The 72,089-nt window shown below is 50.5% G+C and overlaps 1 pseudogene; it reads right to left on the bottom strand.

The window, feature by feature from the left end:
• Positions 1 to 25,811: 25,811 nt before the first annotated feature.
• On the bottom strand, positions 25,812 to 69,695 carry LOC123443652 (annotated as a pseudogene).
• Between the last annotated feature and the right edge of the window lie 2,394 nt (positions 69,696 to 72,089).

The following is a 72,089-nucleotide window of genomic DNA, read 5'->3' as shown; positions in this document are numbered from 1 at the left end:
AGCAAGGGGAGGCCAGCATGGGACTACAAGGACCCGGCGGACATCATGAGGCTGCGCCCCGGGCTGAACGGCAACCTGACATTCCTGCAGCACGCAGGCGTCTACCAGAAGATGTTCAAGTTCGACGGGAAGTTCAAGCTGGCGGCGGGGATAGTCCCTTTGTGCAACAACTCTGCCATGAGCTCGATCATCGCCATGATACCAGTGTGCAACTCCCACGGCCTCGACCCAACTTGGGATGAACCGGATACGAAGCCGATGCGGCATTTCTTCGACAACCTGACGGAGGTCGCCATCCGGGAAGAGGCGCACGTCTACCGCCCCACCCTTCACGAAGAAGTGGCATATATCGCCAGTAGGGTCGAAGAGGCGGCTCTTGTTGCGGCAGCCGACAGCGTTCGCTTCGTGGGCCAGTCTAGTGAAGACGGGATGGTGCTGGAGGAAATGCTTGCCGGGCCGGAGGAGGTTGTCAGGGAGCGCAGTGGCCCGGCTGCCGGGGGCCCTTCCGCCGAAGGTACAGCTGACGAGGAGCCGCACGAGGAGCCCCCAGCTACGAGAAAGAAGTGGGTTCTCCGCAAAACAACCTCTGACGCCCCAGCCCGATAGCCTTCCGCTCATGCCGCAGCCAAGTGCCGCAGGGCTACCCCTCCACCTCCTCTCGTGAGCACTGTGGCGGAGGTCGAGTTCAACCTCTCTACCTTCAGTTCATAAGAAAAAGAAGAAGAGTGAGGGCCCTGTCTCATCCTTTAATTTATGCCTCGTTGATCTTTTTTGATTTGCTGATCTTGCTCCGGTTTGTCTTTGCAGGGATCCGAAGCCATCGGTGTGGAAGTCTTCGAAGAAGGCAAAGATCTGAACGGGCGAGGGGCCCCCGGCAAGCGCCTCAAGTGCGTCGGAAGCTACCCCCCCCCCCCCCGCCAGCCCGAAGATCAGTCCACGATGAAGCCCTCGACGTAGCCCCCAGCACACCCCCAGGGTGGGTCCACTACTCACTTACCTCTGGCGGGTGCTGGGGCAGTTATCTTCGCCACTGGCATCACCGGGCTTGCACGAGAGGATCGGCGGCAAGAAGGGCCATCAGAGGTTGATCCTGATGCATCACCTCCATTGACCACGCCGCCTAGGGATGGATGCCCGGCAAGTGTTACTGTCGATGAGACCATCTTTGCCGAGGATGATCCGGCAGGCGTAGGGCCCGGCAGCCCTACACCGGAAAGCAACATTGCGTGGGAAGAAGCAACCAGCTCCCGGCAACCTGGCATAGGCAAGCCGCTTGCCCAAGAATGCTTTTTATTTTATCTCCATCTTTTTGTCTTATTGAAATTCTATCTTTTTATTATCTTGTTCTCCTTCTTCTGGCTTCCAGATCCACCTCTGATGGAGGACATGGACGTCGACTTCGTCATCGAGGAGATCGTCAAGGGTGTTGCCGTCGAGGCCGACAAGGCTCCCAGGAGGAGGCCGCCAAGGCTGCACAGGAAGAGGCTCCCAAGGAATCCGGAGAGAGGACCGGCGAGGAGCCCAGTGGCCGTATTGAAGGCAACCCTGCCGCAGTAGCGCCAGGCGCTACGCCAACCACTAGGCCCTCAGTTGTCGGGGGAGCTGATGTGGAGGATCAACCGCCAACACCAAGCTTCCCTCTCCACCTAGGTACCTCAAAGTTGGCCAGGACCAATTCGTCAGCATGCCGGGGGCAATCAGCACCAGGGAGCCCGTCGAAGGAGAAACCTTTGATGGCGAGATCACCACTACCGCCGGGCTCAAGGTCGCTCACGACTCGGGAGCCGACAGCCGCATGTCCAAGGAAGAGCAGCTCCTCCAGGTCGTGGACGACAATTTTCGCCAACTCCAGGCGCTCCACCTGGCCCGAAAGGAGAAGCTAGACTCCCGGCAAGCGATCGTCGATGCAGCGGAGGCCAGCTTCCAAAGCGCTTCGAGGAGACCCAGGCTTGGTTCTCCGAAGCCCATCAAGAGTTGCAACTTAGCTGGGTGCAGCTGAACGAGGAGCGGGACGAGCTCCTCCTGAAGCGATCTGACGTGGAGCAGGCGCAGGAGGAGGCCTCGAAGCAGGCTTCTACAAAGGAGGCTCGCCTGATGCAGCTCCGCGTCGCGCTGGATGCCCAGGAAGAGAATCGTCGGCACCTCATCCATCCAGCATCTTCCGCACTTGCGCAGCTTGACGAAATTTCTTGTCCTGAGGCCTCGCAACACTTCAGCGTTTGTCCTTTCCGCTTGGCCATTGCTCCTTGGATGGGCAACATAAGCAAAACAGATCTTGCTGCAGAGGTCTTGGACGTATTGCATGAAGCTGCGGCTTGTGAACTATGTGTCATTGCCCGTGACGATCCTGTTTGGAACACTAAAGCAGCAAACTAGTCCTTTGAAGAACTTGACATCTGACTCTGCTGTCACCTTCCTCACTGGTTCCACCTCAGGCTACTTTGTGAACTTGTCGACTGCAACGTACAAGTACTCAAACCCCCTGCAACGCGGGGAAAGGGGCCAAGAATATCGAACCCCCTGACCAAAAATGGCCAGGTGAAAGGGGTCGTTTGGAGAGCTTGGGCTGGTTGATGTGCTTTCTTTGAATGAAACTGGCACGCTTCACACTTGGTTACTAGTGTCGTTGCATCCTGGAGGGCTGTGGGCCAGAAGAAACCTTGCCGGAAAGCCTTCCCGACAAGAGCTCTTGACCCTATGTGGGAGCCACATATGCCTCCATGTATCTCTGCCAACAGCTCCAGTCCTTCTTCCCGAGGAATGCACTTCAATTTCACGTCGTTGGGTCTCCTTTTGCACAGGATGTTATCCACACACTGGTACATGTTGGATTGACGAGCTACTTTTTCTGCTTGTTCCTGCTCTTCGGGGAGTTCCCCTGTTTGGAGGAACCGGACGATGTGCTATGCCCATGCCGGAGCCTGAGGCTCAACGGCAAGGACTAAAGGCATGTCCTCTGTTGTGGGAGCGTTTGTCTCAATGGAAACTTCCTTGTCGGTAGGACTCTTGTCGGCAGCTTCTCGCAGCTCTACGGGAAAGTACTTGTCAGAGTTCAGCATCCTTCTCGTGTCTAGCCTTGCTGATGGTGCTACGGTTGGTTGAGTCAGACGGAGCACAAAAGTACCTAGTTCCACAGGTAACTTGAGGGCAGCACGCTTCGATAGGTCGTCGACAATGGTATTCTCAGCGCGTGGGACGTGCTCTGTTTGCAGACCATCAAAGCGTTCCTCCATCTTCCTCACTTCATCTACGTAGGCTTCCATCAACGGGCTCTAGTATTCTTCGTTAACTTGCCGGACAACAAGCTGCGAATCGCCCCTCACAATGAGCTTCTTAATTCCGAGGTCTGCCGCAATATTGAGACCGACAAGCAGACCTTCATACTCGGGAGTGTTGTTTGTTGACTTCTCCCAGGGAAAGTGCATCTGTATTACGTACTTGAGGTACTCTTCGGTGGGTGTGACAAGCAGTACGCCGGCACCAGCACCTTGCAGTGAGAAAGCTCCATCAAAGTACATGATCCAGTCCTGATTCGTTTCCTGGCCGGGGAGAGTCATTTCTTGAATTTCTTCGTCTGGCGTCGGGGTCCATTCTACAATGAACTCCGCCAAGGTTCTGCTCTGGATGGTAGCGGTGCTTTCAAACCTCACATCAAAGATTGATAGCTCCATGACCCACTCCACAATTCTGTCGGTTGCTTCTGTGTTCCGCAGAATCCATTGCAGCGGAAAGTGGGTGACAACGGTGATCTCATGTTCTTGGAAGTAATGGAGCAGCTTCATCGAGGCAATGAGGAGGTCGAAGAGCAACTTCTGCATGCCAGAATACCTTGATATAGCCCCCTGCAGAAGGGAGCTGACAAAATAAACTGGGCGCTGAACCATCTTCTTCTTCTGCATTGCTTCAGTTGGCGGAGCAGACATAGCCTTGCTGGCCTCAGACTCTCTCGGGCCTGGCTTGCCGCTTGGTTGTCCTGTGCTTGGTTGTGCTACCCCTGCCGCTTCCTCTTCGATGTCTTATCTTTGTGCCACTAGCGCAACATTAACCACTTGATTGGTTGCCGCCAAGTATAGCAGCAACGGCTCTCGCGGCTTAGGTGCGACAAGTGTTGGCGCAGAGGAGAGGTACCTCTTCAAGTCTTGCAGCGTTGCCTCCACTTCCGGGGTCCACTTCATGGGACTGCCTTCTTCAAGATTCTGAAAAAGGGCAGGGCAGGCTCAGCAGACTTGGAGATGAAACTTCCCAGAGCAGCAACGCAACTGGCAAGGCGACGCATATCCTTGACGCGCTTGGGTCCCTCTATCTACTCGATGGACTTGATCCTGTCGGGGTTTGCCTCAATCCCACGCTGAGACACAAAGAACCCGAGAAGCTTGTCAGATGGGACGCCCAACACGCACTTCTCGGGATTGAGCTTCAAGTTGATCTTGCGCGGGATTGCTCTGGCAATTGTTGAACCAACATTCTTCAACCCAAAGGACATACGTACAAAGCAGTACCTGCCACAAGGGGTGATAAACGGAGTCTATTCTTCGTCTTCTTTGGCCATGAAGATCTGATGATATCATGAATAGGCATCAAGGAACAATAGCAGATCACAGCCGGTAGTGGAGTCTACAATCTGGTCGATGCGCAGCAAGGGAAAAGGGTCTTTAGGACAGGCTTTATTGACATGTGTAAAGTCGATACATAGCCTCCACTTCCCATTCGCCTTGCGCACTACAACTGGATTGGCCAAGCGTGCCGCCTCTAACTTCTTGATCTCCTCGGTAACGAACTCTCGCCGCTCCACAGCTTGCTTCTTGACCTTCTGCTTGACGGGTCGTGCATGAGGGCAAACTGAAAGGTGGTGCTCAATTACCTTCCTCGGAACTCCAGGGATATCATATGGTTGCCATGCAAACACATCGATATTCGCCCCACAGGAAGGCAATGAGCGCGCTTTCCTATTTGCTGTCGAGGGTGGAACTTATGGTGAAAGTTCCCCCCGTGCCATCCTCCTTGGCACGCACCTTCTACGTCTCTAGCGAAGCAGCCTTGGACTTCTTGCTCCTCGCGTTGGAGCTCTCTGGCACATCGTCAACGGCTACGCAGCACTCCAAGGAGGTGCATTTGTTGGAGGGTGTGCCGGAGGCCTTCTTGTCGGTCTTCTTCCCCCCAGCTCCGGTGGCAGGAGATGATGCTTTGGTGGCACACGCTGTAACCACTTGTTGATAGAGCTGGTTGGTGTAGATGAGAGCGTTCTTCTTGTCGGAGTTGATGACGATGACGCTCATTGGCTCGGGCATCTTCAACGTGTTGTAGGCATAGTGTGATGCCATCATAAACTTGTCCAGCATTGGGCGGCCAAGGATCCCATTGCATCCCAATGGAATCTCGGCAACATCGAAGACGGCCTTCTTTGTCATGTATTTCATGTCGCAGCCAAATGTTACCGGCAGCGTAACCTTCCCTTTCGGCTGGATCTTCCCGAGATCGATCCCTTGACATGTGCCCGTTTCTTCGAGATCTTCATTAGGAATCTGTAGCCTCTTGATCACTTCAGCGAGATCATGTTCATGTCGGCCCCACCATCAACCAACATATTCATCACCTTGAGGTTGCAGATTGTTGGCGAAACCAACAACGGCAAGCACCCGACGGCACTTGTGCGATCAGCGCGATCCTCAGCGTCAGAGATGATGGGCGTGTGGGACCACTTCAGCGGCTAGCGGGCATCGATAGACGGCTCTGCCGCATTCGCTTCACGCGACCACCTTCTAAGGCGGTTGTGGGAAGAATGCAGCGAGGCGCTGAAAGTGCATGCTATGCCCCTAATCGTCTTTTGGTGTTAATGACAACACATACATAGGAAACTAATCCTATTTGTTGAGTGTATCTCAGGATGGCAAGTACTTTAGTAGATTGAGAATTATGTGCCAAAGGTTGTCTGAAAAGATTGGGGATTTATATTTCGAGAAGGCTCGGGATTAAGAAGAGATGATGTAGATTAGTCTTTTGAGTTTACTCATATTGAGTATAGGGATCCCGCACTATTAAGAGGGGATCACAGGTTTTGCGATGAACTTGCTCATACCACATCTTTACTATCATACCAAACACCACACAATCTCCACTCTGTTCTCAATTCAAAACAGGTCTATTGCCTCGGACATCCGGCTCCCTCCGAACGTCCGAGGGCCGGACAACCGGCAGGCTTCGGAAATCCGCAGCCCGTCACCAGAAGTTTGTGAGGCATATAACTCGGAAATCTGGCTCCCTCCGGACATCCGAGGGTCGGACGTCCGGCCAAGCCCCGGAAATCCGGAAGCCTGCACCAGTAGAATTTGTGTTCTATAACTCGGAAATCCGGCTCCCTCCGGACGTCCGAGCGCCGGACGTCCGACCACCGTCGGAAATCCGGAAACTACCACCAGTAGAAGTTGAGCTGTATAACTCGGATTTCCGGTCCACTCCGGACGTCCGATCGCTGATAAATTCAACATAGGTTCAGTCATATCTAAAGGCCTCGGACGACCGACCCCTGTCGGACGTCCGATCGCTGACATATTCAAAATAGGTTTAGTCGTATCTACAGGCCTCGGACGACCGACCCCTGTCGGACGTCCGACCCCTCGCGGACGCCCGGACTTCTGGCAACTGTCGGACGTCCGGACCCTGTGTGACTTAAAGCACCTCCAACGGCTGGATTTCACTCTCCACTATATATACTCTTCTCCCACCTCGTGAAAGGTTGTTCAACACAGCTAGAATACACCCAAGAACACCTTTCCTCTCACTCACTCTTGTCTACACCAAATCCTAGATCCCAAGAGCATTTGTGAGTCCTTTTGAGTGTTGTTCCAATCAAAAGATAGATCGTCTCCCTCTCCTCCTTCCCACCAAAGTGATTTGTGATTTGAGCAAGTTTTCAGCAATCCCCGTGATCTTGTTACTCTTGGAGGTAGGAGACTCCTAGGCGGTAGGAGTCTTCGGAGAGGAATCAAACCATTGTGATATCCCCCGGAAAGTTTGTGAAGGTTTGGAAGCCACCTCAAGGCTTACCACTAGTGGTTGAGAAACGCCTTCGTGGAGTTATCTCAAAGGGAGAATAGGGTGAGCCTTCGTGGCGTTGGTGTGCCTTCGTGGTAACATCCGCCCCTCTAACGGTGACGTAGCTTCCCTCCAAGGAAGTGAACATCGGGATACATCCTTGTCTCTCTCAGAGTTTCAGTTATTCCTAACCCTAACTCTCTACTTGTGTTAATCCTTATTACATACTTGTATTTGATTATCGTTTACCGCTTGTCTTACTTCACTCCAAATAGCTTACTCTTTGTCATAGCAATTATTAGGCTTACACTCATATTCCGCACTTTAGCCTAAAATTGCTAAGTACTTATTAAAATTTGGATTTGTACCTATTCACCCCCCCCCCTCTAGGTCCATCTCGATCCTTTTCAATTGGTATCAGAGCCTCGTGCTCTATTCGTGTGGCTTAACCACCCTAGAGCGAGATGGACGTGGATCCAGCTATGGTAGCTCCGGTGCAGAGGGATGGGACTTCCTCGGAAGTCAAGTCTTTCACCTCTGAGGACCTGGAACGGGCCCTTGCCAAGCAAAAAGAGGAGCATGATGCTTCTCTTGAGGCCATGATTCAAATGAGACTAGCATCACTAACCAAGGGGACAACCACGTCCCAGAGGGCCTCAGGGCCCCACGTGCACGGTACTTCATTTGGCCAACCACCTCCGGAGAGGAACCAAACCAGTGTTCCATGGCTTTATGCTAGATCTCAAATTGAGAAACCTAAGTACAATCCTGGAGGAAAACCTCCCTTGCTTGATGACAATTCCGATTTTGCTTTGTGGAGAGTTGGTATGCAGGATCATCTTAGGTACGCCAATGATGAGATGCTGGACATCCTCGAGCATGGGTACAATCCTGTAGATCCAAGATGCCTCACGCCCAGAGAAACTTATGACAAGCATCTCAATGACACTGCGATCATGTGCATAAGAAAAGGAATGAATGACAAGCAACGAAGACCATACGTTCACATCACAAGTGTCAAGGAATTGTGGGACAGCATCATAAGGACCAAGACCGGTACCTCCACTCTTTGGCTTGCTCAATATGAAATTGCCAAGGGGAAATTACAGAATTTCTGTATGGAAAAGGGTGAATCTCCCAAGCAACGACTAGAACGGCTCATGACTCTCGCCGCAGACAGTGAGTCATGTGACTGTGACAAAACGCAAGATGGCTTCAATCTGACCAAGAGATTTCTTGTGGACAAGTTACTTCACGCTCTTGCTCCGTATCACCATCAAATGGTATGGGACATGAGGCAGCATCATGGGTTCAAAGAAATGACTCCGGATGACATCATATCCACCTTCCAATTATTTGAAGAGTCAAAGGCAAATGCAGCAAAGCACCTAGCCATGCATGGCACTTCAACATAAAAGATCAATCTTGCTTTGAAAGCCAAGCATGAGTGTGACGAAGAAGAAAGTGAAGAAGAAGAGGGTGATGATGACTGCGAAGATGGTGATGATGTTGACTCTGATGAAAGCCCATCTTATGAGGACATTGCTCTCTTTGTAAAGAAGTTCAGTGCAGGAAAGTTCAAGGGAAGATTCCCAAAGAAGAAGGTAAGGAAATGCTATAACTGTGAGGAAACCAACCACTTCTCCAATGACTGCCCTTATGAGAAGAGAGAAGACAAACCAAGGTTTCCAAAGACCTTTGTAAAGAAGAAGTTGCCAAACCCTATGAACTCCAAGTTCAAGAGGACAGATGGAAGAGCAATGGTTGCACAAGAAGAACCAGATCCAGAAGATGTTGGTGGAGTTGCCGGAGTAGCTCAAGATACACAAAGCACCTTGAGGCTAGTCAACAGAAGTGGTGATGTTGTTCACTACAACTATATGAAGGACTACAAGGGCAACGCTCACAAGTGTTTGATGGCAAAGACTGTCATGGGAGATGAGGAAGACCAAAGCTCCCATGATAAGGTTAAGGTAACTCCACGGTTAAACTCCTTCAGTCTAGTTTCTACTCCTTCTGATGAGTATCTTGATGCGGAAGACCACTATGAGGATAATGACTTAGATCATCCCATGTTTGCTAAAATAAACAAATTTATGTGCTCTCTTAAAGGAAAGAAGATCGCTATGTTTCGCATACTTATGGAAATGGTGAGTAAGCACACCAATACCATCAAGGAACTCGAAACCCTCGTCACTGAGGAGAAGGAGAGAAATGAACTCCTTGAGCAGAAAGTCCTGTATGAGGAAGCACAAAATGATGCACTATGTTCAAAAGTAGGTGAAAACCTTGATAAACATGCTAACGATCTTGCCTCCTTGAAAAAGGCTGAATATGTGTGCAAAGAATTACTAAATGATAAAGACCGACTTGTGAACTCTCATGCTTCCCTTTCTAAGGACTGTGAGCGTCTATCCTTGTCTCTCAAAGACAAGGAAGAGAAACTCACTGTTCTTACAAAGAGATTTGAGGCACTTAAGGTCACTTATCTTGACACTCTAGCTAAGGCCTACTCCTCACCTATTATCAATGTTGATACCTACACTACTAACTCTAGTAGTGAACTGACATCTATCCTTGAGGAAAACTGTTCGTTAAAGGCACAGCTAGACAGAGGTCTCATGACATGTGCACAAGGACAAAAGACTCTCAATGAGATCTTAAGTCGACACAATGGAGGTTTCACCAAGGAAGGGCTTGGGTTCAACGCAAGCACTGCAAAGAACAGTGCATCTCCTCTCAATTGTACCACTCCGCTTAAAGAAATATTTGTACGAGAGGGACACACGGAGAAAGGTAAGGTTGTGAGTGGATCGGCCACTAGGGGTTCGTCTACTCACAACAAGACAACCGAATTCATGCCTCCATCCTATGTACTCCGCAAATCAAAGGAAGGAGAGGTCTATGCTAAATTCGTTGGTCCCCGTAATGCATTTCGATTCTATGCTATTTGGGTCCCTAAGACTCTTGTAACTAATGTGAAAGGCCCCATGACAAAATGGGTACCTCAAACCAAGTCTTAATTCGTTACAGGCTGTTTTCTCCGGAGGAGCCAAATGGGTGATCGACAGTGGATGCACCAATCATATGACCGGAGATAGTAACTTGATCTATGACTTCATGCAAGACATTCGACCATACATGAGCATTGTATTTGGTGGAGGGTCGAAAGGGCAGGTAATTGGGCTGGGCAAGGTGGCAATCACTAATGACATGTCTATTGCAAATGTCATGCTTGTCCAATCTCTTCAATATCATTTACTTTCAGTTCGCCAATTGGCTTCCGTCGGTTATGACACATTATTTGGACTAACGGATGTGAAAGTCTTTAAGAGAGACACTCTTGAAGTGGCCTTTGTTGGAGAGTTGGATGGCAACCTTTACATGGTTGATTTCTCGAAAGAGAGCACTTTCCATACAACTTGTCTAATGGCCAAGGCCGACATGGGATGGCTGTGGCATCGCCGGCTCGCCCATGTTGGCATGAAAAATCTTCAAAATCTCTTAAACGGCAATCACATCCTTGGACTAACAAATGTATCTTTTAAGAAAGATCGTGTGTGTAGTGCATGCATAGCTGGGAAACAACATCAATCAAGACATCCACCCAAGAACATTGTATCCACTTCGAGGCCGTTAGAACTCCTTCATGTGGATCTGTTTGGGCTTCCTTCATGGGCAAGTCTTGGAGGGAAAAAGTATGGCCTGGTCATTGTTGATGATTACTCAAGATATACATGGGTGTTCTTTCTCAAGTCCAAGGACGAGAAGAAGATCACTTTCATTGACTTTGCCAAACAAGCCCAGTGGAAGTTTGACAAGGACATCAAGGCAGTAAGAAGTGATAATGACTCTGAGTTCAAGAACTACACCCTAGAAGAATTTCTTAGTGATGAGGGGATTGAACATCAGTACTCCGCACCTTACACCCCTCAACAAAATGGTGTGGCAGAGAGGAAGAACCGGACACTTGTGGAAATGGCAAGGTCCATGTTAGATGAATACAAGTCACCACATAGTTTTTGGGCTGAGGCCGTCAACAAAGCATGTCATGCATCAAACCGGCTCTTCCACCGATCAATATTGGAGAAGACTCCATATGAGCTCCTAACTGGGAACAAGCCCAATGTTAAGTACTTTCGTGTGTTTGGATGCAAATGCTTCATCCTCAAAAAACGGGAACGGTTAGGAAAATTTCAATCCAAAACAACTGAAGGGATTTTTGTTGGCTATGGGTCAAACTCTCACGCCTATAGAGTCTACAACAAATCCACTGGATGTGTTATAGAAACATGTGACGTGATGTTTGATGAATTTAACCGCTCCCATGGGGAGCAAGTTGATCTAGATGATGCAGGTGAAGAAGACTCCCTACAAGATATCTTAAACATGGGTGTAGGTGCACTTCTTCCCATGGAACAAAGACCCCATGATGATGATGAATATGATGAGAGTATCTCTCATCCTCAAGACAGTTCACTGCCCGTACCTCCACAAGATATTAGCACACACATCATGCCAGTTGTTGAGGATCAAGTGGGAGAACATGTCTCTCACCCTGATGACACTGAAGAACAAGTTGATCTTCAAGAGGTAGACCAAAGTATGGGTATGCTTGATGATGAACCTCAACAGGTGCAACGCGAAGAGGAATATCTTCCTCCGCACATAAATGATCCATATGTTCAGGACGTTGATGATGGAAACGAAGTCGAACCTCGTGAAACCTTGACCTACATCATGCCACGTGTGGCCGGTCGTGTTGATATTGATCAAATCCTCACAGGCGTGTCGGAAGGTAGAGTGACTCGTAAACAATTAACAAACTTTTGTGCTCACTTTTCGTTTGTCTCTAGTACCATGCCACACAGGTTTCAGGATGCATTGTGTGACAATGACTGGCTACTTGCTATGCAAGAGGAGCTAAACAGTTTTACACGCAACGAAGTATGGTCATTGGTAGAATGACTAACTGAGGAACATAATGTCATTGGAACTAAATGGATTTTCAAGAACAAGGAAGATGAGAACGGGACTGTCCTATGCAACAAGGCAAGGTTAGTAGCACAGGGGTACTCCCAAGTTGAAGGTTTGGTCTTTGGTGAAACTATCGCCCCTGTTGCTCGTCTTGAGACCATTCGCATTTTATTGGCCTATGCTGCTTTCAATGGTTTTACTTTGCATCAAATGGATGTGAAAAGTGCTTTTCTTAACGGTCCTCTACAAGAAGAGGTATATGTATCACAACCACCTGGGTTTTTTGACCCTCATCACAAAGACCATGTATATAAACTTCACAAGGCTCTGTATGGTCTTAAACAAGCACCTCGTGCTTGGTACGATCATCTTAAGAAGTTCCTACGCGATGATGGCTTTGTGGTGGGGGTGATCGATCCCACTCTTTTTACTAAGAGGGAAAATGGTGATTTGATCTTATGCCAAATCTATGTAGATGACATCATTTTTGGTTCTCCTAACATCCATTTGTGCAAGAAGTTTGCGGCCTCCATGACCAAGACCTTTGAGATGTCACTCAACACGGACTTGAAGTTCTTTCTTGGTTTTCAAATACAACAATTTCAAGAAGGGGTTTTCTTGTCTCAAACTAAGTACCTCAAGGACATTCTTGAGAAATTTGATATGACAAATGCTAAACCAATGAAGACACCTATGGCTACTGATGTAGTTCTAAATGAAGACTCAAACGGTATTCCTTTTGACACGTCTACTTACCGCTCCATGATTGGTTCGCTGCTTTGTCTTTGCGCATCTAGACCGGACATCATGTTAAGTGTAGGAATATGTGCTAGATTTCAAGCTTCCCCTATGGAAAGCCATCACACGGCGGTTAAGCATATTCTTAGATACCTTGTTCACACCCCAAAGTTAGGCTTATGGTACCCTAAGGATGCAAAGTTTGATCTTATTGGGTATTCCGATGCGGATTGGGCCGGTGATAAAGTGGGACGGAAATCCACTTCCGGTGCATGTCAGTTTCTTGGACGCTCCTTGGTAAGTTGGTCCTCGAAGAAGCAGAACTGTGTTTCTCTCTCCACGGCCGAGGCCGAATATATTGCAGCCGCAAGCTGTGCAACCCAACTGCTATGGATGAGGCAAACACTAAAGGATTATGGTATCACGTATCGACACGTTCCTCTTCTCTGTGATAATGAAAGTGCCATAAAGATCTCCGAGAACCCCATTGATCACCCTCGCACGAAACATATTGATATTAGGTATCCTTTCTTGAGAGACCATGTGCAAAAGGGTGACATTGATATTACCCATGTGGGTACCGACATGCAGTTAGCCGACATTTTCACCAAGCCACTTAGCGTAGCTAGGTTCTGTCAACTTAGGCGTGAACTTGGTATCTTGGAGCTTGACAACATATCTTGAAATCTTGCACACATACACACACTCACATTATGTTTGTGTCTTGATGTGGGCATGTATTTAGGGGGAGTCAGTCTTAATTCTATGTTTTTAAGCTTACAAAGTACGCATAGATCAATTCATGCATGTAATGCTTGTAGGAAAACCATGTTCGTATTTTTTTGTGTGCGAAACCATGCAAGTCATCATCTCATCATCAAAACAAAAAAAACAGAATCAGTCTCTGCCTCCTCCTTCTCGGACGTCCGACTGACCTCGGACGTCCGGCAGCAAAATCCCCTCCGGTCGTCCGACCAGTGTCGGTCGTCCGACGCCAAAATAACCTCCGGACGTCCGACGCCTGTCGGACGTCCGACGCCTCGGGGCCTATATATATAGCTGGGCGCGGGGCTAGGCTCTTTCCCTAACCCTCAGCGCCCCCTTTTCCCACAGCCGCCGCCGCCAGCTCGAGGAGCTCCTGCCCTGCGCCGCCAACCTCGAGATCGGGCCGATCTCCTCCGCGGATCCCCCACTCCTTCCTCCGTATTCTTCGCGGGATCCATCCTTAGGTCGCTCCTCCGTCTCCTTTCCCGTTGGATTTGATTTTTTTCTCTCTCTCTCTCTTGCATGTATCTCCATGTTCGTTCCTCATTTGGGGATTTTTCATCCGCGTAGGTGTTTGAGCTCCATGGGCAAGACCAAGCACACCGCTCGGAAGACCGTGGCCGGCTCACCCTCTCGCGCCCCTATGAACACGGGGTCGGACTCGGATGAGCCACTTTGTCCCTTCAAACGGACTGCCCGGCGTTCTCCGTCTCCCTCGTCGTCTGATGGTGCTGACCCCGACTTCGAGGAGGAGCTTGCCGCCGAGGACCTTCTTGTCGAGCACGTCGCTCGAAGGTCCAAGCCAAAGCCCGAGACTCGCAGGGCGTCCTACATGCCACAACCTCCTCCTTCCCAGCCCGCAGGTGAAGCTCGCCGCATCTCACTAGAACCTCCTGCCACGTTAGGTCGTGCTATCACAAATTTCACCACACTTGGCGCAGCTTCATATCTCACTTTCCACTGCGACATTGATCAATACGAGGTCGCACGTGACTCTACGGACTCACGTTTCCGCACCAACGTCCAGGCGGACATCTTTGCCACAGTCATAGTTCCTAAGGGGTTATCTATCCATCACTCTATTGATGTTGATCATATTTGCATGCACCTGGCGAAATACCCGGGTGCCATTGAGCTTACTGAGGCATCGGGGCTTGCCGCCCCGTTTGCCTTTCATTACGACTTTAATGATGCTGCCATTCACCAGTTCTATGCCACATACCATTTTGGCTCAGGCAACACTATCAGCTGGATCACCTCTGGCGTTCGCTTCAAAGCTTCTTATGCTACATTTGTTGCCGCACTGGGTTTCCCCAATTCCGGTTTCAAAATACATAGGGATGATCCTAACCATGCGCCTAAGTCTATTGACGTCTGTGGGCATCTTCTCAAGCCACTACGTGAGCTTGATGCGGATGAGCGCATGAAGGACCTTAACCAGGTATCCATCTGGCGCTCACCTTACTTCATTATTTTTCAGTGTCTCATCCGCACCATCTATCCCAAGATGGGTGATAAGGGTTCTTGCAGTGGCTATTGTATCGACATCATGTATCACTTGTTCGAGCACCCCAAGGGAAAAATCAATGTGCCCCATTTTCTATGGCATGAGATTCGGCTTGCTAGCTTTCAGTACAAGCGAGCCTTTCCTCACGCTCCTTTCATCCAGGATCTTATTAACCATGTTGCTGATTTCTCTGTGGCTGTCACTCACATACATCGCACGTGGGTCATTCCCGCTCACATGGCGGATGACCATGCTCCCAAGAAAGCCCCTTCTTCCTCCACATCCACTCGCCGCACTGCTGCACGGGCCGCCACCCCCTCATCTAGCTCCGCTCCTCTCGGTCGCATTGCCAAATTCCTTGGCAAGGCACATTCTGCTTTGATGAAGGCCGTCTCCTTCCAGTGTGGTCAAACCCATGATGTGGTTTCCCGCTTAGTCTCCTCCAAGAATGCTCTCAAGGCTCGTCTGAGAGCCTCGGGCGCTCTTGATGTGAGTGATGATGAGGCCCCTCCTGCTGCTCCTCCTACTGATTTTGGCTTCCCTTCTGGTCCTGAGTGGTCTGATTTCCTTGACGAGGCTAGTGGCAGTGGTTTGGCTGATGATGCTGATGATGATGGTGATGAGCTCTGAGCGTGATTGGTACTGTTGGTGGCTCCCTTTTTGGTACTTGGTGCCAAAGGGGGGTAATGTATCGTAGTTTTTAGTCTTTGGAGATTTAATGTAATGGATAAACTCATGTATGGCTACTTATGAATGGTTGTGACTTGCTATGGATTGCTATGATATCATCATAGACTATTATGTCTTGATTCACTATTCCTATGATGATCTATTATCTTTACATGTTGATCCATTGGAGCTTCGTTTTTTTTTATCATGCATATCTTAAGGGGGAGCTCCGTACTAAATATCTCCTAGACTATAATGTATGTTAAATCTTTTTGAGACCTATGTATATGTTGATATCAACTACCAAAAAGGGGGAGATTGAAAGTGCATGCTATGCCCCTAATCGTCTTTTGGTGTTAATGACAACACATACATAGGAAATAATCCTATTTGTTGAGTGTATCTCAGGATGGCAAGTACTTTAGTAGATTGAGAATTATGTGCCAAAGGTTGTCTGAAAAGATTGGGGATTTGTATTTCGAGAAGGCTCGGGATTAATAAGAGATGATGTAGATTAGTCTTTTGAGTTTACTGATATTGAGTATAGGGATCCCGCACTATTAAGAGGGGATCACAGGTTTTGCGATGAACTTGCTCATACCACATCTTTACTATCATACCAAACACCACACAATCTCCACTCTGTTCTCAATTCAAAATAGGTCTATTGCCTCGGACATCCGGCTCCCTCCGAATGTCCGAGGGCCGGACGATCGGTAGGCTTCGGAAATCCGCAGCCCGTCACCAGAAGTTTGTGAGGCATATAACTCGGAAATCTGGCTCCCTCCGGACATCCGAGGGCCGGACGTCCGGGCAAGCCCCGGAAATCCGGAAGCCTGCACCAGTAGAATTTGTGTTCTATAACTCGGAAATCCGGCTCCCTCCGGACGTCCGAGCGCCGGACGTCCGACCACCGTCGGAAATCCGGAAACTACCACCAGTAGAAGTTGAGTTGTATAACTCGGATTTCCGGTCCTCTCCGGACGCCCGGTCGCTGATAAATTCAACATAGGTTCAGTCATATCTACAGGCCTCGGACGACCGACCCCTGTCGGACGTCCGATCACTGACATATTCAAAATAGGTTCAGTCGTATCTACAGGCCTCGGACGACCGACCCCTGTCGGACGTCCGACCCCTCGCGGACGCCCGGACTTCCGGCAACTGTCGGACGTCCGGACCCTGTGTGACTTAAAGCACCTCCAACGGCTGGATTTCACTCTCCACTATATATACTCTTCTCCCACCTCGTGAAAGGTTGTTCAACACAGCTAGAATACACCCAAGAACACCTTTCCTCTCACTCACTCTTGTCTACACCAAATCCTAGATCCCAAGAGCATTTGTGAGTCCTTTTGAGTGTTGTTCCAATCAAAAGATAGATCGTATCCCTCTCCTCCTTCCCACCAAAGTGATTTGTGATTTGAGCAAGTTTTGAGCAATCCCCGTGATCTTGTTACTCTTGGAGGTTGGAGACTCCTAGGCGGTAGGAGTCTTCGGAGAGGAATCAAACCATTGTGATATCCCCCGGAAAGTTTGTGAAGGTTTGGAAGCCACCTCAAGGCTTACCACTAGTGGTTGAGAAACGCCTTCGTGGAGTTATCTCAAAGGGAGAATGGGGTGAGCCTTCGTGGCGTTGGTGTGCCTTCGTGGTAACATCCGCCCCTCTAACGGTGACGTAGCTTCCCTCCAAGGAAGTGAACATCGGGATACATCCTTGTCTCTCTCGGAGTTTCGGTTATTCCTAACCCTAACTCTCTACTTGTGTTAATCCTTATTACATACTTGTATTTGATTATTGTTTACCGCTTGTCTTACTTCACTCCAAATAGCTTACTCTTTGTCATAGCAATTATTAGGCTTACACTCATATTCCGCACTTTAGCCTAAAATTGCTAAGTAATTATTAAAATTTGGATTTGTACCTATTCACCCCCCCCCCTCTAGGTCCATCTCGATCCTTTTCAGGCGCCCGTGTCAATGAACATCATGTCCGTAGCCTTCTGGAACTCCTGGTAGCTAGACCCGTCGTCCTCTTGTCTACCATCATCGTCCTCCTACTCTTCCTTGTCGTGGCCCCAGGAAGGTTTCTCCTTCTTCTGCTTGGCCATGCAACGGCGGCTGTCGCGCTTCTTGCCGGACCCCTCGGCACCTTCCTCGGCTTTCTCATTGTCCCGCCGCTCGTATTCAGCTTTCTGTTTCTCGGCCAGCTGCTCAACTTGCTGGCAGTTCTGAAGGTCGTGGCCCTTGGTGCGATGGATCTTGCAGTATTGTTTGTCGGACCCCTCTGGCTTGTCGGCAGCCACCAAGGCCTGGCAGGTAGCGCATCCGGCAATGTCTTTGCCGGGGGCGTCAGCCTTGGCCTTCTTGGCGGTGTTGGTGTTGACGGATCCCTCGAGAGCAAACACGGCCTTGCTCTTGCGCTTCTTGTGTCGACTTTTCTTTTTCGGGGTAGCGGTGCCCTCTTCTTCGGAGTTGGTCTTTGCGCCAGCCTCCTCGCCAGAAAACCTTCGCCCTTCTTCAGCCCACACACACTTGTCGGCTAGAGCATAGAGCTCGGCGACATCCCTGATCTTTTTCATCGCCAGCTCTTTGCGCATCTTTCGGTTCCGCATGTTCTGATGGAACGTGCTGATGGCAGCGGCAGGATGAACATCTGGGATGTTGTGTTGTATGCTGCTGATTCGAGGATATCCAATTGTTGTTATTTGGCTTTCTATTTTTATATGGTCAATTGGATATATAAGAATGCCTAAGTACCCCTCTCTAGATATCTATGCTTTCTCGTCTCAAATTATTTTCATGCTACATCACAAAATTTGAGCAAGCACTTTAGGGACACTCTGTGTGAGGAGCACTCAGAGATCCTCTTGACAAGGGGTGACTTCTAAAACCTCCCAAGTTCATTTTGGTGTGACCAACTCCAAAACCTCGGTCCCACCAGTGCCTAGGGTTGATCTGGTTTTTCCATCTCGGTACCACTCATAGAATATTTTCGGCCTCACCAAGTTTCACTGTCACCAGACAGTTATGGAACTCAGTGGCACCGAAAATTTCATCTCGGTGTCACCGACAGACGGGGGGTATATATATTATGCGGACCCGACGTTTGACATACTTCCACAAATTGTACCTTCCGTACCTCCTTGCTGCCAAGCCCTCGTCCCTAGGACATCGCCTTCATCTCATGTGCGCCCTCGTCGCAAGAGTCCTCGCTGCTGACCAGAATCTCAACCGCTCTCATCATCGTTACTATACCTTCACAAAGTTAGGGTAAGGTTTCGGCCCTCTTTGTGCTCCTCAATCCAAATCTTGCGCAAATAGGTTTACTCCATCTTTGGTCCATGATTGCAATGTTCCTATCGAGAAGAACATTCCATTAGATTAGAGAACGAAGAAATTTTAGGGTTAACAGTACGCAAAACAGAATCTCGGTGTCATCGAGTGAGAAAAATCGATCTGACCGATTTTAGTTTTGGGCTGCTCAGAACAATCTCGGTGAAACCGAGTTACTATTTTCGATGAAACCAAGAAGTGTTCCAAAATTCTGTTAAGGAGGTTGTCTGTCTCGGTGGTTCCGAAATATTTGACTCGGCGGAACTGAAGTCCATTTTTGCAGAAAGTTAAACTTAAGATTGTTTAGTTCAATTTTTTGAAAACTTCTGCTTTTGTGATGCTCATCCACTCCTGTTCTTCTACTTATATTCACGGGGTAAGCTTTTTGCTTGGTTGCTTGTTAGCATGTCAGGTTCATAGGATAGCCAGAATGTTTTGAGAGAGCCCAGTGTGGAAATGGACTCAGGCACTAGCCCTGAGAGGACAACTTCTGACCCACGTACTCCAAGCTCCTATGATATGGCCAAGGCAGCTACCAGGTCGAGGAGGAAACTTAATTCTGATGAGGATTTATTCCAGAAGAAAGCATTCGCCAAAAGCAAAAGGAGAGAGTCACAATCAAGAAAATTGCGAGAAAGGAGTATGCCAAGATTGATTCTATGAGAGCTCTAGGGACAGCTCAACAAGGGATGAAACTCACCCTTGAGAACCCCTCTTCCAAGTAGGCTAACAAGCCAGGGAACAAGAGAGTTGTGCATGTTGTTGGAAGGCCAACTTCCATGTATGAAGATCCAGCAGGAGCTGCCGAGGAAGAAGAGGAAGAGGAAACTGCAAATCCACGTCCTTCCAAGCAGAAGAAGATTATGGCAAATGCTATGCCAAGCAGGTTTGCATCCAAGACAAAACCTTCTGGTCCTAAGTCTAAGAAGCCAGTAGCTCCCAATAAGACTACTAGGGATATACCTGCAGCAAAGAAGAACAAGGGCTCTGCATCCAAAGGTGTTGCTGCAAAGGAGGAAGAAAATATCTTTATGATGAAGAAGTTGAGAGCTCATTTGTCATTGCACAATGATGCTCATCCAGTCGCTGAGGATATGAAGAAGAAAGGGATCATGGTCTGAGATGGTGGAGAACTGCAGATCCCAATGATGTTAGTGGAGAACACTTGTTGATCCTCGTTTTCACACTAAGGAGCAACAAGATTTCTATGAGACAGTGTTATTGGACAAGAGTCTTGCAGTTAGTGACATGAGGTATGTAGACTTGGAATACATCAAGGAACATGAGGATTTCTTCCCTCATGTGAGAGAGAACTTCACGGCAATTGACATTGAAGATTTTCTTGGCAAAAAGATGATTGTCTGGATAGATGGGATGATCATGCAATTCTACTCCACTCCACAATTTTATCCACATGGTAGGATTGTATGGGTGACTAAAGGTCACGGGTATGAATCAACAGTGGGGGAGTGGGCTACGATCATTCGTGCTCCTAAATCCCAAGAGGGTGACTTGGATGTGTACTCTGAGCCAAAAATGAATCACAACACTATGGCTAACATGTAAAATCCAGTGCCCCACCAGTACTTGAGGACTCACAAGTTTGGCTCCGTCTACTTTCTACAAGCACGGATACCCACTACCAACACCATTATGAGGTACACCGTGATTCCCAAGTCAAGAGATGAGAACATGATCAGAGGGTATTCCATCAATATGTTGCACCACGTTGATTCTCACACAAGGATTAGAATGGTGGATCTGATAGTAGAGACACTCATGAGGACAGCTGTTGATCAGAAGAGATCATGTGGATATGCTCCGTACATTCAGATGCTCATGAATGCCACGATTGGAAATCATGCATAACAACTTGATCATCAATGCCTGCCACGTCATCCATAGTTCGAAGAAACGAGGTAGTGATGGACCCCATTCATCCCAGCTCAACTACACCTCGTGAGCAAGCAGAGGCGGTAGCAGAGGCAGAGGCAACCAAAGCAGCTCCGGCACCACAGCTGAGATCCACAGAGGAGCATATGTCATTTCTTGTCAACACCATCCAAGTGATGGAGAAGAAAATTTCTGAGATTTTACTGAACCAGAAGAGCCTTGCGAGGATCATGGAGACTAAATTCCATGACCTGGATTCAAAGTACCGGACTTGGCTACCACAGTTGAGCAGCTCAAGCATGAAGTTGATGCAGTCCACACACCTCGTTCCAGCAATGATGATGATGATACGTCTCTTCCTACAACTACTCAGTTCAGGACTCGGACTAGGATCGCAGCTATGTCAGTTCCGGAAGCTAGACCAACTTCATCAGCTCAAGCATCAGCGCCTTTAGATCCTTCAGCTCCACCAGCTCCTGCACCTCCACTATCAGCACCTCCACCTCAGAGGACATCCGCTGAAGCCTTCACCGACACTCTCCTGTCGACTCCATCAACTGCTATTGGAGGAGATCGAGCATAGAGTGACGCTTAGCTCTAGACCTTTGAACCTTTTGGTAACTTGTTGCCGAAGGGGGAGAAGTGTATAGATCATTAGGGCTTCTCAAGAGAGTCTTGCTTTTAGTGCTCTCTTTTGGTTTTTCAAAAACATTTAGTCTTTTGGATGTCTTAAACCACATTCTTCGTTGTGTTTGATCATACGCTTTGATTGTTGATGCTACTACGTTATATCCATGCGATATCTATATGATGATCATTCACTTATTTGTTTGGTGCTATGTGCATTACTATTCATTCATATCATTTATGCGCACCACCAAGATGTATGTGACAGGGAAGAGTGACTCACGACCCTAATTGATTGTACATTTGCATTCAAACGCAAATTCAAAATAATGCACAAATTTAGGGGGAGCTCTTGCTTTTCACATACTTCTCAAAGCGACAATGCTAATCATTGATTATATCTTTTGCCAAAGCTTTGATCTATATGTTGTCATCAATTACCGTGCTCCCTAAGGTGGTTTTGCTAATTAATTACAACATATGTGTCATTGAACTAATGATTCTATCCAAGTATATTTCAGAAACGTTCAAAGATGCATTGGCTAAAGGACTGTGAGAAGAAGCCCCTTGACGCAAGGAAAGGAATAGAATTGGCCAAGCTTCAAGCAAGAAGACTCTATATTTTATATTTGTGAGAAATCACTTTTGAATCCATAGGAAAGCCAATACTATTAAAAGGGGATGAGTTATCTATGATGAATTTGTTGCTCAAGTTCTTAGAGATAGCCACCAAAAATATTCAGTCATTCTTCCAAAAAATTCTCTCTCCAAAGCCTAAACATTAAAAACGGTGCCACCAACAATTTCCACTCGGCCCTACCGATTTTTCCAAAGACACATCCTATGCCAAACCCTAGAATCTCGGTGGCACCGAAGTACCACCAACTATCACTTCGGTGCCACCGAAAATCACTAACCAGCTTTCTGGTCTCTCGATTTCAAGAATCGAAATTTTCGAGTTTTGAAATCAATCTCATCGAGATTTGGAAAATGTCCTAGGTCACCATATCAGTACCACAGAGATTCCTATATTGGTCTCACCGAGAATTCAAAAGTTGCCACACTTAGTGCAACTCGGTACAACCGAGATTCATGTCGTTGTCTCCGAGTTCTGGAGATGTCTATGTATACCCCTCCACCACCTCTCATTCACATAGGAAGCACTAAGAACACACGCACACACACATTTGCCATATACATTTTTCTAAGAGAGAGCCACCTACTCATGTGTTGAGATCAAGATATTCCAATCCATCCAGTAGAAACTTGATCTCTAGCCTCCCCAAGTTGCTTTCCACCCAATCAATCTCTTCTACCTATGCCAAATCTGTAAGAGAGTGATTGAGTGTTGTGGAGACTATCTTTTGAAGCACAAGAGCAAGGAGTTCATCGTTCTACTGCATCTATAACCTTTTGGAGGGTGGTGCCTCCTAGATTGGTTAGGTGTTGCTTGGGAGCCTCCTACTTCGTGTTGTGGAGTCGAACTAAGAAGTTTATAAGGGAGAGGAGATCGCCTACTTCATGAAGATCTACCCCGAGTGAGGCTAGTCCTTCATGGACGTAAGCCATGGTGGAATAGACAAGGCCGCTTCTTCGTGGACCCCTTGTGGGTGGAGCCCTCCGTGGACTCTCGCACTCGTTACCCTCCGTGGGTTGAAGTCTCCACTAAAGTGGACGTACGATAGCACCACCTATCGAAACCACACCAAAAATCACCGTGTCAACCTTTGTGTTTGATCTTCCTATCCCTTCCCACTACTTACATTTGCATGTCTTTACTTTCCGTTGTAATACTCTTAGATATGCATGTGTAGGATGTGCTTGACTTATTACAACTGCTAAATCTGGCCCACAACTAAAACTGGGAAAAGGCTAAGTTTTATTTGGCCATGTAGTCAAATCACCCCCCCCCTCTAGACATACTTTGGATCCTACATATACCACCCCCCCCAACCGCGGCTTCGACTTCACAGCAACACACAGTCGAGGCACACCCAGGACACGTCGGAGAAGAAGAGCCCGCTACCAGAACCAAGGCCACGCCTCCGATATTGCTCAACGCTGTCATCGTTGCCACAGCAACCACCGTGCACGTCCAGTCGTAGGAAGCACCAAAGGGATCAAAGTCTTCAAGACGGTGCCCTAAAGAGGGGAACGACGTTCAAGAGGATGCCACCGCCAGACCCTACAACATGATCTGGGCCTTCACCCGAAGGACTTGATCCGGAAGAACTGGTTGTGAGATTCCCAATGACACCTCTACCGAGGATAGTGACGCGAGCAGGCCCGTCTCCATAGGTGGGTCAGCACCGGCCAGGCTTTCACTCGAGCATCCACTCCCGCGCAGCAGGCCGAGGACGACCCGTACCTCCATTGGTCCATGCACTCCCCACACAGCGAGCATGCCACCGTTGTGCAGGGCCACCATCAAGCCTTCCGACGACGGGGCTGCAGTGACCAGATCGGGTCGTGCACCATGCATCCAGCCACGGCCGGAGCCTCCCCGACAAACTCAATGTGCTTCCAAACCTTGCATCCGCTTCCCCCGCTCGACGGAGGATGCAACCTCCGCGCAGCGCCATTCTCTCCCCATCAGAAGGATGCAACCAAGCACGACGCCATTCGTCTCCTCGAGGATGCAACGCCTACGGGCCATTCATCTCCTGGCGAAGGATGCAACAGCAGCACCGACGCCATTCGTCTCCCTCCAGCCACCACCATCTCGACCTCACACTCGCAGCAACGTCAAGCCTCCCGAATCACCACCAGACCGGGTCCTGCCACCTACAGATCTCATGCCTCCGACTGTCCTGGAGCAACCGCGGGCACCTCCTCGTGTAGAGCAACTCAAAACACACACTAGATGCAGCACAAGACCGACCACCCACCCGAAGGGCTCCCGATCCAAGCCACCGGCCAGTCCACCGGAGCCATCATGCCGCCACCCAACAGATTCGCACTGGGGGTGACGTTCGCGCGCCTCCTGCCACCGACAGGCCGTCGATCCACGAGGGAGCGACGCCTGAGCACCATGCACATGCGCCTTTCCGGATGTGGCAGCCGCCCTTGCCCCGCATGAACTAATAGAATTGCGTCGGGACGCCTCCTGCGCCATGTGAACCACCTCGCTTGCCTCTGTTCACGCGCCTCACCTCACTTGCCTCTGTTCACCGCTCTAGCCACGCAGACCGTCCGCCCTAGATGTGGTGCAGTAGCGACTCCCGGACCCGGCCGATCCACCGCCCATCTCGCACCCGAGGCGCACACACACGTCACTTCGCCTGATTGGCGCGGCGGCTGGCGCGAGCCAGCTCCCCACCACCCGTCGCGACTACCCAAATCACCGCATGGCAAGATTGTCCCCACGCAGCAAACAAAACGAGTGGGAAAGGGAAGGCATGCCGCCGCCAACCCCAAGCGGGCTTTGCCCGATGGAGCTTGCCGACGACGGCAAGGGAGGAGGGGCGAAGAAGGATGGTTGGCCAACAATGGCTAGGGTGTGCGTCCGAGTCGCCTTCGGGTGGGGGGAGGGGGTCGGATCAAAGATGGGCATGGTTAATGTGTAGCCAACATACCGTATGATGTTGACACGTCATCTAGTACTCCCTCCGTTCAAAATTACTTGTCACACAAATATATAAATATGAATGTATGTACAATTAAAATACATCTAGATACATCCATTCCTATGACAAGGGCTTTGACTTGGTCATTATGCTCATTTGTTGGAGCCTTTCGAAGCATCGCAACAAATTAGTGTTCGGTCCAACGAGGGTTATCTTGATAGTCATCAAATTCACTAATCGGATCTTTGACAAACTACGTGCTTGGGTTAGGGCCAATAAAGTTTTAGGAATGGAGTTACAAGGTGACAACGAGTGTGGTACCAGGTCCTGGTTGTAATCATCAACTTCTTGCACATATGCTATAAGACCTACATTCCTCTCTCGCAACATGTCTAGAAGCACATGCCATAGCTAACTACTAGTTTACAACCGGCTTCTTCTCTCTTCCAACTTAATATAAATATATTATTTTAAATCTTACCGCTCACCTACCTCATCCTATTGTACTAGCTTTAAAAAGACCTTATTCCAAGGCATCATGACCGTTACCAGGGACCGCGACCCTACTAGACCTATGAAAAACAGTTTCGCAGATACTTGTACTCCCTCCGATACATATTAATTGTCACTGCAATACCAAACCGAACATGGTGAATGGCGTTTCAGAAAAACATCAGCACAGACAAGCCAACACCAATCAATTCAACAATAAAATTTATCTTTCAGTATTTTCTGTCATCATTCTTTTTATTCATTAATCATTTAACTACAAGCCAACAGTTCATGTGCTGCCTCCAGTGCATCTCGCAATTTCAGCTAGAGTAAATTATGCACGCAAAACATGCCAGTGAATTTGTGTGAAATAGTTCTGTTAGTTCCATGGAATACAGAAACTGAAGTAGATAGTCAGCTTTTTAGAACATTGCTCGACCCAAAATTACAACATAAACTGCCAAACTCACTGGACAGATAGAGATATAAGAATCCAAACTGAAGATGGTTATAAGAAAAGCTTATTGGGCAGGAGTAGGACTGGGGGGGGGGCAGCTCTGGAGGAACCTCTTGAGTGACACTAAGCAAGACCTGGTGAGCAAATTTCTTGCGCAAAACTTTCTCAAAATCAATCTTTTCCATGGGCTTAGCACTCTCAACAGCATGTGCCCTGGCTAAGTTGGAATAGTTGGCAGACGATTCCCCAATAAAACCGATCTCTTCATCTGTGAGCTTCCTCAGAAATTTTGCTGGGTTTCCACCCCATACCTAAATTGAACAAAGATAGTCAACAAGAGAGCACTTACTGAGATAAGATTATCAAAAGAGTTATGCAGCATTTTTTTTTTGTTTCATCCATGCATAAATGCATGACATCAAGTCACTGTGAAATGCAATTACCCCCCAAAAAAGCATCATGAAGCATGTAACAATATCTAGTAGCGTCAAATAGGGTTTGTGTCTAAGATAATGGGGTCTTCTCTTGACGCATGCCAATCCAGATTCAGACATACCTTATTGTAAAGAACCATTAGTTAATTAAAACCAGAAAAGCAAAAGTGTCTGAGATGACCTAAATAAGAATCCAAACAATAGTGGTGAAGTAAAGCACAACCTCTCCACAAGGGATCCTTGTGTTCTGTCTTACAAGGGCTCCAGCAGCAACCATCCCATGCTTTTCCACAACAACACCATCTAACAGGGTTGCTCCCATACCAACAAAAGCTTCATCCTCAACAGTGCATCCTTGTAATACAGCACTGTGTCCTGCGAAACAAAGTTTGGAATATATGTTATCCGAATATCAGTGAACTTTTTACATGAGAATGAGGTCCTAGATAGCAGATAACAGGTTCATGTCAGATTGGTTTTGGCATTACCAATATCAGAGTGTAAATTTCAAATAGAAATGTTTATTTGCAGTGCATATCCTCTGATAAATTTATGCCATGCTAACTCTACCAAGGTTTTGCACAAAAGCTCAATTGCTCAAACCTGTTTTCAAAATTATTGATACTAGTGTTGGAATAAAAACAAGGTAGCAGAGTGATACCTGTTATGTTTGTTTCCAGTTTACTTTAACCATAGAAGTAGGGCTCCAATAATGAAATATTTGTGGATACCGATGAAAAGTAGTACCCCAATAAAGAACTAGACTTTACTTTAAGCAGTAATGAACAATTGAACATCGCAATGCTGTGGAATAAATGAAAGGTTAAAACAAGAACCAGAAGGTATATCTATATTTACCTACTGTAACATTGTCTCCAATGATGGTTGGAAAGACTTTCCCACTTAAATTAGATTTTGCCACATGCACAACGGAATTATCCTGTATATTGGTCCCAGATCCAACTTGAACGTTATTTGCATCACCTGAAACCAAGTATGTTAAGGAACTTGTAGGAAGCATAACTAAAAACTGAAGTCACAAACTCACAGTACAGTCTAGTTCTTTATTAGGGTACTAGCCAACGCAACCAAAAGTCACAGTACAGTACGTTCAAATAGAAACATAAGGATATAAATAAATTTGGGAACTGTTAAGCTTCATGCACTAGCCAACGCAACCAAAAGTCTGAATTGATGGAAAGGGTTAGGCAATCCACATACATTTCAACAGGAACTATTATAAACATTTTCTTCGCGAGAACAAAATTCCATGAAAACTCCACCTATGTTGTCTCAACATAGCCGGTCCCAAGCCCGGGTAAAGGAGGAGGGTTGTGATAGGCTTGGCGAGCCAAAAATAAAACTCAGCCACTATTAGGCTTTGTTTGGTAGAAGTGGATTGGGAAGGTTTGGGGAGGAGGGGATTTGAGGGGATTTGGTGAATCCCTTCCTTCCACCCAATCCTCTCAAATCCTCGGGGCTTTGCTTCCACCAGTGCCTCGAGGAGGATCCTGAAACACATGGATAGGAAGGGATTGAAGGGGAACGGAGGAGATTCAGCTAAGCAAACCCCTCTTACCAAATGAGCGCCCGAGGTTCTGTGGGGTTTCTAACCCTTTCAGGGATTTTCCTCTCGAAACCTCCTAAATCCCCCGATGCCAAACGAGGCCTTAAGGAGATGAAACCCAAAAGATTTTCGTCGGGGCGTAACCCTCCCAGCGACGCGCCACATCGGAACCCGGGTGTGGTGTCAAATGGGCAAGGGCCGGGTCGTCACCCCCTTGGTGGCGTGCCGTATCATGATCTGGATACGGTGGCAAGTGAGCAAGGATCGGGTCATCGCATCCTTAGTGGTGCGCTACATCGGCACACGGGTGTAGTGGAAAATGAGCAAGGGTATTTGCACTTGACTTGACGAGTGCGAAGGGTAAGGAAGCTAGCCGCCTAGGAGGATCCGCTTAGGTAGCTGGAACGTAGGGTCTCTGGCAGGTAAGCTTCGGGAGGTAGTTGATACAGCGGTGAGGAGAGGTGCTGATATCCTTTGTGGCCAAGAGACCAAATGAAGGGGACAGAAAGGCGAAGGAGGTGGAGGGTACCAGCTTCAAGCTGTGGTACACTGGGACAGCTGCAAGCAGAAATGGACTAGGCATCTTGATCAACAAGAGCCTCAAGTGTGGAGTGGTAGACGTTGGGGACCGGATTATTCTGGTCAAGCTGGTAGTTGGGGACCTAGTTCTCAACGTTATCAGCGCGTATGCCCCACAAGTAGGCCACAATGAGAACTCCAAGAGGGGGTTCTAGGAAGGCATGAAGGACATGGTAAGGAGTGTACCGACTGACGAGAGGCTCTTCATAGAAGGAGATCTCAATGGCCACGTGGGCACATCTAACACAGGTTTCGAAGGGGTGCATGAGGGCTTTGGCTATGGCATCAGGAATCAAGAAGGAGAAGATGTCTTAAGCTTTGCGCTAGTCTACGACATGATCGTAGCTAACACCCTCTTTAAGAAGAGAGAATCACACCTAGTGACTTCTACTAGTGATCAGCACTCTAGTCAGATTGATCTCATACTCTCAAGAAGAGAAGAGAGACGTGTGTGCCTAGATTGTAAGGTGATACCTGGAAAGAGTGTTGTCCCTCGGCATAAACTTGTGGTTGCTGACTTCCGCTTTCAGATTCGGGTCTAGCGTGACAAAGTCGCTAGAACGAAGTGATGGAAGCTCAAGGGAGAGGTAGCTCGGGCGTTCAAGGAGAGGGTCATTAAGGAGGGCCCTTGGGAGGAAGGAGGTGATGCAGGCAATATGTGGATGAAGATGGTGACTTGCATTCATAGGGTGGCCTCAGAGGAGCTTGGAGTATCGAGGGGAAGTAGAGGCGAAGCTAAAGATACCTGGTGGTGGAACGATGATGTCCAGAAGGCAATTAAGGAGAAGAAAGATTGTTTCAAACGCCTATACCTAGATAGGAGTGCGGACAACATAGCAAAGTACAAGATGGCAAAGAAGGTTGCTAAGCGAGCTGCGAGTGAAGCAAGGGGTCGAGCGTGTGAGGACCTCTGCCACCGGTTAGACAGGAGGGGAGGAGAAAGGGGCATCTAAAAGATGACCAAGATCCGAGAGAGGAAGACGAGGGATGTTGACCAAATCAAATGCATCAAGGGTGGAGCAGATCAGCTCCTGTGAAGAACGAGGAGATTAAGCATAAATGACGGGAGTACTTTGACAAGTTGTTCCATGGGGAGAGTAAGAGCTCTACCACTGAACTGGCCGACTCCTTCAATGATACGAGCAGGTGTTATGTGTGGTGAATCCAGGAGTCGGGGGTCAAAGAGGATTTAAAAAGGATGAAAGGAGGCAGGCGATGAGCCCCGATTGTATCCCCATTGAGGTATGGAGAGGCCTCGGAGACATAATGACGGTATGGCTAACCAAGCTTTTCAACCTCATATTTCGGGCAAATAAGATGCCAGAAGAATGGAGGTGGAGTATATTAGTACCAATCTTCAAGAACAAGGGGGGTGTTCAGATTTGTAATAATTATTGTGGAATTAAGCTGATGAGCCATACAATGAAGCTATGGGAGAGAGTCATTGAGCACTGCTTAAGAAGAATGACAAGCATGACTAAAAATGAGTTTGATTTCATGCCTGGGAGGTCGACCATGGAAGCCAATTTCTTGGTACGACAACTTATGGAGAGATACCAAAAGAAGGACCTGCATATGGTGTTCATTAACTTGGAGAAGGACTATGATAAGATACCGCGGAATGTCATGTGGTGGGCCTTGGAGAAACACAAAGTCCCAAAAGTGCATTACCTTCATCAAGGACATGTACGATAATGTTGTGACAAATGTTCGAACAAGTGATGGCGACACTGATGACTTCCCGATTAAAATAGGACTGCACCAGGGGTCGGCTTTGAGCCCTTATGTTTTTGCCTTGATCATGGATGAGGTCACAAGGGATATATAAGGAGATATTCCATGGTGTATGCTCTTTGCGGATGATGTGGTGCAAGTTGATGATAGTCGGACGGGGGTCAACGGGAAGTTAGAGCTATGGAGACAAACCTTGGAAGGTTTTAGACTTAGTAGAACTAAAACCGAGTACATGAAGTGTGGTTTCAGTGAGGGATAAGTCTCTGTACTAGGGTATTTGTGGGGCTGCAGCACATGGTCCTTGTGGCTGTTAGCATAGAATCCTTGACCACCAAGGACTGGCAGTTAGGATAGCATCTTAGACTAGCATCTTAGGAGCATCTTAGACTAGCATATTAGCATATGCTTGGCTGGCTAGCAGCCTATAAATATGTATCCCCAACCCCTCAGGTTGGCATGGGATTGTGTGAGAAATAAACCAACGAAAATTGTCCCAACTCTCCTAGTGTCATCCGCAACTATCAATGCTCAGGCTGAAAGGTCTAACAAGTGGTATCAGAGCCTCGTTATCCTCGTTATCTTGTACCCTGAGCATTTCCTGCTCACCTCTCACCGGGAGCTGAGCAGCCTAAGCCGGTAGCAACAGCTGCTCCGACTGCCCCTGGTTACCTCCCTCCCTCTGGACTGTCGAGCAGCAGCTCGTCAGAAACAGCCTCCTCTTCACGCAACAGCTCCCCTGCAGCGAGCCATGTCTGCAGGTCGCTCTCAGCACACGGCTACCTCGAGCATACGGCGCCGGCAGGAGGCCGAGCGCGCCGTGGCAGAGGAGCGTGAGCGAGCAGCTGCAGCAGCCGCTGCTGCAGCAGCAAGGGTGTCGAGGCTGACTGCAGCGGAGCTGGCAGCAGCCAGAGCGGAGGTAGAAGCAGCCAGGGTGGAGGTAGAAGCAGCAGCAGCAACGGAGGCAACTCGTGAGGCTACGACGGATGCCAAGGCACTCCGCGGTGGCTCCGGCAGCTCCAACGGCTCCGCGCCTGCGGACGACGGCGCCGACGCAGACCGCGCCAAAGTGGCGCAAGAGCGGACGGCGCAGTGGGCAGCCGAGCACGCCCGCGCTCCAGGTGGAGGTGCGCACGACGACAGCGGCTGCAACGACCAGGACCGCGGCCTCTACGAGGTCCGGACTGTGGTCAGGAATGTTGGTCCCAGTGTTGGGTGGCCTACCCTCACTAAAACCAACTACGTCGAGTGGGCCGCGATCATGAAGATCAGGCTCCAGGTGCGGCGCCTGTGAGAGGCAGTCCAGGACAGCAACGTCGACCACCAAGAGGATCGACGGGCGCTGGACGCCCTCATCACCGCAGTCCCGCCCGAGATGCAGTTCTCGCTTTCCAACAAGCGGACTGCCAAGGAGGCTTGGGACGCCATCGCCGCGGCACGCATCGGCAGCGACCGTGCTCGCAAGTCCACACTACAGGCACTTCGTAAGGAGTGGAAGAGCATGGCCTTCAAGCCAGGTGAGGACGTTGATGACTTTGCTCTCCTCTCAACATTCTGCTGCAGAAGATGGTGAAGTTCGGCGATGCCACCTACACCGAGAGAGTTGTCGAGAAGCTTTTCTGGTGCATTCCCGAGAAGCACAAGCAGATGGCTCGCTCGATCGAGTCTTTGCTGGACCTCTCCACGATGATGATCGAGGAGGCGATAGGTCGCCTCAAGGTCGTCGACACCGATGAGCCACAGCCTCCCTCGGGGCCCATCACCACCGGCGGGAAGCTGCTCCTAACTCGGGAGCAGTGGGATACCAGCCTTGGTGACAGGAAGAAGGGGGAGCCTTCTTCCACGACGGGCGAACGCAAGCACGACAAGCAGCGCAAGGCGCCGCTAGCAAGGCACAAGGACGTGCCGAAGGTGACGCCCGCGGAGGCGCCAAGGACGGCGCCGCTGGCAAGCCCAAGCCGGCACAGGACAACAGTTGCCACAACTGTGGTCGGCTTGGCCATTGGGCCAATGAGTGTCGACAGCCACAACAAGACCAAGCTCACGTTGCACAGGCGTAGGAGGAGGAGACGGCTATGTTCATGGCGCATGCAAGCATCGAGCTACCTTCAGCGACACCAGTCGCAAAGGCTCTCCTCCACCTCGACGAGCCCAAAGCGCACGCTCTTCTCGGTGATGGCTCCGGGAAGGACAAGACTTCAGGGTGGTGCCTCGATACCGGCGCCACCCACCATATGACCGGTCGAAGGGAGTTCTTCGCCGAGCTCGACTCCGACACGTGAGGCTCCGTCAAGTTTGGGGATGCCTCTGCCGTGGAAATTAAGGGCATCGGCTCCTTCATCTTCACCACCAAGGCGGGAGAGCACTGGCTGCTCACTGGTGTCTACTACATCCCCGCGATAAGGAACTCCATCATCAGCTTGGGGCAGCTGGATGAGAACGGCTTGCGCATACTGATCGAGCATGGGGTCCTACGCATCTGGGATCGCCAGCGTCGCCTTCTCGCCAAGGTACCCAGAGGTGAAAATCGACTCTACGTCCTTGACATGCAGGTGGCACAACTTGTCTGCCTCGCTGCTCGTCGGGACGACGAGGCGTGGCAATGGCATGAGCGCTTTGGGCATCTTCATTTCGAGGCCCTGAAGCGTCTGAGTGCCAAGGAGATGGTGCGAGGCCTACTGTGCCTTGACCATGTGGAGCAATTCTGCGACATCTACGTGCTGACGAAGCAGAGGCGACTCCCCTTTCCCAGCAGGCGGTTTTCCGGGCCAAGGAGAAGCTGGAGCTCGTGCACGGGGACCTATGCGGCCCGATGACGCCAACCACACCAGGAGGTCGACGCTACTTCCTGTTGCTCGTCAACGACCTCTCTCGCTACATGTGGGCGATAGTCCTCAGCAGCAAGGGAGAGGCGATGGACGCCATCATGCGCGCGCAGGTTGCTGCGGAGGCGGAGAGCGGCCGCAAACTGCGCGTGTTGCGCACCGACAACGGCGGCGAATTCACAGCGGCTGAATTCGCGTTGTACTGCGCTGATGAGGGTATCCAGCGCCACTACTCCGCGCCGTACAGCCCACAGCAGAACGGCGTCGTCGAGCGACGCAACCAGACGGTTGTGGGGATGGCTCGGCTCTCCTCAAGCAGAGAGGGACGCCGGCTATTTTCTGGGGAGAGGCGGTGCTGACGGCCATCTACCTCCTCAACCGCTCGCCTACTAAGGCACTCGACGGCAGGACGCCGTACGAGGCCTGGCATGGGCGGAAGCCGACGGTCTCCCACTTGCGGGTCTTTGGCTGCCTTGCCTTCGCCAAGGAGCTCGGCCACATCGGCAAGCTCGACGACAGGAGCACTCCGGGAGTTTTCATCGGCTACGCGGAGGGCTCGAAGGCCTACCGCATCCTCGACCCAAAGACACAGCGCGTGCGCACGGCGCGAGACGTCGTGTTCAACGAAGGGCGAGGGTGGGCATGGGACAAGGCGGTGGACGATGGCTCGACGCCTAAGTATGACGACTTCATTGTCGAGTACGTCCACTTCAAGGAAGCGGGGGGAGCAAGCAGCTCCTCCTCGCCGAGCATGTCTACCTCAGTTCCCAAAACTCCATCGACCCCAGTGCGTGCTACGCCGAGGGCATCACAGCCGGCGACGCCGCATACTCCAGCATCGACAGTCACCCCTCCGAGCTCGTCTTCATCAGCACCAGCTCACGTCGAGCACAGCCCGGTGGAGTTCGCCTCCCCGCTCCCTCACGACGAGGAGCGCATCGACGCATATCACGGCGGCGAACCGCTGCGGCATCGTACGATGGAAAACCTACTCGGCGACCAGCAGGTGCCGGGACTGGTGCCACGCGACCTGGAGGCGCAGCTACAACTCGCGTGTGAGGACGGAGAACCTCGGTCCTTTGCAGAGGCCGAGAGAGACGCGGCATGGCGCGCCGCGATGCAGTTGGACATGAATGCGGTCTAGCAGAACCGTACCTGGGAGCTCGCTGACCTCCCTCGTGGTCACCGGGCAATCACCCTTAAGTGGGTGTTCAAGCTGAAGAGGGATGGAGCCGGCGCCATCATCAAGCACAAGGCTCGCTTGGTGGCCCAAGGCTTCTTGCAGCAGGAAGGAGTCGACTTCGACGACGCTTTCGCTCCTGTGGCACGGATGGAGTCCGTGCGACTTCTTCTTGCGCTAGCTGCCCAGGAGGGCTGGCGTGTCCATCACATGGACGTCAAGTCGGCATTCCTCAACGGCGACTTGGAAGGAGGAAGTCTATGTGTATCAGCCGCCGGGATTTGCGATCCCCGGCCAGGAGGGCAAGGTACTCCGCCTGCGTAAGGCTCTCTATGGCCTACAGCAGGCACCTAGAGCGTGGAACGCCAAGCTGGACTCCACGCTAAAGAAGATGGGCTTCGAGCAAAGCCCGCATGAGGCGGCCGTCTACCGACGGGGCAGTGGACGAAATGCCCTGCTGGTGGGCGTTTATGTTGACGACTTGGTGATCACCGGCATCAAGGATGCAGAGGTGGCGGCTTTCAAGGAGGCAATGAAGGCCACCTTCCAGATGAGTGATCTGGGGCTCCTCTCCTTTTATCTGGGGATCGAGGTGCACCAGGATCACTCCGGGATCGCGCTTCCACAGTTCGCCTACGCCAAGCGCATCGTTGAGCTAGCTGGGCTCACCGACTGCCACTCAGCTCTCACTCCGATGGAGGAGAAGCTGAAGCTGAGCCACGACAGCACGACGGAGGAAGTGGACGCTACGCAGTGTCGGCACCCTTGTGGGGAGCCTTCGCTACCTCGCCCACACACGGCCGGACTTGGCATTCTCCGTCGGCTATGTCAGTCGGTTCATGGAGCGACCGACGTCGGAGCACCAGCAGGCAGTGAAGAGGATCGTCTGCGACGTGGTAGGGACCCTCGACCACGGCCTCCACTACCCTAGGTGTCCGGGGGCGGCACACTTCATCGGGTACAGCGACAGCGACCACGCCGGCGACATTGACACCAGCAAGAGCACAAGTGGGATCCTCTTCTTCCTCGGCAAGTGCCCCGTGAGCTGGCAGTCGGTCAAGCAGCAGGTGGTGGCTCTGTCCACCTGCGAGGCCGAGTACATAGCGGCCTCCACCGCCTGCACTCAGGCGCTCTGGCTCGCTCGACTGCTTGGTGATCTCCTCGTCCGAGACACCAGAACGGTGCAGCTCCTGGTGGACAGCAAGTCCGCCCTGGCCCTGGCAAAGAACCCTGTTTTCCACGAAAGGAGCAAGCACATTCGACTGAGGTACCACTTCATCGTAAGCTGCTTGGATGAAGGGAGCATCGAGGCGAGCTACATCAACACCACGGACCAGCTCGCAGATCTGCTCACCAAGCCTCTTGGGAGGATCAAGTTCCTCGAACACTGCTCCAGGATCGGGATGATTCGACTCTCCCACAAGACGACGTACAAGACTTAGCGGGAGAATGATGGATAAGTCTCTGTACTAGGGTCTTTGTGGGGCTGCAACACATGGTCATTGTGGCTGTTAGGATAGAATCCTTGAGCACCAAGGACTGGCAGTTAGACTAGCATCTTAGCAGCATCTTAGACTAGCATCTTAGCATATGCTTGGCTGGCTAGCAGCCTATAAATATGTATCCCCAACCCCTCAGGTTGGCATGGCATTGTGTGAGAAATAAACCAACGAAAATTATACCAACTCTCCTAGTGTCATCCACAACTATCAATGCTCAGGCTTAAAGGTCTAACATTCAGTACTACTAGGCGCGAGGGAGAAGGGGAGGAGGTTAGCCTGGATGGACAGGTGGTGCCTCGGAAGGACACCTTTCGATATTTGGGGTCAAGGTTGTAGAAGGATGGGGATGTCGATGAAGATGTGAACCATCAAATTAAAGCCGGATGGATGAAGTGGCGCCAAGCTTCTGGCATTCTCTATGATAAGAGTGACACAAAAGCTAGTTCTATAGGACGGCGGTTCGACCCACAATGTTGTATGACGCTGAGTGTTGGCCAACTAAAAGACAGCATGTGCAGCAGTTAGGTGTGGCGGAGATGCACATGTTGAGATGGATGTGTGGCCACACAAGGAAGGATCGAGTCCGGACTGATAACATACGAGATAGAGTTGGGGTAGCGCCGATTGATGAAAATCTTGCTCAACATCGGCTAAGATGGTTTGGGCATATTCAGCGCAGGCCTCCAGAAGCTCCGGTGCATAGCGGACGGCTAAAGCGTGCTAATAATGTCAGAATAGGTCGCGGTAGACCGAATCTGACATGAGAGAAGTCCGTTAAGAGAGATTTGAAGGACTGGAGTATCACCAGAGAACTAGCCATGGATAGGGGTGCGTGGAAGCTTGCTATTCATGTGCGCAAGATCTTATGGGTTTCACCTCTAGCCTACCCCAACTTGTTTGGGACTAAAGGCTTTGTTGTTATTGTTGTAACAAAATTCCATGAAAATATTTGGTTCACGGTAAAAAATCCTTTTCTTCGCAAGAACAAAATTCCATGAAAAGATTTGGTTCATGGTAAAAATCTGTCTTTATGGGTATCTTGCATCAGCCAGTCAAAGCATATTCTTCTCCAGCAGGCACACTGCCTGTAACGAAGAGCAAGAACAAAAGGCATTAATCAGTTTTCAGTTGTGAGGCCCCGTGAGGAGAAATGAGAGCAGTAATCTCCCTCACCAATCCCATTTTAATGGATACCTTCTATCACCTCAAGATAACAACAGTGCTTAGGCTGATCTCTGCAACGTTATGACGGTTGATGCCTATATGTGGAGGTACTGCTCTAGCGTGTAGGGTACAACAGTCTGCAGCCTCCGACAGCATAGTGTGTCAGTGCTCTTATTTTTTCTATGTGATACGCAATGGTGTTACTTAAACCAGAGTATCAAGTGCATCGCTCGACTAGCCACAGATGCTGGACAGGAACTGAAGTATCCTACAAAGGTGCGGAGATATTATTCTCCATAACATCACTTCGGTGTGTCTCCCCATCTTTCAGATGTTGCGATTGTGGGATGTGAGATTATTTGTTTATCCGCCCATTACCTTCTTGCAGTGAGCACTAGAACTGCTGTTATTCCTATTCATGGTCTTCAATTCTTAGTTAGATCTTACTGGTACATGTTTAAAAAAGTATTTGCAATTTGTCATCCTCCTGAACATTTCTTAGTTGTTCTGCTAGTAGCTGTGAACATAAATTATTGTAGTGCTACCACCCCCTGCTGGTTAGATGCACACACGCATCCATTTAACTAGTGGATGTCTATGGTGACATTCTAGTAAATAACTTAGTGTTTTAAGCTACCAGCACAAGGAAAATGATTCGAAAGATAACAGATCATATAGCAACTTTATCAACTACTTCCTCAGTCAGGGGAATTGGCTACCAAAATCAATTGTCAACGAATCAAAAACACCCTTATCCAACGTTGTCAGAATCGTGACTCAAGTCCTAGAATCTTAAGACCTTACGATCCAAACTATCCCCTCCGATTCTACGATTTTGCTCATAGAATCTAAGTTTCTACGATCCTGGTAGTTATGATTCTACGACTCGCGATCCTACCAACGAAGCTCCGATCCGATTCAGAATCGCGATTCTGAAAACTTTGCCCTTATCGCCACATCTATCGCCCAGTCAGTTAATTGGGCCGTCAGACCGAATAATCCGGGTCGCAGCGATTAACTAGGCTGCTGATTTGGGCTACTAAAGCCGAAAGTTTTCAGCCCACACACATCTGCAAGCGCCCTGCATCTTAGGGTTGGGGAAACTGCGGCTCCAGCTCGTTGTGCGCTCCTCTCCCGCTCACAATTCAAACAGCCGCCGGCCAGTTCTTCGTCCCCTCAAGCAGCGCACACACTCGCCCCGACCGGATCAAACCCCCAACCCCCCAACCCCACCCCCCAAAACAAGCACCGACCTTCAGCAACTCAAGCTCGCCGCCCCCACCCAAGTAGCCGGCGGCTCTGCACTGTCTCCACTCACCCTGGACTCTGCTGTCTCTGCTGTGGTACTGCGGCTGCCTCCGAAAGGAACTGAAGGTCGCCTTCACCTCCACCGCTGCACTGTCGATGGCATCCAGCGGCAAAGTATCTTGCTGCTCCTCCTATCACTGTGATGTGCTGCTAGTTTGCTGCTGAAGTTGAGTTGTTGCTATTCCTCCCTGCTCTGCTTGCATGTACAGGCAATATTGTCAGGTTATATATAAATGAGCTTGCTGATTTATGCTCTATGTTGCTGGCTTGCTGCTGCTGTTGCTATTCTATAATCTACTCCCTCGTTAGTTCAAAACTGCGACACTTATTTTAGATCAGAGAGAGTATATGGATGTGCAAGTCATATATCTTTGCAATGTAGATCTGTAGATTGGTATGTGTGATATGTATATACAACAACATATAGATGTCTTTTTATTTTATATATGCTTGTAGATTTCTATGTGTACTGATATGTATGCAGCATTCATTTTTGTAGCAATCTACGGTTGCTTCTACTGCAGCAAGTGCTCCAACATTAAAAAGAAAGTCAGATGACATGAGGCGGGAGTTTGGAGTCTTGTATGATCCTGATGACCTGCAGATGGTGAAGTGCAGGTTGTGTGGAAAGGAGATAGGTGGAAGGATAAGCAGATCGAAGCAACATGTTGGTCCAGTGAAAGGTCAAGTAAAAAAAGACGTAGAACTAGTGAAAAGTCAACGTGGTGGCTAACAAAGATAAGCGAAAAAGATGTAAGGAAGCTTGTGAGGCAGCAGTCATTAAGAAGAAGCTCAAGCTTCAACATGAGGAAGAAGTAAGAGCTCAAGTTAATAGAGATTGTTCATGTCGAGAACAATGACAACAGAAGGAGCATGCACAATTGGGAAAGGTGGATCTAATAAGACAGGTCCTATCGATCAATATGTGAAACTAGTTGACCCTTCCATCGCATTGTTAACGAACAAGTTCCAAATGAATATTGTTGTCATTATTGACCAGGAGAAAAGTTAGTGTAGGGCAGCATTTGGCTAGATGGATGTACAAGGGAAACATCCCTTTAAACGCAATTAACGATGATGACTTCAAAGCATTCACTGAGGCTGTTGGTCGGATTGGTCCTAATTGGAAGCAACCTTCCCAACATATAATCGGAGAGAAGATGTTGGTGCAAGAGGTGGAAAGTACTAAGGATTTGATGAAGCCACATGAAGAGGCGAGGTGGAATTTGGGTGCTCGATCGTGACCAATGCATGGACAGACAAGAAAAGGAGGAGCATAATGAGCTTGTGTGTGCATTGCAAATTGGGGACTGCCTTTCTTGAATCAAAAGAGGCATCGGCTTATGCACAAATGAGTCAATACATCTTCAACTATGTGGATGAATGCATCGCCAACCTTGGTATGAATCGTCAACTATTTAATTACTTCCATCATTCCATTCATCAATTTTGTTCCACTCATGCGCTAGTATCATTCATTGCTTTGTAGGTGCTAAAAATGTTGTACAATTAGTCACGGATAATGCTTCCAACAACATGGTTGCTCAAAGCCTCAAGGCGAGAGAGCGAGAGAGAGAGAGAGAGAGAGAGAGAGGTCTTATAGAAAAAAAGAGACATTGTGAGACCGGCATTGACAAGATTTGTTCCGACATTTCTTACTTTGCAATGTTTGGTTGCTAAGAAGGAATTAGAAGCAATGGTTGGTAGTGATGCTTGGGAAGAATACAAGCACACAAGAACAAAGGAAAGTTCAGTCATGCCACAATCATGAGTAAGGACTATTGGAAAAATGTCTCTTTGCATCAAGGTATGGGTTGTTTAATGTTGTAGTTAGTGGCTGTTTTTATGTTGTGTATGGAGTTGTTTAATGTTGTCCTGAGTATTGACTACTACTTGGGTATGTACCATGCAAGGCTTTTGAGCCATTGGTGAAGGTGCTTCAGTTGGCTGATAAAGACGGTCAATCCATGGTCACAATCTATGGTGAACTACTAGAGGCCAAAAAAGGCCATCATGGATACCGTGGAACATACAGAGAAAGACTATAAGGTGATCCCTGCGGACATGGACACCAAGATGGTAGGGAGGCTTGATTCTGAATTGCACGTGGCAGCATACATGTTGAATCCATATTACAGTTACACAAACCCAACCATCTTTACGGATTTAGAAATCATGAGTGGGCTTATGGAAGTTGCTGAGACCTTTTATCATAATGATGATCAAGCGCAAAATATAGTGAAGAAACATAGAGAAGACAAAGTTCAAAAAGAAGGAAAGGCATGTTTGGCAGGTTGCTGCCATAAGAGCAATTGACAAAACAGATTTCAACGCTGGTAAAGCTTGTGCTCAAAGAAAATCTTTGCATATTGCATTTCTCAAATTATGGGCTGATTGCATATTACTTTCCTTCTTGTAAATGCAGGGGAGTAGTGGGAGGACTATGAACGGCACATTCTACCGATGCCACTCCGCTCCGCTCTCCCCAGCCCTCCCCTGCCACGCCCAACCTTCTAGCCTCGCCGCCGTCGACCCACGCCGGTAGCCCTCCTCCCCTCCCCGCTTCCCTCCCCCCAGCCATGGCGGCCCACGGCGCTGACCTGCCAACCGTTGTGCGACCCTCTCCGGCGAGCGCGTGTCCTTTGGCGACCATTGGCTCAGTTCGGAGAATGAGTCCTCGGTGCGTTCGTACAGAGACGTCGCCCGGGCTCCCTCGCCCCCTCCGGCCCCGTCGAGGCATGTGTCGCCCACCCGTCACGGCCCTGCGAAGGCACGCCCCAGGCTGCCGGCCATCCACCGCCTCGGACCCCGCTCGGAGGTGCACCGTGTCTCTCACAGTGACGCCGTGGACACAGGCGGTTTCCAGCAACCGCGGCGACACCGTCGCCCAAGGCCGGAGACCACGCCCAGCCCACCACCGCTCCGACGACGGAGCCCCTTGCCTGAGGAAGTCGCTGGGCTCTGCTTTCGCTGTCTAGACCCCAACGACCGCGTGCGCGACTGCACGAGCGACATCCGGTGTCGCCGATGCCTGCACTCCGGCCACGATTCCCATTCCTGCGGCCCTCTCCGCCGGGACACGGAACGACGCCGGCAACAGGGCACCGCCCACGCCACAGCGGCCCTCCCCCGGCGGCAGGCCGCGCCCGTGCCGCACCCCTCCGTCGCTGCCCCCACGCCGCAGGCACCCCGCACTGCGATGGCGGCGCCGACGACCGATGCACGCTCGGCGGAGCCTGTACGGGTCATCGTGTCGTGTACCGTCGAGATGGAGGACGCAGAGTTGGTCCTGTCCCGCGCGATGGTGGCGTCCATCACCGGCAACCGTCTGCCTGTCAATTCCGACGAGGTGGCCAAACTGCTCCTGGACTCCTTCGACCGCGCCGACGGCGACTTCTCTATCCACCGCCACCTACCTGAGGACTTCCTGATTCTTTTCTCCTCGCTAACCACTAAGGCGCGTCTGGCCGGCGACCACTTCATTAAGTCACCCCGCTTCTCCCTCTCCATTGCGTCCGGGGTGCAAATTGGCCCACGCCAGCGCCGGCGAGTTGGAGTTCCGTGTGGAGCTCGAGCTGCATGGAGTCCCTGCCAGGCATGGCACCTATCCACCGCCGAGCATATCCTGGGGCAGAGTTGCTAGATTGAGCGCCTCCACCCGCAAACCCGCTCCCGTGCCGACCTCGCCGTCTTCCGGCCATCGGGGCGCACCCATGACCCCGCCAGTATCCGCCGCACAGCCATCCTAGAGGTGGTTGAGCCCATGGGTTCCGACGCTCCTACCATTAGGACGTTGACATACCCCGTCTCCATCGCGCTCGCCCGCGCCACCATCATCAGAGCCCCAGACACCACCACGCCGCCGCGTGTCGACCCCGACCATGGCGCCGACGAGGATCATGGCCAAGCTCCTAGCCGCGGCCCTGGGCACGCGCGCCGCCGCGGACGCAAGCGCAGACGCACGGAAGCTCCTGCCTCCGGCCGTTCAGACGGCATGGTAGTGGACGAGCTGGGCTGGTGCGCAGCAAGGGAGGCACGGGCGAACGGACTGGCCACGTCGCCGGCGTGGCCTGCCAATGCCGGCGCAACGGTGCAACCACCCTCGATCCCGACGAGGGCTGGCGTGCTGCCCTGGCCCAACCAGCACGGGACCCACAACCCGCGGCACCATGCCAAAAGAAGAAAAGGCAGAGGAAAGCTAAAGCAAAACTTGACAGTTGGCCAGACACACAACGCTGATGCGGCCGTGGAGGTCATCCAGACAGGCGCGGTCGGGGCACGTGTCGGCCCCGCACAGGCTGGAATTGGCCCGGAGCCGTCTGGGATTTTGAATCAGGCAGCTGGCCACGATCCCAAGGACGATTCAACGGGGCCACATCCTGGTTCGCCTGACCCTTCGGGTTGTCGGGATCAGGACTTGGCCAACGATGTGCCGGACTCGCTACGGTAGGTGTCAGTCGTGTCAACGGTCCTGCCGGGACAAAGTGGCGATACATCCCCACCCAATCCCAACGTGGGGCGGGACACTGCTCACCGGTCGACGGACCCGCCCCCCACGCGGGACGCTTTGGATGGGGAGGCAACACCCCTTGGCGCCAATTCTCCCGCCCAAACACCCGAGCTCCCGCCTGCTTCTGCCACGACAACTCCCGGCCCTTGCACACGAGGCCAAGTCACAATTCTGCAAAGACATGCAGCCCATCCCTCTCCGCCCAAATCAACGGAAGACCCGTCAATGCCAACAGCCCAGGCCGTGAATGCCCAAAGCACATGCGGCCCAACGCCCAGCCGCTTTGCTTTGCCACCTATTACGCTGCGACGATCCCGGGGGCGTACCACGTCCCAATCCTGGACGCTCGGAGAATTCCTGGCCACTGAGACAAAATAGTTGAGCGCCGCTCTGCCGGCACCGAGGAAGAAGCCACGCCGGCCTCTTAACTTCACCCCCCGCCGCGGGCGAGATCTGCGACGCGCCCAAGTTCAGGTTCTGCACGCGCTCGGGATAATCGGGCTCGATCAGAAGATCACCGCTGTAGAGATGAAGGTCTACGACGACATGTTTGCTGCGCCCCTCCCCCTGACGGTCATCAAGGCCATCGCTGCACTGGTTGATCGCGAGATCCCAGTCTGCATGGCGTCTCCGGCGACCGCCGCGGCACACGTCGACGTCGTGTGCATGGATTAGCTTAGTCTAGATTTAGCTGCCGGTCGATCCCGTCTTCATGGATCACGGCCTAAAAATAGTTGTATGGAACGTGCGTGGCCACGAGTATGCAAGAAACGAAAATGGAGTTGTTCTACTCGGCTGTCGTCCTCGACGCACTCGGCCACGAGTTCGACGACTATGCGTACTTACCGGCCCATGGCACGCGAGGCGGCATCCTCCTGGAGTGGAGGAGCAGGGTCGTGTCTATCACGGACCCAATGCTCACCACAAATGCGCTCACCTCGAAGGTTTCCACGGCCACCGGGACGTCGTGGTGGCTTACGGTGGTCTACGGACCACAAGACGACGCCGACAAAGTCGCATTCTTGCAGGAGCTTCGTGAGATCAGGGCAGTCTGTCCGGAGCCTTGGCTGGTTTGTGGCGATTTCAACCTCATCCTCCGTGATTAGGACAAGAACAACGGCAACGACAACAGACGCATGATGGGAAAATTCCGTCGCCTCACCAACGACCTCGCGCTTAAGGAGATATCTCAACGGGCGGCGTTACACGTGGTCGAACGAGCAATCCCCACCGACTCTGGTACACCTTGATCGTGTGCTATGCACCTCGGATTGGGAAGACGTGCATGGCGGATGCCACCTTCGGTGCCTCGCATCCATCGTTTCGGACCATTCCCCGCTATTGCTCGACTGTTTGTCCATGCCCAATGCGCATCGACGATTCCACTTTGAGGAGTTCTGGCTTCGGATGGATGGGTTCCATGATACGATGACCACAGCCTGGAGTTCCACTTACCACGTCGATCCCTTCCACCGTCTCATGCTACGGCTCAAGGCGACAGCGACGAGGCTCACGAGTTGGAGCTCCAAATCCACGGGCAACATCAAGGCCAAGCTCGCGATCTCGCGCGAACTCATCTCGCGCTTCGACCAGGCCCAGGAATCGCGAAACCTGTCTCCCCCGACGGACTGGATGCGCAAGCAGCTCAAGGTAACTTACCTTGGGCTTGCGTCCTTGGAGCGCACGATTGCCCGCCAACGCTCCCGCATAGCCAACCTCAAGGACGGAGACACCAACATGGGCTTCTTCCACCGGCAATGCTCGTTTCGTCGGCAAAAGGATCATATCTTCAGCCTGACTGTGGAAGACAGGGTGCTCACAGACCATACCAAGATGGCGCAGGCGGCCTTCTCGCACTACGACGCCCTGCTGGGCACTGTCGCCGACCGGGCGCACTCCCTCGACCAGTCACACCTCATTGAGCCGACCGACATCGCCGACCTCGAAAAACCGTTCAGTCTGAGGAGATCTCGGAGGCTGTCAAGCGCCTCCCCGCGCACAAGGCGCCTGGACCAGACGGGTTCACAACCAAATTCCTTCGCACCTGCTGGGGCATTGTCAGACAGGACTTAATCGATGTGTTCCAACAACTGTTTGAATTGCGTGGAAGGGGATTCTACAAGCTCAACCAAGCGTTACTGACTTTGCTTCCGAAGCATGCCGCTGCCAATGGCCTGCGAGACTACAGGCCAATTTGCCTCATTCACATTGTGGCAAAAATCTTCACCAAAATGCTCTCGCTTTGCCTTGGCGCCAAGTTGGACCGCCTGGTCAGCCGCAACCAAAATGCCTTCATCATAGGACGGAGCTTGCACGACAACTACATCCTCATCACGCAGTCGCTCAAGATGCTGCATCAGCTGGGAGATCCGAAGGTCAAGCTCGACCTCACACGTGCCTTTGATTCCCTATCTTGGCCATTCCACTTCGAGGTTTTGCGTCAATACGGATTTGGGAACCGCTTCCTGGAGTGGATCGCCATCCTCTTATCATCCTCCAGCACGCGAATCATGATGAACAGCGAGCCGGGACCGCCCATTTGGCACCGACAGGGACTCCGCCAGGGTGACTCCATGTCCCCGCAGCTGTTCGTGCTTGTCGTCGACACGCTTGGTCGTCTCCTCCGACGCGCCCACAGCTCGGGCATGCTACAGCCGTTGCATCCACGGCGACACATCCCGGCGATCTCACTATACGCCGACGATGTCATGATCTTCTGCCATGCCACGACTGGCGACGTCACAGCGGTCAAAGAGATCCTCGCCTTGTTTGACAAGGCCTCCGGCCTCCAGGTGAACTTCGCCAAGAGCTCCGCCACAGTCTTGCACGGCGACCAGACGGCCATGGAGACGATTGCGCACCTCGGTTGCCAGGTGGTGTCACTGCCTATCACCTACCTCGGCATCCCCCTGTCTACGCGTTGCCCGTCGGCCGCTCAGCTGCAGGCCGTGGTCGACTCTATTGCCGCGCAGCTCCCAACTTTGAAGGCCTGGCTTATGTCAAAAACCGGGCGCCTGGCCCTGGTAAAATCTGTCCTAAGCGCCATCCCGGTGCACCAGCTGCTTGCGTTCGCACCCCCGAAAAAGACCCTCAAGCCATTTGGGTGTGGCGAGACTGGTGCTGGCACACCCCATTGCGCCATGTATGTTTCCGATCAGCCTCCCCTGGAACTTGCAACTACACCTTCCATGGCCTCCTCTCGCCCCCTGCCATTTCTCTCCTCCAAAGCTCAGGAGCGTGCGTCAAACACCTCGATTGCTGAGACATTACGGCATCGATGTTGCAGCCCTGTGCTCGATCCACGTGGTCCTCAGAGCCTTCCTAGCCTCGACCAAGTCTCTAGAACCGACGCTAAGCGGCAAGGCTTTGCACTCATCGCTGCTTGCTCCAACATGCGACCATGCGTGCCACCCATGGCGCACCGACAGTATCCTGGAAGTAGTGACCCCGACCATGCCACCCTTCGCCACCGAACTTCTATCACTCCCAATCGAGCTCCATGAGCTCAATTCTCTCATGCTTGCCTTCTTACCCATCTCGCCGAGGACGCCGCCGCAGCCTCACAAATCAATTTGTCAATTTGTTGTGGAGAGGGGTTTCCTCTTGGTCCCTTCCTCCAAGAGCTTCCTCTAACCTACCATACCAAGCTGAAATGCTCAATCGTAGACGGGAAGCACCCCCCACGAGCCCACGCTATCCATTGTTGTTGGCCCACTATGCTCCATCCCCCTGTCGTTCTACTTGCGGCTACCGACGTCCTCTTCAGACTCGCATTGGCTGCCATGCACCTCACCATGGTGTACTAGACCTCCACATATTGTACTGGGTGAGTAGCAATGAGAGGTGTCAGCTCAACATAGCGCATGGACGACATCGACATTGAAGCACCACCATGCTCTTGGTATCGTGCTCTTGGTTTGGGGCAATGGCAAGGGGGTGGAGAGGGTAGCACGCATCGGAGGTGTAGCGCCACCGTCCGTCAGTTCATGTCTAGGGCTAGGGGAATCGAGTGAAGCGAGAGTGGCATCACTATTTATCCTCCTCAGATAGAAACGTGTTGCTACTATTGATTCAATGAACAAACCCCTGAAATTTGGCATGCGTCGTTGCTTTTGCAAGGGAGTCGAGGAACAAGAAAGATCCCATTTTTTACTTGCTCCTCATTGTAAGCTGAGAGCCACTCACTTTCCTCTTTCTTCAAATGTCATTCTTGCTTACAATACAACACGGCTATAGATCATCTGCGTTTTTCTACAAATGACACATAGGCCATCATGTTGTATCCTCCTTGTAGTTTTCCTTTTTTTGCAATTTTCAGCAAACGACAAATCTTGAAATTGGGAATTTTAATTATTTTTACACTGAAAAAATCCAACATGGATCAAATAGATCTGGTGAAAGAAAAAACATGGAGATGGAAAGACATAATCATGATCTGACGCAGGACAATGTTGTGGAGGAGCAACTCCACCTTGCTGCTACAATGCGTACAACACAAGTGTTGAAGGAACTATTTCAACGTGTTGCACTAGATATCGCTCTAGAGGCGAGTGGATGCCAATATGGCAGCAGGAGTTCAATCAAAAACTCCTAGAGCACAAGATCAAGTCCAAGATCTTAGATAGGAACAACAAGTTCTATTATAGATGGTGGGCACATAGTCTGGTTACAAACTAGAGGTGAGGACCTCTATTTATAGGGCTTTGGGCAATTTGAATCATGTCCTTTCTCCTTTCTCCATTGTCTACACTAAAGTTCCAACACATGTGGTGGACCTTGTGAAGCTACCAACAAAGGGCTTTCCAGCCCCCAGAACATCAGACCATCCCAAAACATCCGGCTGAAACAGAGTGTTACGTTTTGTTCTCCACCATTTTCTTCCGCATTTGCCACCTCCATTTCTTCCACAACCCTTTGCATTTGAGATTTTGTATCGCGAGCTTGCAACTTCCTAAGGTGTTTCGGCTATTTAGGAGTGGTTCCACACAGACATCGCCACCAACCAACTCTCCGTTGACACTTGACCGTAAGCAAGGATGTAACCGTGATGACACTCTTGACTTATTCCCTTGTCATTGCGTTGTTACCCCAAGCCTATTTACGTTACTTGCCTATCGAGACTAGCCATTGAGTATTGCCAGGCTACGCTACTTGTGCACTTTAGTGATACACACTTCGCATTGCTTCAATTGCGTGCATATATCTTAGTATCATCTTTTGTGTTACAATAGTACCCGCATACCAATGTTTTTGAGTCGATGAGTCGCTCGGGGGGGGGGGGGGGGGGGGGGGGGCAACTCTAGACTAGTCGTGACTCGTGGTCGACGAGTCGACATGCGATGCGTCGACGTGAGTTTAAGCAGTAGGAGCAAACCAACAGCAACCGGCGGCAACTAGGGGAGGAGCCACAGCAACCAGCCAAGACCAGTCCACCAGGGGATGGGAGGAGCAGACCAGCAGCAGCAACAACCAGGGGATGAGCAGCAGGCAGCAACAACCAGAGGAGAGGGAGACGAGCAGCAAGCCAGGGGAGAAGGGGACGAGCAGCAAGCCAGGGGCGGCGGCGGCTACAGAAGAAGGTTTGGTCGGGGGAGGGTGAGTGGAACTTTCGATCTAGGTTTCGAGAGGGGGATGGGCAGGCAATATTGGCCCAGTAAGGCCCAATGAAACCCTAGCTTGCCTAGCTCAATCTGAACCATCTATATTCTCTAATCTTCACCATCCATCTACTCTCTTCTATCTCTTTCTCTCACCTGCTCCCTTCCAACCTCCAGGCACGCATCGACAGCCGCAATGGCCTTGCTGCAGCTTCTCTTCCATGGCTTCTCTGCCTCCGCCCCTCCCTCCCCGCCTCTGCCTCTCCCTCCTTCCCTGGAACCGCCCCTCCTTCACTGCTCTGTTTCCTCTACCAGGCTCCTTTTCCATGACAGATCGACCGAGTCGCTCGACTCAAAAACCGTGACTAGTGGAGACTAGTCGTCACTAGTCGATCGACTCGCTCGACTCATCCAATGGTTCGAGTTGACAGGTTGAGTCGACCTTCATGTAACGACTCGTCGACTAGTCGTGACTAGTCGTTCGACTCGAAAACAGAGCCGCATACATAATTGCTATCTTGGTGTGCACATCCCGCATAGTGAACATACAAAATATCATCGCCAAAAGAAAGAGAAGCAAAGCTTTTAAGCTAGAGCAAAAGCAATGGCATTGCCAAATTGCATATCATACTTGATCATCTTGGATCACTTGAGCGAGCATAGCAAAAGTCGGGAACCAGGAAGACAACACTTTTTGTTTCACATAGGTCGTGCACAAGTTCGTATCATGCCCATTTGAGCATCGTGCTAGCGTCTCTCTAGTGTTGTGCAACACGAGCGTTTTCCGTGGACTCCACATTTGGTGCTCATTCTTTGGTTGCACAACCCCATTTTTCTTTCCGTGTGTGTGTTTCCGTGTATACTCATTGCTATTGATCTATTTTGTCTTACTTGCGAATTTGTGAATCTCTGTCAACATTATTGATTCTATCTACGAATTGCTTGACTTTTTGTGCCACCATCCTAACCAAGCTACTCCATAAGCCTTATTTGTGTAGGTGTGAGAAGGACGATCTCCGGTACCAATTCTACTATTTCCATATTTGCACATTGAGTGGTCTTTGATCCATTTCCAACTTTTAAAACGGTAATTGGTATTGTCTTCTCATTCTTCCACTTAAATCTACTTGAGTGCTTTGGATAGGACAACCATGTCGAACCCAGCTTTTGAGGAGCAAGACGATGACGAGAACAACTACGTCACCAAACTACAATTCTTCGGTGTCCAAAAAAGAATGCGCCAAGCACAAGATGTCTTGAATGACCGCATTGAGCAACTCGCCACCGACTTGTGCGAATCTGAGGTGCGCACGAGGGACTACCTCGACGACAAGCTATCAAGCCAAATGGACGAGATCCGTGCTTTGATGGTAAACCACGCATCCTCAACCTCTACTTCGTCAAGACGAGCCACTCAAGTCGCCAATTCTCCGAGTACTCTTCCGACGCAAGTCCACCTCGAGCTCGACATCACCACCGTGACGACTGTCGCCATCACCAAGAATCAGACAACCCTTTCCATGGCAATGGATTGCAAGATCGACTTCGCGAGCGTGATCGACGACATCAACAAGAACACAAAGCTTTGAAGCAAGGACGCCTACAACAACGACGTGAAGAAGAACGTCGACGTGAGGAACAAGCGCTTGAAGCACAACATGCCCTCCTCGATGCAACAAATGCTTTGCAAGAAGGCAACCATCAAGCGCACAAAAAACATGAAGCACTCTGGCGTGAACGTCAAGTGGAAGCCAAGCACCAAGAACAACGACACCGGGTGCGAGGACCTCGCCAACGCCCTCAAGCACATCACGTCGAGCCCAATGATGACGAAGCCCCAAGGCAACAACAACATCAACTCGACAACAACAATGATGCACCTCCTCCAAAACAAGGGCATCGCCAAAACAATCACAATGAAGAACAAAGCTTCGGCAAGCTCAAGTTCACCATGCCTAAGTTTTCCGGAAGCAATGATCCGGAAGACTTATCTCTTATGGGCACTCAAGGTTGACAAGATCTTCCGTCTACACAACTTCGAAGAAGAAAAGAAGATTGCAATGGCTTCACTTGAGTTCCAAGACTACGTTCTCATTTGGTGGGAACAAGTGATTGTCTAAGGGATGGAAATGACCATGATCCGAGCCAATGTTAAAGAAGATGATGAGCAAACAATGGCGTGCTTCTTGAATGGTCTCAATTACCAAGTCAAGAAGATTGCGGTTTTCCAACCTTACTCCAACTTACTCGAGCTAGTGCATCAAGCATCCAAGGCGGAACGTCAAGTGCAAGATGACTACAAGTACTCCAAGTTCTCTTCCAAGATGTATGGCTCAAGTGCACAAGCTTCTCCGACTATGACGCCTTCGACTATGAGAACTCCGACGATAAGATGACAAGTCAAGTTACAAGGACAAGACGGCTTCGTCAAGCCGCTTTCCTGCTATATGTAACTACAAACCAAGAGCTTCATCCTCTACACCAACACCGGATGCTACCGCTAAATCAAGTTCAATCAAGTGTTTCACGTGCCAAGGCCGTGGCCACAAGACATTCGAATGTCCAACAAGACACACAATGATCCTTCAAGACAATGGCACCTATGACCCTATGAGTGACGACGAGATGGAAGCTTTGGAACACGTGACCATGCATCGACAAGTCAATGAAGATGAAGATGCGCAAATCTATTGTGACAACAATCCGAGCTCCGCTCTCGTTCTTTCCAAGATTTTGACTCTTCAACAACAAGACGAGGACCAACGTTGCCACATCTTCCATACCAAGGCAGGCATCCAAGGAAAATCCATCAAGGTCATCATCTACGGCAGAAGTTGCCACAATTTGGCAAGTGAGAACCTTTGTTCCAAGCTGCAATTGGTCAAGACGAAGCATCCACGTCCCTACAAGGTCCAATGGCTTAGTGATTCCTGAACCCTCCAAGTTGACCACACCGTGCAAGTATCCTTCAAGATAGGTGCATATGAAGACACTTTGGAGTGTGATGTGGTTCCCATGTCCGTTTGTCATCTTCTGTTTGGGAGACCTTGGCAATTCGACCGCGGCGGCATCCACAACAGTCAGACAAATCATTATAATTTCAAGAGGAAGGGCAAGCAATATGTGCTTCGACCAATGACTCCAAGTCAAGTGACCGCCGATAAGCAAACCTCATCCCATCGCGGAGATAAAATTGAGACAGCGATCCACCTAAAAGTGAGTGAGCGCCACAAGCCAAATTTGAGTGACTCCACGATGAGGAACATGAAAGATCTAGTTCTTTTAGCCACAAAAAAGGACTTGAGGGATGTGAGTGAGAGTCCATCGAGCGTTCTTCACTTTGTACTTGTGTGCAAAGATGAAGTCATACGAACTAATACTACACAACATCTACCTCTTGTCTTGTCTTGTTTGTTGCAGGGATTCCAAGACGTTTTTCCCGATGAGCTACCTCCGAGACTACCACCAAAACGAGGGATCGAACACCGCATAGACCTCATACCCGGCACACCACTTCCTAACAAGGCACCATACCACGTCAACCCCGACGAAACTAAGGAGATACAAAGGCAAGTGCAAAAACTCTTAGACAAAGGGCATGTATGCGAGAGCTTAAGTCCTTGCACGGTTCCGATGATACTAGTACCTAAGAAAGACGGTGCTATATACATGTGTTTGGATTGTCGTCCTATCAATGCTATAAGCGTTAGATATTGACATCCGATGACATGCTAGATGAACTTGTTGGTGCCACTATATTTTTTAAAATTGATTTGAGAAGTGGTTACTACCAAATACGCATGCAAGAGGGTGATGAGTGGAAAACGGCGTTCAAAAGTAAGTTTGGTTTCTATGAATGGCTACTTATGCCAATAGGTTTATGTCACGGCCCGGCTGATTGCCGTGCAGGTTGTAGGCGTGCGAGGTAGGAGGGCGAGGGCGAACCCCTCGCCGGCCTATTGTTGGAGAAGGGGGTGAGGAGGCGCGCCGTAGCGCAGGAGCAAGGAAGGTGAGGGTTTAGATTATTCTCTGCTTGATTTTATTGATCCTAGGGGCTGGCTATATATAGCCTAATTACAAGACCATGTTACAGACTCCTACTCTAATTGGGTGTTGGCAGGGTAACCTTCTTCGGGACTAAACCTTTCTAACTAATACCCAGACTCCTAATCTAAAAAGACTATAATTAAACTAGGACATATTTTTAGGCAGGTGCAGGACCCTTGCGCCTATAGGGCTGGCCCCACATGACATCCCCCCTCCATTTTGAAACAAGCTTGGATAACAGTTGCGGAAGGTTGTGACATCCTCCCATGAAGCAACAGACGCCGGCTGGCCCTCCCATTGAAAGAGCACCTGCTGGACACCGCGAGCAATACGAGCACGCAATGCTTGGACAGGGGTTGGATGTACTCGACCCTGAAACAGAGGTGGAACCATCGGCGGAACTTCCGACGGCAGACCATGGTACTTCTTCAGGACCCCAACATGGAAGGCATTGTGAATGCAGGCGCGGCGGCCGAGTTGGCCGTGGCCCTTGTGTGGGACGACGCCTCTGATGGATAAGTCTATGTACTATGGTCTTTGTGGGGCTGCAGCACATAGTCCTTTGTGGGGCTGCAGCACATGGTCCTTGTGGCTGTTAGGATAGAATCCTTGACCATCAAGGACTGGCAGTTAGGATAGCATCTTGGACTAGCATCTTAGCAGCATCTTAGACTAGCATCTTAGACTAGCATCTTAGCATATGCTTGGCTGGCCAGCAGCCTATAAATATGTATCCCCAACCCCTCAGGTTGGCAATGGCATTGTGTGAGAAATAAACCAACGAAAATTGTCCCAACTCTCCTAGTGTCATCCACAACTATCAATGCTCAGGCTGAAAGGTCTAACAAGTGGTATCAGAGCCTCGTTATCTTGCACCCTGAGCATTTCCTGCTCACCTCTCTCACCGGGAGCTGAGCAGCCTAAGCCGGTAGCAGCTGCTGCTCCGACTGCCCCTAGTTACCTCCCTCCCTCCGGACTGTCGAGCAGCAGCTCGTCAGCAACAGCCTCCTCTTCACGCAACAGCCCTCCTGCAGCGAGCCATGTCTGCAGGTCGCTCTCAGCACACGGCTACCTCGAGCATACGGCGCCGGCAGGAGGCCGAGCGCGCCGTGGCAGAGGAGCGTGAGCGAGCAGCTGTAGCAGCAGCTGCTGCGGCAGCAAGGGTGTCAAGGCTTGCTGCAGCGGAGCTGGCAGCAGCCAGAGCGGAGGTAGAAGCAGCCAGGGCGGAGGTAGAAGCAGCAGCAGCAGCGGAGGCAGCACGTGAGGCTACAGCGGGTGCCAAGGCACTCCGCGTCGGCTCCGGCAGCTCCAACGGCTCTGCGCCTGCGGACGACGGTGCCGACGCAGACCGTGCCAAAGTGGCGCAAGAGCGGACAGCGCAGTGGGCAGCCGAGCACGCCCGCGCTCCAGGTGCAGGTGCGCACGGCGACGGCGGCTGCAACGACCAGGACCGCGGCCTCTACGAGGTCCGGACTGTGGTCAGGGATGTTGGTCCCAGTGTTGGGTGGCCTACCCTCACTAAAACCAACTACGTCGAGTGGGCCGCGATCATGAAGATCAGGCTCCAGGTGCGGCGGCTGTGGGAGGCAGTCCAGGACAGCAACGTCGACCACCAAGAAGATCGACGGGCGCTGGACGCCCTCATCGCCGCAGTCCCGCCCGAGATGCAGTTCTCGCTTTCCAACAAGCGGACTGCCAAGGAGGCTTGGGACGCCATCGCCGCGGCACGCATCGGCAGCGACCGTGCTCGCAAGTCCACACTGCAGGCACTTCGTAAGGAGTGGGAGAGCCTGGCTTTCAAGCCAGGTGAGGACGTTGATGATTTTGCTCTCCGTCTCAACACTCTACTGCAGAAGATGGTGAAGTTCGGCGATGCCACCTACACCGAGGAGAGAGCTGTCGAGAAGCTTTTCCGATGCATTCCCGAGAAGTACAAGCAGATGGCTCGCTCGATCGAGTCTTTGCTGGACCTCTCCACAATGACGATCGAGGAGGCGATAGGTCGCCTCAAGGTCGTCGACACCGACGAGCCACAGCCTCCCTCGGGGCCCATCACCACCGGCGGGAAGCTGCTCCTAACTCGGGAGCAGTGGGATGCCAGCCTTGGTGACAAGAAGAAGGGGGAGCCTTCTTCCACGACGGGCGGCCGCAAGCAGCGCAAGGCGCGAAGGGGCGGCAAGGCACAAGGACGTGCCGAAGGTGACGCCTGCGGAGGCGCCAAGGACGGCGTCGCTGGCAAGCCCAAGCCGGCACAGGACAACAACTGCCACAACTGTGGCCGGCTTGGCCATTGGGCCAATGAGTGTCGCCAACCGCGACAAGGCCAGGCTCACGTCGCACAGGCGGCGGAGGAGGAGACGGCTCTGTTCATGGCGCATGCAAGCATCGAGCTACCTTCAGCGACACCAGTCGCAAAGGCTCCCCTCCACCTCGACGAGCCAAAAGCACACGCTCTTCTCGGCGATGGCTCCGGGAAGGACAAGACTGCGGGGTGGTGCCTCGATACCGGCGCCACCCACCACATGACCGGTCGAAGGGAATTCTTCGCCGAGCTCGACTCCGACGCGCGAGGCTCCGTCAAGTTTGGGGATGCCTCAGCTGTGGAAATTAAGGGCGTCGGCTCCGTCATCTTCACCACCAAGACGGGAGAGCACCGGCTGCTCACCGGTGTCTACTACATCCCCGCGCTAAGGAACTCCATCATCAGCTTGGGACAGGTGGATGAGAACGGCTCACGCGTGCTGATTGAGCATGGGGTCCTACGCATCTGGGATCGCCAGCGTCGCCTTCTCGCCAAGGTACCCAGAGGTGAAAATCGACTCTACGTCCTTGATGTGCAGGTGGCACAACCGGTCTGTCTCGCTGTCCGTCGGGACGACGAGGCGTGGCAATGGCATGAGCGCTTTGGGCACCTTCATTTTGAGGCCCTGAAGCGTCTAAGTGCCAAGGAGATGGTGCGAGGCCTGCCATGCCTCGACCATGTGGAGCAGTTCTGCGACATCTGTGTGCTGACGAAGCAGAGACGACTCCCCTTTCCGCAGCAGGCGAGTTTTCGGGCCAAGGAGAGGCTGGAGCTCGTGCACGGAGATCTGTGCGGCCCGGTGACGCCAGCCACACCAGGAGGTCGACGCTACTTCCTGCTGCTCGTCGACGACCTCTCTCGCTACATGTGGGTGATGGTCCTCGGCAGTAAGGGAGAGGCGCCGGACGCCATCAGGCGTGCGCAGGTTGCTGTGGAGGCGGAGAGCGGCCGCAAACTGCGCGTGTTGCGCACTGACAACGGTGGCGAATTCACGGCGGCTGAATTCGCGTCGTACTGCGCTGATGAGGGCATCCAGCGCCACTACTCCGCGCCGTACAGCCCGCAGCAAAACGGCGTCGTCGAGCGGCGCAACCAGACGGTTGTGGGGATGGCTCGGGCTCTCCTCAAGCAGAGAGGGATGCCGGCTGTTCTCTGGGGAGAGGCGGTGCTAACGGCCGTCTACATCCTCAACCGCTCGCCTACTAAGGCACTCGACGGCAGGACGCCGTACGAGGCCTGGCATGGGCGGAAGCCGGCGGTCTCTCACTTGCGGGTCTTTGGCTGCCTTGCGTTCGCCAAAGAGCTCGGCCACATCGGCAAGCTCGACGACAGGAGTACTCCGGGAGTCTTCATCGGCTATGCGGAGGGCTCAAAGGCCTACCGCATCCTCGACCCAAAGACACAGCGTGTGCGCACGGCGCGAGACGTCGTGTTCAACGAAGGGCGAGGGTGGAAATGGGACAAGGCGGTGGACGACGGCTCGACGCCGACGTATGACGACTTCATTGTCGAGTACGTCCACTTCAAGGAAGCTGGGGGAGCAAGCAGCTCCTCTTCGCCGAGCACGTCTACCCCAGCCCCCAAAACTACATCGACTCCGGTGCCTGCTACGCCGACGGCACCACAACCGGCGACGCCGCATACTCCAGCCCCGACAGTCTCCACTCCGGGCTCGTCTTCACCAGCTCACGCAGAGCACAACCCGATGAAGTTCGCTTCCCCGCTCACTCACGACGAGGAGCGCATCGACGCGTATCATAGCGGCGAACCGCTACGGTATCGTACGATGGATAATCTACTCGGCGACCAGCCGGTGCCGGGACTGGTGCCACGCGACCTGGAGGCACAGCTACAACTCGCGTGTGAGGACGGCGAACCTCGGTCTTTTGCAGAGGCCGAGAAAGACGCGGCATGGCGCGCCGCGATGCAGTTGGAGATGGATGCGGTCGAGCAGAACCGCACCTGGGAGCTCGCTGACCTCCCTCGTGGTCACCGCGCAATCACTGGGGGCCGCATGAGCCCGAGACCACCCAATTGAGACGTGCCCTTGCCTTCCAGCCGGAGGAGGGCTAGGTTCTGCGCACGCTGCTGCTGCGACGTGTCCGCCAGCTAGCCCTGGAGAGTTTTGAGCGTTTCGGCGATGGATTGGAGGGTGGCGCGGTCCTCAGCGCGCTCCGTCCGGACGGTGTGGTTCTTCTCAGAGAGGTTGTTCAGCGTGGCGACCACGACCTCATGATCCTCGTGTTGTTTGGTCGCGAGCTCTTCGAGGGTTTGCGGTAGGGGCACCGGTGGCGAAAGCGGCGGCGGCGGCGGGGACATGGCCGTCGAGATTGACGAGGAAGCTAATACCAAGTTGTCACGGCCCGGCTGATTGCCACGCAGGTTGTAGGCGTGCGAGGTAGGAGGGCGAGGGCGAACCCCTCGCCGGCCTATTGTTGGAGAAGGGGGTGAGGAGGGACGCCGTAGCGCAGACGCATTGGGGTGAGGGTTTAGATTATTCTCTGCTTGATTTTATTGATCCCAAGGGCTGGCTATATATAGCCTAATTACAAGATCAGGTTACAGACTCCTACCCTAATTGGGTGTTGGTAGGGTAACATTCTTCGGGACTAAACCTTTCCAACTAATACCTAGACTCCTAACCTAAAAAGACTATAATTAAACTAGGACATATTTTTAGGGAGGTGCAGGGCCGGCCCACACAGGGCCCTTACACCTATAGGGCTGGCCCCACATGACAGTTTATCCCAAGCACCGGGTACATTTATGCGAGTCATGCACTATGTCTTACGTCGTCTCATTGGATATTGTGTTGTGGTATACTTTGATGACATTCTTGTTTTTAGTAAAACTCTAAAGGAGCATGCTAAACATGTTAGGAGAGTATTGCAAGTTATTAGGAACGAAAAACTTCATGTAAACATGGAAAAATACACTTCTGGTGTTGACAAGGTTGCTTTCCTAGGCTTTGTGGTATCTTCCGAGGGTGCTCAAGTTGATGAAACTAAAATTGACGCTATCATAACTTGGCCCACCCCTACAAATTTGCAACAAGTGCCTAGTTTCCTTGGACTAGCTAGATTTTACCGTCGTTTTGTTAAGGATTTTATCACCAGTGCATCTCCTCTACATGCTTTGAGCAAGAAGAATGCACCCTTTGTGTGGGGACCATCGCAAGACACCGCATTCCACAAGATTAAAAACTTGCTTACTCGTGCACCATTGCTTGCCTTACCCAACTTTGATAAAACTTTTGAAGTGCATTATGACGCTAGTGGTAAATAGCATAGGTGGCGTGTAATGCAAGTGAAACGCCCAATTGCATAATTTAGTGAGAAACTTTCCGGAACTCAACTAAATTACTCCATATATGACAAAGAATTGTATGCTTTTGGTTAGAGTATTGTATATTTGGGAGCATTATCTCCGCCCTTATGAATTTGTCATTCATACCGATCATGAAACACTCAAGTATCTTAAGGGTCAAACCAAGTTCACCAAGCGCATGCTAAATGGAGTGAATTCATTGAGTTTTTTCCTTATGTCATCAAATACATTAAGGGTAAAAAAATGTTGTGGCGGATGCTCTTTCCGGCAAATGCATGCTAGTTACTCAACTTCAATTGAATATCATTGGTTTTGAGCATATCAAAGATTTATATAAGCATGATATATCATTTGCGACTCCATATGCTAAGTGCCATGTTAAACCTTGTTGGAAAAATTACTAAATGAAAGAAGACTATCTTATGCGTGCTAACGAACTTTGTATACCCGAGTCTTTTCTTCGTTTGTTGCTTTTGCACGAGGCTCACAGTGAAGGACCCATGGGTCATTTTGGACGCGACAAGACATATGCCACACTCGCCAAGAAGTTCTTTTGGCCAAAAATGTTCCATGACGTTGCACGCTTCACCAACCGATGCTCTACATGTCGCAAAGCTAAGTCAAAAGCTCAATTCCATGGTCTTTACATGCCTCTACCTATACCTCTTCAACCTTGAAAAGATATTAGTATGGAATTTGTGCTTGGTTTGTCAAGAACTAAAAATGGTCATGATTCCGTGTTTTTTGTTGTGGATCGTTTCTCCAAGATGGCTCAATTCATTCCATGTCACAAGATAAACGATGCTTCCCATTTTACAAATCTCTTTGGTAGGGACATCTTGAGACTTCACATGTCGCGACGTCAAGTTCCTTAGCTACTTTTGAAAGACACTATGCGCTAAGCTCGAAATCAAGCTCCTATTCTCATCGACCTACCATCCACAAACCGAGGACCAAACGAAGGTGACAAACCGAAAGATCTCAACGCTTATCCGTGTGTTGATCAAGAAGAATCTCAAGGTATCGCCAAGTACGCCTAAATCGTGCACGCCACTTCACCACTGGCAAGTCTCCATTCAAAGTGGTCTAAGGCTTCAACCCTCTGTCCCCATTCGAGATCCTTCCTCTACCACTCCAAGAGCGCGTGAACATGGACGCAAGTGCAAGGGCAAGGTATATCAAGAAGATACATGAAGATACAAGACGCACGATCGAAAGTCAACTGGAACGTGTCACCGCCAAGCACAACATCAACAAGCATCCTATGGTGTTCAAGACCAATGATCTTGTGTGGCTACACCTACAAAACGATTGCTTCGCCGTCGAGCATAAGTCCAAGTTACTTCCTCAAGCCGATGGACCTTTCAAGGTATTGGCACGCTTCAACGACAATGCCTACACCTCGAGCCCCAAGTGGGCCTATGACAAGAGCTCGCGCACGCGCCATCGAAACCGAGGTGAATTCTCTCCTTATCGAGCTACCCATAACTTGCCATTAGACATGGCCGCTACCTCAAGCAGAGACAATGTGCATAATCAAGTACCTCGACCACAACCGGAGCTCGGGAGCGCAAGGAGAAGAACCACATGAAGAGGAAGCAAGCGCCAAGAAGAAGCCCTAGGCCAGCCAGAACCTCCGGCCGTCCAGCTGCTCAAGACCAACCCCGGGCGTGCCAACTCTCCGGCTAGCCCGGAACCCGCCCACAACCTGGCCCGAAACCTTCGGCCTGCCCGAAACTTCCGGCCTCGACACAGCCCAGCCGTCACGAAGTGTGCCAACTCTATGGAAAGCCCGAGACCCGCCCGAAACCTGCCCAGAACTTCCGGACTGACCCGAAACTTCCGGCCTACCTGCGTGCAGTCACTCGGGCCCGAGGCCCATGTACCCCTTCGCCCTCTATTTTTACCTAGACTATAAGTACTCTTCTCCTACCTCCAAATTAGGGTTAGAAATGTGTTGGCTCATAGACTAGTTGAGCATTGCTCCTTCCATATCCTTCTCCCTTGGAGTTGAACACCTCCACGTGAGAAGATCCTATGGATGCCAAGGCCCCTCTTTAGGGAAGATCCCACGGGATATCAAGGCCCCTCCTCCGGAGTGGAAGACTATCCGTTACTTGTGTCCTTTTGTTGACTTTGGATCTACGTATCTCATGTGTTTTATGTGGATCTAGTGGATGTTGATTCGGGCATTCTTGAGAGTTTGTGGTTTTCTCTTTGGTTTCTCCCTTTTTCCCCTCCAATTGTGAAAAGATCGACACCCGCGGGTTTGCCCCGTATCAGTTATTGTAGGAGAACGCTGCAAGAGATAAAGCCAAATCCCATTGTCCTTTTCTTTCTTCACAAATGCAACGGATCAGATTACCAAAAACTGTTTTACCACTTCCGTTTGTCCATATGTTTGTGGATGAGCAGTGCTAGAAAATTTCAATTCGGTGTTGAATTGCTTCCATAAAGTGAGCCAAAATGCAACAAGAAACTTGCTATCACGGTCTGAGACGATGAACCTAACTCCATGAAATCTTACCACTTCTCGAAAGAACAGGTTTGCTACATGATGAGCATTCGTCATCTTGCGGCAGGGAATGAAATAAGCCATCTTAGAGAATCTGTCCACGACCACAAACACAGCACACTCCCTCGTCTTGTTCTTGGCAAGCCCAAGACGAAGTCGATAGAGATGTCCTCCCATGGAGCAACATGAATAGGCAAAGGCAGGTATAACCATGTGTTATGAACTTGGTCTTTGCGGGTTCGACATATGGGACATCGTTGAACAAACTTTCCAGCATCTCTCTTTAGTTGTGGCCAAACGTATCGAACTTCCAAGTTAGCGTTAGTCTTGTCTCGCCCAACATGGCCACTAAGATCACTTGAATGGAGTTCTCTAATTAGTTTGTCACGCAGAGAACTCCTTGGGATGCACAAACGATCATTTTTGAAAAGATAGCCATCCTGCAACAAAGAGTCATGCTTTACCAAATATGGCCAAAGTCTTCCTCATCCTCATAAAACTCCCTTATTTGATCCATACATGAAAGTTGAGCCTCAAAAGAAGTCAAGAGGCATGCACGATGATTCAAAGCATCGGCCACTCGGTTAGTTGTTCTAGATTTATGCACAATGAGATAGTTAAATCTCTCTAGATATGTTGCCCATCTTGCTAGCATGCAATCAACATGTTTTTGATTTCTAAAATGCTTTAGTGTAAACAACAAATTCTTTAGGCAACAAATAGGCTTCCCAAGTTTTCAAAGCTCTGAAAACGGCATACAATTCTCGCTGATAAGTACTCCATTTCTTTCTAGCTTCGCTTAACTTCTCACTAAAGAAAGCAACGGGCTTCCTTTCTTGATATAGAACAGCTCCAATGCCTACTCCACTTGCATCACACTCCAACTCAAAAGTCTTGTTGAAATCAGGTAGCAACAAGTCAATAGCTTGTGAGAGTTTTTGCTTGATCTCATTGAAACTAGCTTCAGCCACTTCTGTCCATTGGAACTTTCCTTTCTTCAGGCACTCGGTAATTGGTGCCACGATAGTGCTGAAATTCTTCACAAATCGCCTATAGAAAGTTGCAAGGCCAAAAAAACTTCTTACCTCATAAATGGTCTTCGGAGTTGGCCATTCTCGGATTGCTTCAACCTTAGAATCATCAACACGCATAACGTCACATGATATGATGAATCCTAGGATAAGTTGTGTTTGCAGGAAAACACATTTCTTCAAGTTGACGTAGAGCTCGTTTTCCCTTGGTACTTCTAGCACCTTCCGAATGTGATCAAAGTGTTCATCCTTATGCTTGCTATAGATCAAGATGACATCGAAATAGACCACAACAAAGTGGGATAAGAATTGTCGAAGGACTTGATTCATCAAGTGCATAAAGGTACTTGGTGCATTTGAGAGTCCAAATGGCATGACTACCCATTCAAACAACCCTTCCTTTCTCTTCAAGGCGGTTTTCCATTCATCCCGGGGTCTGATACGGATTTGATGAAATCTAGCTTTGTGAACAATCTTGCCGCACTAAGCTAATCCAACATACCATCCAGGCGGGGAATAGGGAATCTATACCTTACGGTGATCTTCTTAACGACTTTAATGTCCGTACACATGTGTCAAGATCCATCTTTCTTTGGCGTGAGCAGGGGGTACAGGACATGGGCTAATACTTTCTCGAATGTGCCCCTTTTGCAACAATTCCTCCACTCTCTGCTTCAATATATCATGCTCTTTTGGGCTCATTCGACTGTGTGGAAGATTAGGGAGACTTGCTCCCGGAATCAAGTCAATACTATATTGAATTCCTTTTATCGGTGACAGCCTTGTGGCTCCCCAAGTATGTGACGAAATTCTACTAATAAGCCACGTACCTTTCCTGAAATTTCAACAGTCGGGTGCTCTTCTCCTTTTACAATAAGTGCAACACATAAATCTGCCTCCTTCATGTCTTCCATAAACTCATTAGAGGTGTGGGAGATAGTTAACATACTTTTCCCCTCCTCCTTAGAGATATTACCATCAATTTTATTTGGTAGAATAATGATCCTTCTCTTGTTCCAAATGAAAGAGTAGGAACTTTCTTTGCCCTTGTGCGTAGTATCCACATCAAATTGCCAAGGTCTCACAAGAAGAACATGGTTGGTGTCCATATCAACTATGTCACACAACACATTTGAACGATAGTGCTTGCCCAAAGAAAGTGGCGGGTTGCATTGCTTGGTGATCTTCATATTCACACCTTTCTTGATCCATCCAATAGTGTAGGGATTTGGATGTCATGGGTTTGAAGCTTTAAATGGTTCACCAACTTCTGGGAGATAAGATTCTCGCAGTTGCAACTATCAATCACTAATTTGCATACCTTACCATTCACCGTGCATTTGCTCTATTTTCTTCCGTTGTGTGTCGTCGGGTTGTGGTGTGGAACAGAGAAGACGCCGAATCACACATACCACCTCCTCACCTTCTTGACAAACCTCTTGTCCCTCTACATCTTCACATTCGTATTCTTCCTCATCGTCTTCACCATCATGGATAGTTGTGTTAACAAATTTTCTTAGTGGGCAACCGCTGGATATGTGTCCCTCTTTACCACATTTATAGCACTTTGGGCCTTCATTTGCCTTACCCTTACCACTAGTTTGCTTCGGGATGGGTCGTTTTACCTTTGGTGGAGCGGTCTTTTCTTCCACTCTATTAGTGTGATCCCTAGATGAGCCTTCGGTATGAGGATATGGAAGATATGGAGCCTTAGTCGTCTTTCGTGTCCTCACAAACCTCTCGGTCTTTAATGCTAGAGCTTGTGCTTGATCAATGGACCAGATTTGTTGCATCATCAATCGATCTTGAATAGCATCATTGAGACCATTGATGTACCTTGCAACTTGTTGATCTTCATTTTCGGCAAGGTTGCACCTCACTTGTAGCCTTAGAAACTCTTCCGTGTAATCTAAAACAGACCTATTTCCCCGGGCACAATTTTGGAATTGGATAAATAGGATCTGGTCACAATCAGCAGGTAAAAATCTCCCTTTCAGAAGGCATTTCATTTGTTGTCAAGTTCTCCCACGAGGTTCTCCTCTCAGCATGCGCTCTTCTTGAACGCGGTGCCACCATGCACCAACTCCTTTCAGCTTGTATGCGACCAAAGGAACTCTATGATCTTCCGGAAACTCCATCACTTCAAAGAAAGTATCCACTTCATATAACAAATCAAGGCACCCTTCAATATCAACATCTCCACTAAAAGTTCGGATCTCAGCTTTCACCTTGTATGCATCCCTTGCATATGTAGGGTTGGGTACTCTCCCATATGCATAGAGATCGGTTTCTTCAAGGGTATCATCATATTCTTCACCTTCAGAACCTTCAACATAAATTGGCCTTCTTTTAGTACTTTGACCAGCACGTTGTTGGGGCGGTCTTGCTCCAAGATTACCTCTCCTTTGTTGAATATCTTCTATAGATGAATCTCCATCATTGGCAGCAGGGGGGACACCCTTTCTTATCATCTCAACCAGCTGGTCAAATCTCCGATTAAGATCTTCACGCAGCTCTTTGATTTGTTGTTCTGCGGCATCCATCCTCTTCTCCAATTGCTCCATGCTTGTTGCAGCTTGCTCTCAAAGGGGACAAAAAGAACTTGTATGGATCAACGGGGCTCTGATACCACTTGAAGCAACACAAAGTTGTGGAGGAGCAACTCCACCTTGCTGCTAGAATGTATACAGCACGAGTGCTGAAGGAACTACTTCAGCGTGCTGCGCTAGATATCGTTCTAGAGGCGAGTGGAGGCCAATATGGCAGCAGGAGTTCAATTCAAAACTCCTAGAGCACAAGATCTGGTCCAACAAGTCCTATTATAGATAGTGGGTACATAGTTTGGTTACAAACCTCTATTTATAGGGTTTTGGGAAGCCTTCACATACTTCTACATATGGCTAGAACATTCCAGAAAACATTACTTAAGATACATCCTTCTACTCATGGCTACTAACAACTAGAGGACTCTAGAAAACAGTAGGTAGGGTAGAAAAGAAAAGAAATATTACACTAGATTGGAAGCATCAAGAAGTAGCTAAACAAATCTTGACATGCGATTTTTCTTTTCTTTTCTTTTCTTTTTCTAATCGAATGTTCCTCGTCATGGTCACCCACTAGTAGAGCTACGAATCAATCCTCTATCTAATATCTAGTTACTAATATCGATGGGGTCCATCTCTTCAAATGTTTAGCCACAGAACTTATTTGTCTAGGATGATGTATTTATTTATGTAGAAATAACAAAAGATATGATAACCAAGAATAATATAGAAACAGAATTAGAAAGTAAATCGCATAAGATAAGAGCCAGAAGACTATTGGACAAGAAACGCAACACGATGGGGGTGATTACTAGCACACATTTTGGTACAGTCAAATCTGAATACAGGCACAGTTTGGAAGCACCCGTTGATGTAGCAAATAATATCAAAATGATGCTCACTGGAACACTGAGCACAAACCTCGTAAGACGCATCCGTACCAAATTGAAGACCCTGGCCCAACTTCAACATCACCAATAAGGGATGCACTTGGAGCGACAAATGCCTCTTTGTGAACATGAGGGGCTTTGTCAAAGATGTTCATAAGTGTGCGATGCCTTGAAACTAGAAAGGTCCAAAACAAAATCATGTTAGCACTTTTATAGGTGTAGTTGCTCACAACAACACGAACAATTATAATGCATGTCAACATAAAACATGGCCATAATAATTTGATGCAGTGCAGAACATAAGCAGCATCCTGCAGATAAGGATACAGAAGATCAGGTGATCAAAAAATATCTCCGAGTTATTTACCACTTCACATCCACAGAAAGGTAATATGCAGATAAAGAAAAAACTTACAGATGGATAATTTTACCCATCTACAGTGTGACATGAAGAGGAAACACAAATTCATGAGCTTGATCAGGGATTAAGTGCTCAAAGAAGATAGCCGATCTTTAAATGTCAATGCCTTTTTTACTGAAATGTGACATGCGTAGATGCGTGATCAAAATGCTAACATGGGATTACGAAGCTTACAAATATATAGAAACAATCCAGCACAAAACAGCAAAAATAACATCATCAGATATACAAGGGGTGGACACAACATACGCACATCCAATGATAATGAGATCAATTAGGAAGAAATGTGCAGAACCAAAAAGTGTAACATATGCACATCCAATGATAATGAGATCAATTAGGAAGAAATGTGCAGAACCAAAAAGCGTCCAGTCATATTTGTGTCACAGGAGCAGCGGGCTACAGTACTGGAGCAACTTGCACAATTCACCATGTATACCGAACTCATTTGTAGAAAACATAACCTCTTAAGAAATACATCCGCAATCAGCCAACACCTACACAAACTGTCTGCATAGGACGGCTTACTAGCAGAACAAAACTAGCTACAGGCACGATTCTGGGCTGATACGGTGGCAACAGTGTTGACATGGGAGATTGGCACAGCCTGAGAGACTAAGATTGAACAGCGTATATTAGGGTCTGCCATGCAACAGGGAGACTACTTCCACAAGACAGATCAGATACCACCACGGCCGGCCAGCATTTTGAGAGGTGGCTGCGAGTGGGGACTGTAAGCAAGTCAGATCCAATACTAGATTGCCAAAGGTATTTTATTATGGGAAAGGACAGCTTAGATGCTATGTTTATTGTGCAATTTACTCAAAGAGTTAATAATTTAAGGGTACAATTGCTTGCTTACTAGAGTATTGTAGATTCAGGAGGTGAAGAGTCTTCTGAAAACAAACTACCAGTGTTATTTCTATTTGAATCCAAACAGATGTAAATGGTAATCCCTGGTTGGGGCAATAGTCAATCGCGACAAGAGATAACTGTAACAAGCAAGCTCCAGCACCAGAACCTCCAACTACCTAGGGGACTTTGACAAACAATTCGTATGTTATAATACGTGGTTGTGTTATACAAAATCAAAATTATAAGAAAAGAATTTTGAGTACAAGAAAAATCACATAACATTGCATACCTATGGAGTAACTATTGGTCAAAGTCTTGTCTTAAACCGATAAAAACACGCCCGACATTTTGCAACAGAGCGAGTAAAACCTCAAACAATAAATGGAGTACAATGGTCCATGATGATGATAACAGAGCTGGAGCTATTAAATTTATCTTCGAGCCTCTTAGTGAGCATCAACTCATCGGAGGAAACCATCATCAACTGCTCTAGAACTTTTAAAAATTTAGCTTACATCATGTAAAACCTCAAAGCCATGGCTGACAGAGGCTGCGAAGAGCACACCAGTGAGCCTCCCGGTCACGAGAACATCTCTCACCGCCGGCCACGCAGCTCCGCCGGATCCGCCCTAAAACCGCCGACGTCGCCGTCACGTGCAGCTCCACCACTACGTTCGGCAACGTTGCGGCCAGACCAACAATTCGTCTGGGCACTCCCCAAGGTTTTGCCAGCGTCGTCCTCCCCAGGACGGCGACCCCCTCTCCCCGACCGAACCTCCCACAACCTACTCCCTCCTCCCCCCCCCCCCAAAAAAAAAAAACTCGTGCCGGGCAAAGCCCACGCGGATCCGGCGGCGGCAGGCCGTCGTTCCTTGTGCAGAGCGCTCACGAGCCGGGGGAGCTTTGTGTGGCGGCAGGCGGCGCGGCATAACTCCGGCGTGCGTCGCCTCTGCTGGTGGTGGTTGGGGACGGTGGGGTGCATGCGTTCATGGCTCTCCTCCTGCTGGTCTTCCCCTGACCCGGTGTTTCCCTGCTACGTTGGCGACCGGTGGGCGTCCGGGATGGCTGCTGGATTCGGCTCGGAGGCCTCCAGCAAGGGGGGTTGTCGGTGCACTAGTAATGGGGTACCCAGTGCCCCTGACTTATGCACAGGCGTTAAGAGCATAACTCCTCGAAGGCAACCACCAACCCAAGCAAGTATCCGGAACCAAACGCCGGCAAGACCTACACAAGAAGACCAGGACGGGCCCAAGACACGCCATCCCCGGGGCTTGCCGGGGACCAGGGCGCACTCCTCTTCCAGAAGACCCGGCAAGCTATCCCCCGGCAGGCGTGAGCCGATCGGCCACCGCTCCACCGCATCACAACGCTAGTCGCTTGTCGATGCGGTGTCAGGGCCCTCAAGTGGCTAGGTGGCCCTCGCTAGACACTGGCGACGCGCCGGAAGATAGATTACGACCACTTGACACCCGTCCAGAGGCGTGTCAAGACACCAAGCAACAGCCAGCTAAGCGGTGGCAGGAGTTTGCGGGGGACGCACCCCCGCACGCCACCTAAGGTTGCATTTATGGCATTTTGTCTTGAGTGCCAGAGTTAGGTACGATAGCACTGTTAGCTATCTAATCATGTCTGTTTGCCACTGTGGACGCCCCTTGAGCTATAAAAGGAGGCCCAAGGCAACCCAGCAGAGGATTCGGACACTAGAAGATTTGTACGCACATAGTAGCTCTCCACGGCAACCCTTGCTAGGGGAAAACACTGTGCGAGCTCCGTCTTCCCCGAATCAATCCGCCAAAGCAGGAGTAGGGTTTTACACTTCTCAACGGCCGAACCTGGGTAAACGTCTCGAGTCTCATCATCGTGTTGCCTCGTAGTTTCTGCTCTTTGTGCAACGCGATCTCCCCGCCGAACCACGATGGGGCCAATGACCAATAGGTGATCGAGTGCAACTTGCCCCGACATCTTTGGCGCGCCAGGTAGGGGGAATCGTTCGCGCAAACCTGACATTACGAGCAGCGCGCTGATCTTCGTCGTTGTTTTTTTTCCTCATGGCTCCCAAGAAAAAGACCGGCGCAGCCACCCATCCTTCTACTTCGAAGGCCACGACGCTTGCGGCTGTGGACACTGCTAACGGCGCCGCGGCGACGTCACGAAATGCGGGCGCCGCGATCGCCGCAGGAGGCGCCAACGTCGTGTCCCCCGCAGACGAAGCACAGCAGCGACGTCCTGGCGAGCTTGGCCTTGGTGTTGCGGGCAGAACGGACATCCAGACTCCACCCTTCCACCGCATCAGTGGCCGCAATCGCAACAGCGGCGGCCAATCCAAAACAAGCCGCGATCCACCGGCAACGCCTGTCACGAGCGAGGCTGCTAGGCGCGTGCCGCGTCCAAAGCAAGACGGAGTGCTCGGCGGAGCCGCGGATCCACGAGCTCAGCCTCACCCACGCCAGACCGCCACGACGACTGGTGCACGACGACAAGGGCGTGACGATGCTCCTCTTGGTTCCACCAGGAGTCGAGCAACGTCACGTCACGGTTCCAATAGCGATATATATTTGAAACAAAAAAAATATCAAAAACATCATTAAATTCCAATCACAACCCGCATCTTGGACAGAAATTCCTTGACTTTCAGCTCACCCGGCAAATAGGAAGGCCTAGAACGATAAAGGGGCAGAACAGAGCTCAAGAATGTTAACAGAACTACAGCTATCCGGATAGCATCCCAATATCACCGCAAATACCTAGCGATAATATATGTTGCGGATAGCAATTTATATTCAGGACTTCCAGTTAATATGCAATTAGTATAAATCATTGGGTGAGGTAAGTTCTACCAAAGAGTGATCTATATTTCGTAAAACAGTCCACCTCCTTAATTTTAGCACGCTGTGAACTGAGCAACTCACGTAGAAAGACACGTCGATTTAAATTCGCATATTAGTGTGTGAATTAACGATGAATGCAGATGACCTAAGAATGCGGAAACCTAGGGCAACCCCAACCTAATGGCGCACACATGACCGTAATATTTCCTGAACAGTCCCTAACCCTAGGCGGCAATCCCGAAATGCTCGCTCATTTGGGACCACTAGAGAAGACCAAATCCCCGAAGTATCTGCAAAACTTGACGAGGGAGGGGCGAAAGGGAGGATTATTACGGACGAGGGAAGGTGTTTATGCTTACTCTGCTCGTGGAAGAAGTAGTTCCCCTGGAGGCAATAGCCGAGGCGGTCGAGGGCCTGACCGGTCTCCCGGATCCAGAGCCCCACCGCGTAAAACGCCTTCACCATCTCTCAGGGCGGCGGCAGCGGACGAGATCGCAGAACGGCGACTGCGGAGGCGCAGAGGCAGCGGTGGCCTTGCGTTTGTTGGCTCCTCGCCTTGGCCCTTGGGAGATCTCGAGGAGCTGAGCTGAGGGGGGGTCTTGGGGGAGAGACTCGGGACTGGGCCAGTGGAGAGCGTTGGCGCTTCTTCAGCCGCTCAAGTTATTATTATTTTTTTGAAAAAACTAAGCTTTATTGATGATAATCCACATGGGGTTCGGATCATGCGGATTGGCCACCCAAACATGGCACCCCAAGCCAGGATTAAAAGAGTACTTAGCTAAACTATGGATTTTGCCGTTAATGGCTCGCCCTTCAAAGATAAAATTACAACAAAAACTAATTGCTCGAAGTTAATTTCTGCGATAATGAAGCAATATCGCCCCTGATTGCCCCTTCGCATGTCGTTCACCACTTGCTTGCAGTCCGACAAAATGATAAAATCATGAAGAAGAAGATCCTCCGCAAGGGCGAGAGCCTCTCTGCAAGCGATAACTTCAAGCGTCGCTGGGTCGGTCTCGCCATCGATAACAATAGCAGAACTGCCGAGGTAGTTCCCAGCACCGTCGCGGCACACTCCACCACAAGAACCACCTCGATTCCTTAGGACAGCTCCATCAATGTGGATTTTGGCATATCCTGTTAGGGGTGCTATTGGCATTGCATGTACCTGTCTAGGCTCCCGGGAGGCTTGTTGCACGGTGGTTGTCGGTGTACTAAAGTTTGGGTCTTTAGTACCCCATACTTGTGCACGGGCAGGACCGTCCCGTCGTCCACGAACGACGACGGCGGCCGGGACTGACGGTCGTGTTGAGGGGGCCACACCAACGAAGCAATCCCCTCCTCGACAGCAAACACAAGGGCAGCCGCAACAAGCTCCGCGCACTGACGGGCCCGACGACGCCACGCGACCAGCGAGACCAGCGGCGTGTCCGGGAAGATCGACGGAAGAAGGGCGCGCGTATCACCATTGAACAACGTCGGGAAGCACACTGTCAATCTGACAAGCGCGACGGCATAGATGCTGGCAACCCCGCGCCCAGTGCTGGCCGATACCTACCTTACGAGGTCGGGTGTCCTGCCTTCACTCGCGAGCTGCAACACGTCCGCTGGCCGTCGAGCCGAGCTTTCAAGCCTGAACAAACAGAGAAGTATGACAGAAAGCTCAACCCGGTAGAATTACTGGGCATCTACACGATAGCCGTCCAAGCTGCCGGAGTAAGAGATGAGAAAGCGCTCGCCAACTATTTCCCGTTGGCACTCAAGCCAAATGTGAGATCGTGACCGATGCACCTGGCGAAGAATTCCATTTCGTCATGGGCTGACTTGTGCAACAAGTTTGTTGGCGCCTTCACAGGTGACCACCAGGAGCCGGGACAGCCCAGAAATATATCCAGAGGTTCAGTAGAGTGCACCGCAACATTCCTGAGATACACCCCGCAGCCGTGATTGCCGCGTTCTATTCGAACATGCGCAACAGGAGGATGCGGGCCAAGATGAATGTCAAACTCCCCAAGACCGTCACCGAGCTATACATGTTGGCCGACAAGTGTGCTCGAGCCGAAGAAGGAAGGCGACTCCCCGGAGAGGAAGCGGGTGTCGAAGTCGACTCTGATGACGACGACGATACCCCTGGACGGAAGGGAGGAACCGAAACCGCAACAAGAAGCGCAAGGGAAAGGCATTACTGGTTGTCGAAAGCTCTGGTGATCTTAGCGCCGGCAAGAAGGCGAAAGCCGGGACCCCCGGCAAGGGAGCTGTCTGGTGCGCTGATTGCCGGGAGGCCACGACGACAAGGGCGTGACGATCGAGCAACGTCACGGTCCGCCTCTCTACCCATGTCGGACACAGCCACGGAGGCAATGGCGTGGGCTCAGCTGCTGTTAAGTTATCCACCAGCAGCTGACAAAATGGACGAGTGGATGGCCACCATCCAGAGTTTGATTGGCTTCGCCGAAGCCAGCAAATCCCAACATGCAGGACCGTCCCTTCGTCCACGGACAACGACGGCGGTCGGGGCTGACGGTCGTTTTGAGGGGGCCACACCAATGGTGCAGTCCCCTTCTCGATAGCAAACACAAGAGCAGCCGCAACAAGCTCCGCGCACTGACGGGCCCGACGAGGTCACGCGACCAGCGAGGCCAGCGGCATGTCCTGGAAGACCGGCGGAAGGAGGACGCGCGTATCACCATTGAACGACACCGGGACGCACACCGTCAATTTGACAGACGCGACGGCATAGACACTGGCAACCCCGCGCCCTGTGCTGGCGGATACCTACCTTACGAGGTCGGGTGTCCTGCCTTCACTCGCGAGCAACGACAGGTCCGCTGGCCGTGGAGCCGAGCTTTCAAGCCTGAACAAACAGAGAAGTAT

Source organism: Hordeum vulgare, chromosome 3H, assembly GCF_904849725.1.
Source record: "Hordeum vulgare subsp. vulgare chromosome 3H, MorexV3_pseudomolecules_assembly, whole genome shotgun sequence".
NCBI classification, from domain to species: domain Eukaryota; kingdom Viridiplantae; phylum Streptophyta; class Magnoliopsida; order Poales; family Poaceae; genus Hordeum; species Hordeum vulgare.
This window is presented reverse-complemented; position numbering and strand designations above follow the sequence as displayed.